General features: G+C 35.8%; 2 protein-coding genes across 7 annotated transcripts; both read left to right on the top strand.

Annotated features, from left to right (window-relative positions):
• Window positions 1–23,887: 23,887 nt before the first annotated feature.
• On the top strand, window positions 23,888–45,365 carry LOC145584935 (exosome complex component RRP45A-like). Of its 5 annotated transcripts, none has more exons than XM_081641719.1 (10): window positions 23,888–24,007; window positions 24,561–24,705; window positions 27,060–27,269; window positions 28,667–28,762; window positions 28,849–28,963; window positions 42,378–42,455; window positions 42,541–42,729; window positions 44,175–44,308; window positions 44,433–44,491; window positions 44,942–45,365. In XM_081641719.1, exons 2-10 carry the CDS (start codon window positions 24,569–24,571, stop codon window positions 45,151–45,153), a joined length of 1,230 nt encoding a protein of 409 aa, XP_081497845.1. In that variant the 5' UTR covers window positions 23,888–24,007; window positions 24,561–24,568; the 3' UTR covers window positions 45,154–45,365. The 5 variants fall into 5 exon arrangements, with proteins under 5 accessions (XP_081497845.1, XP_081497843.1, XP_081497847.1 ...); XM_081641717.1 differs by having other exon boundaries at window positions 44,034–44,308; window positions 44,942–45,351; XM_081641721.1 differs by having other exon boundaries at window positions 44,034–44,312; window positions 44,942–45,078.
• A 3,771-nt stretch (window positions 45,366–49,136) lies between these two features.
• On the top strand, window positions 49,137–54,379 carry LOC145586249 (uncharacterized). 2 transcript variants are annotated; one of them, XR_014100859.1, is made up of 3 exons: window positions 49,137–50,337; window positions 51,118–52,447; window positions 53,126–54,379. XR_014100859.1 is itself a non-coding variant. In XM_081643030.1 (3 exons), the coding sequence occupies exon 3, from the start codon at window positions 51,144–51,146 to the stop codon at window positions 51,732–51,734; it is 591 nt and encodes a 196-aa protein (XP_081499156.1). In that variant the 5' UTR covers window positions 49,137–50,096; window positions 50,219–50,337; window positions 51,118–51,143; the 3' UTR covers window positions 51,735–52,622. The 2 variants fall into 2 exon arrangements, 1 of the variants encoding a protein (XP_081499156.1); XM_081643030.1 differs by lacking the exon at window positions 53,126–54,379 and having other exon boundaries at window positions 49,137–50,096; window positions 50,219–50,337; window positions 51,118–52,622.
• The last annotated feature ends 17,710 nt before the right edge of the window (window positions 54,380–72,089 follow it).

Genomic DNA, 72,089 nt, shown 5'->3' with positions numbered 1-72,089 from the left:
TCCACCTCCTCCTCGGAATCAGAAGATCCACGGTACCGAAAATAGGTGCCTCTCGCCATGGTTGATGCAAGCATCTCCAAAATTTTCGTTGTAATTTTCAGGGCAAACAGTGTCTGTCACTGGGAGGTGTTTAAGTATTTTGGCTACTAGTCTACTACCTCGCCTTGTACTTCGTTTAATTCACAAATCATTGAAACAAAGCTCTTGTACTCGTTCTCATTCTCGTCGAACAACTCGTAGAAGTCTTTGTTTGAGAACTTGATCCATTTCATTGTTGTTGTAGTTTCCTCTTCATCAATTTGAGTTGAAAACTCACGGCGCAAACTCACCATTGCCCACACATTATCTCCATGCACTGCTTGACATTCAGCTAAAACTTGCTCCCATTTGTCCAACGGCATCATTACCCTCAGAAACTTCTCAAAATACCTGTAGTGCCTCTCAAACAAATGGCATTTAAAGATATTGTTTCTTAACTCAGCCAAATTAAACAAAAATGCAATTGTGTATAAGTCAAGCATATAGTAAAGCATAGCAAAGGCTTCGCGCCTAAAATACAAAGGATACGTAATCTTGAAAGGCCAAAGATAAGGATACTGTGGGTGGAATTGGATGTCGTATACGATATTTCCACTCCGTTCAATCGCAGCAAGTTGATGACTAAACATCATCGTCCGATTTCTATCCTTAAGAGTAATTTTAACCAACCTCAAACGGAGATCATCGGGTCCATTTTTAATGCACTCTTGTAATTCCTCATTGTTAACATCAATTTTTGAGGGGCGGTGAGAGGGGGGCTCACCAAAGTATAAGAACAACTCTTTAGGGGATTTTCCCCGACAAAGTTGCTAGAAGAGACTGAACAGTAGAGTTCCAAGTGAGAGAAGAGAGTGAACAATATAGTACCAAGTGAGAAAAATGAGACTCTGTTTTTATAGAAGTAAGAGGGAGGACTTTGTTTTGAGGGAGGGGGGAATGGCGGTAATTGGATTTTTTTGGGGGGGAGGAATTGAAATTTTTCAATTTTTGGTTACTGTTCCAATGAGTGGTGTGAAACTAAAGGAAGCAATTGAAATGACTGACGTTTGACACTTTGACTACTTTCACTTATCGCGAATCTCGAAGGGTCGTTGTTTGCCGACTAGTAATTATGACATTTATGACAATAACAAAATCCTAAATGACAATATAACATGACATAGAGACCAACAGGTATGGCGTAATACTTCTTATCACTTAATTAGTTGCATATAATATATATATTGGACATTAATTGGATTCAATTAATGCGACCTCTAACATTGGTATTGATAAAATATTGTTAAAATATTTACACGCAATAGTTTCACTTCAGTTTAGTTCAGTTCTGTTCAAGTTCAGTTCAGTTCAAATCAACTCCTAATCATAAAATAATCAGTTCAAATCAAGTCTTAAACATAAAATATTCAGTTTAATTTAGTTTAGTTTAAAATTACTAATTTTAACAGATAAAACATTGCTTTTTCTTAAGACTGTAATTGGATTTTACCCATTAAAAATTGTGACTGAATTAATTGTGATTAAAATCAATTCAAAGTCAAATATAGGATTAACAATTGCATACCTTCAATTGTGACTGAATCAATTATGATTGAAGGATTTACAATTGTGACTGATGTGATTGATACAATTGTGATAGAAGTCAATTGAAAATCAAATGTGATTGAATCACTTGCTATTGGATCAATTGTGATTCAATCAATTGTTATTAAGAGTTTCAAATCCAATTGAATTAATGCAATCACAATTGAATCAATTATGATTGAAATCAATTGAAAGCCAAATAGGATTACCAATTGCAATTGAATCAATTATGATTCAATGAATTGTAACTAAAGCCAATTGAAATTCAAATAGGATTGACAATTGTGATTGAATCAATTGTGATTGAAGTAAATTGAAAGTCAAATAAGATTAACAATTGTGATTGAATCAAATCAATTGTGATTGAACCAATTGTGATTAAAGTCAATTGAAAGTCAAATCCAATTGAATCAATTGCTATTGGATCAATTGTGATTCAAACAATTGTTATTAAGAGTTTCAAATCCAATTGAATCAATACAATCACAATTGAATCAATTGTGATTGAAATCAATTGAAAGCCAAATAGGATTGCCAATTTCAATTGAATCAATTGTGATTCAATGAATTGTAATTAAAGCCAATCGAAATTCAAATAGGATTCACAATTGTGATTGAATCAATTGTGATTAAAGTCAATTGAAAGTCAAATAGGATTAACAATTGTGATTGAATCAAATCAATTGTGATTGAACCAATTGGGATTAAAGTCAATTGAAAGTCAAATCCAATTGAATCAATTGCTATTGGATCAACTGTGATTCAATCAATTGTTATTAAGAGTTTTAAATCTAATTGAATCAATACAATCACAATTGAATAAATTATGATTGAAATCAATTGTTATTAAATCCAAATAGGATTAACTCAATTGTTATTGGATCAATTGTGATTCAATCAATTGTTATTAAAGTCAATTGAGTTTCAAATTCAATTGAATCAATTGTGATTGAACCAATTGTGATTGAACCAATTATGCAATTGTGATTGAATTAATTGTGATTGAACCAATTGTGATTTGAATCAATTGTGATTGAACCAATTGTAATTGAATCAAGTGTGATTGAACCAATTGTGGTTATAATCAATTGTTATTAAATCCAATTGAAGCAATTGCTTAATTATGACTGAATCAATTTGACAGTACAATTAACCACCCTAAATTAGTCCAATTTAATCAAGTGTAATTATTGGCAAGTCAAATCCAATCATAATTGAAAGTCAATTGAAAGTCAAACCCGTTTAACAATCCTAATTGAAAGTCCAACCCATATAACAATTAATAACTTAAGTTATTGGTAAGTTAAACCCATTTAACAATCCTAATTGAGTCAAAATGCAATTAACAACCCGTGTTGAACTGATCTGAACTGAACTGAAATAAAAACAAGTGAAATGACCTTAACTGATCTAATCTGAACTAAACAACAGAAATTAAATTAAGTTGAACTTAACTGAACTATAAAGACAGGGTAATTTTGTGATTAAAACATACTTAATGTGTAAACATAAAAACAGAAAGATTAAAAAGGAACACCATAACACTAGTGACATGAAATTGACCCCAAATTTCATATTTTCATAACATTATTAATTTTGTCTAACATTATTATGGTATTTTCCAAGCATGACCCGAAATCGAGTTGAAATATGACCCGTACCCTAATCCAAACCCGAAATTTAGTAATAACGTGCCAATTATTGTGGGGGGCAGACGAAAATTGAAACTGTTTTAAGCATTATGGAACTATTACAAGTATTATGGAAATTTTTCAAGTACTTTCACCTATCTAAATATAGGCATGACTTTGTAAGGCAGTCATGGGCCCTTTAAACCCAACCTTTGTCCCCAAGGAAGAGTGTACGTCAATATTTATATTTATGAACTTCCCAGTGTATTTTTTTACATTTGCGTAATTTCGTCAGATTGAGATGTACATATTGTCATTTTCTACAGTGCTCTTATCAGTGGAAACAAGAAGGGGTAAAAGGGTAAAGTATTTCAGCACGTTCTTTTAAAGAGGTATTGATATGACAGCGATATGATGCAATAATGTAAAAAAAAAGATGAAATTTAAATACTTATAGAACAATAAAAAGGATAAACTCCTAGTTACAATTGCCTATTATAGGATCAAATTCTCAACAAAACCATCAGGATGATGTCCCCAGAGGTAATTGTAGGTTCTTCAATTAAGATACGATTTTTTTTACTTATTCTTAATTTTTTTGATGCGGTTTTTCTTACCATACAGATACATAACATTAGCTGTACAGAGTATTAACGTGTTTTCCAATTCAACAAGTACAGGAAGGAGAAACAAATTGATTGGTAGTTGTTCTTAAATTTACATGTTTTCCATCCCTAGGATGTTGTTCCTTAATTTACGTGTTTTCTAATTACAACTTTGTTGCTTTAAATATGTGCATTTCTATTATGCCTGTTTTATTATTAAATTACGTCATCTTGTTAACAAATATAATATAAATTACGTCATCTTGTTAGCACTGATGAATTATAGGTTATTCCACCAAAATATCGATCGGCGGTTTGTGACATGAACGGTTATGGGTGCGTGTACCGCGGACTAGATACAACTAGATATTGGCAAGTTGTGGTTCGTGATGTGGAGAAGGGTACCAATTCTAAACGGTGATCGAAGACGGATGGTCAACTTTTATTACCGACAATGGTTCCTCATTGGAGATTCTTTGGAAGTGTACTATGGGGGTTTAGGAAAATTCTACGTACGATTTTATCGCTTAGGTATTGAAATTACAACACGGTTGTCTAACCTAGACCAAGGTATCGAACCGGGGTCTTCTAGTAGTAGGAGGAAAAAGGAAACTTATAAACAACAAATAGCATAAATTGAAGAAAAAAATGGAAGCCATACAGGGGCAAACCCAAAGTAATGCATTTGGGACAATTGTTTCACAAACTGATGTTAAATTTGGTGTCTTGGTGAGTCTCATCTTCACAATTTGTTAACATATTCTTTACAATTTCTTAACATATTGTTTACAATTTGTTAACATTGATGACAGTATAATTAAATATATGACCGTATATTAAGATAGATGACAAAAATAAATAATGTATTTCAGGAAATTCCAGTGGATTCTGCTAGGGATGTGTTCGTGGGCATGGGTGAATTTGCCCAAGTTCAGCTTATTGTGGACGACAACAAGTGGGACGCAAAGCTAGATATTGTTTATGCTGACAATGGAGGGGACTTGCAAATAATTTTCGCCTCAATTAGGAACGGCGTCAATAAAATGATGAAATAACACAAAATTAAACCTGGGCACGGAATTGTTGTTATGTACAACGTGGATAGTCCTTTTGTGTTTCGATTAGCTATTGTTAAGAAATGAGATTTCTCCCAAGACAAGTATTCGCCGACTAAGGATTTGTTAATAGGCTATGGCTTATTAGTTGTATTATATCGTAGCCTTAATTTAGGTCTTATGTTTAAATTATGCCTAAATCATATTGTTAATAGGCTATGACTTATTAGGTGTATTATATTGTTGCCTAAATTTAGGTCTTATGTTTTAATCATCTAATGTAATAATAGTTGTATTATATTTGTAAATGTTGTCTATCTACGATATTGTCTGTATATTATATTATATTGTTAATTGTTGTATAATATTTTTATATGTTATCTATTCTATTACTTTAAAATGGCATCTATTCAATAATAATAATAATAATAATAATAATAATAATAATATATTAAAAAACTCTTGACCCAAACCTAACCCGGTTATTAAAAGGGTTACCCGTGTAATCTATTAAAACGCCAAATTTCATTTTAATTTACAAAAGATGAAAATTATAATTTATTCCGCTAAATTATAATTCATTTATTTAATCGGGTTATGCGTGTCGGTTTGGATTGAAAATTTCAACCCAACCTAACCCGTTTAATTTCGTGTCGTGCTCGTGTAAACTCAACTATGTAAACGGGTCGAGAATTAATGGTCCAAAATCGCTTATTTCATGTCGGGTTTATCGTGTCATGTCAACTTTTGACGGCCCTAGTTCAAACCTGCTATATGTAATTACTTTGTCATTACTTTACTTAATATTACAAATCAATGTAGTCAATAAAATCATCATTATACCCAAATATGTAATGATGACTATTTAACCATGGTTGTTTTCTGATTTAGATTCCCTAATTGTGATTTACCAATGAGAATAAAATCTAATTTGGCACATGCTCAAGTCATATCACCGTACATGTTTTCAGAATCAGAATTGATTCGATAATTCTCAAAAAAAAAAAAAATAACTAAAAATGTATGCATGCTCTAGTCATTTCACCATGCTGGTGTTTATTTTTTATTTTGTTAATTGTCATTTCACCATACAATGTCATACGTAAAGCATGGTGAGTGAAGCATTAATAGATGTGTTGAATTTTGTTTGTTTTTTTTTTTGTCTTTTTCTTTTTTTTTTGTCTTTACATATCATAATGCCACATATAATTTCTATTATTATTGGTATTATATAAACTTAACTTTTTGCCCAAACTTAACTTGCCCTCATATTGACCCTATACACAAATACAAACACAAAACACAAAGTTAAAACTCTATGGCAAACCACTATCGTCGAAGTAGCCTAATTTACCCTTCGGGATGTCATGGGGTTGATGCTCCAGAACAGATAGTATTGTTTGAACCAAACACAAACACAAAATCTGAAATGGACTTTAACAACTTTAAGTACGGAGTGGTGAAGAAGAAGGATGGCAAGATCGTTGTGGAGTTCATAGACGACGATGACATTCGTGCTTTATTAAGGAATCCCGAAGGTGCATGGCCAAAAAACCTAGGGAAGTTGCGAATGATTGACCGTGAAGGTAATATTTACCCAGCTCATTTTCCAAACTTTTATGTTATGTGTGGTTTGGTTGATTTCCCTACTGTTTTTAACTCCAAACTTGGAACATTTGACTATCATGAATTAAACACAGTTTCTAAGATTGTTCCTACATTCATAGTTGACCCCGTATCCTCAATTCCCACCAATTGTCCTATTTATCGTTTAATATCAAAACCTGTAGAAATCAGAAAAGGATTTGTGACTGATTTAATGCTTGTATTTCATGTTCATGGTCAAATGACAAGTGTTGATTTCCTTGTTTCTTCTTCTCATTTCATGGGTGGGTATCCTGCTTCACGGTTCTACGGTATCCGTTTTACTGTTAGCAATGAACCGAACGTTCTATCACTACCAATAAGAACTCCCATAATAGTATGGAATGTTAGGGATGTTGCACGTCCTTCATTCAAGAGAAACCACTACTAGAAATAGGCTTATTTCCGTCGGATATCTTCCGATGAACCCCAATTTCCGTCAAAAATTTTAAAATTTTCGACGGAATATTGTGCTTCGAAATAATCCGTCGGAAAATGGCGTTTCTAACGGAAAATACCTCGAAAAATTTCCGACGAAATTTAATTCCCTCAAAAATTATTATTTCCGACGGAATATTCCGTTGGAAAGTTATTTCCGACGGAATATTCCGCCGGAAATAATAATTTTCTAGGGAATTAAATTTCGTCGGAAAGTTACCAATAACAAAACCACTTTTCCTCGTATTCTCCCTGACTTCACGAAACAGAGAAAAAGGGAAGAGAGAGAAAGAAAGAAAGGGAGAAAGAGAAAGAGGAGAACTCCCAGCCAGCCGTCGTCCTCCGTTCGCCCTCCGTCCCCCCGCCGTTCCACTCCCGTTCGCCCACCGTTTGTAAGTGTTGGGTTTTTTATTCGGTAAACCCTAACCACAACCAATCACAGGTCGTCCACCAGCCACCACCGTCAACCGGCGTCCACCAGCATCACCTTGTCTCTCCCGGGCCGCCACTTATGTAAATATTTTGGTTTTTTTTTTGGTAAACCCTAATAAACGATTCTAGGTTGACAAAGGCCACCACCACCGACCGGAACCACTACCATCTTCAACCTCCCGCCGTTGTGCAGCTGGTGGTAAGTGTAGCCCTTCTTAAATTCTTTTTTTTTTTAACTATAATAAAGACTCACTTCATAAACCATAAATTAGTTTTCAATTTTATTTATTTGTAGGATTTGTGAATTTTCTTGGTCTAATTGTTAATTAAAAGTGCAGATCTAGAGGTTAATGACATTATAAACCCTAAAATTCTTGGTTTAGTTGATACATGACATGTTAGTGAGTTATTGTATATAGAAATATGTTAGTTTATTTTTGTTTTTGGTGTAGGGTAATACATGTTTGTTAGAGATTATATTTAAATATGTTGAAATATTTGAAATGAATGTGTTGTATTATGAAATGTTAGTTTAGTTTGGCTTAGTTTAATATAATTATGTATGTTTGTTTAGTTTGTATTAATATATTGTATGTTAGTTTATTTAGTTAAAAATATTTGTTAGTTTAGTTAATTTTGATAAAAAATAATTTGTTAGTTTAGTTAATTTTGATAAAAAATAATATGTTAGTTTAGTTTATTTTACTTTAATTATGTATGTTAGTTTTAATAGTTAAAAATATGTAATAGTTTAGTTTATTTTATTAAAAATAATATGTTAGTTTAGTTTATTTTACTTTAATTATGTATGTTTGTTTATGTAGTTAAAAATATTTGTTAGTTTAGTGTATTTTGATAAAAATAATATGTTAGTTTAGTTTAATTTACTTTAATTATGTATGTTAGTTTATTTAGTTAAAAATATTTGTTAGTTTAGTTTATTTTGATAAAATAATATGTTAATTTAGTTTATTTTACTTTAATTATGTATGTTAGTTAATTTAGTTAAAAATATTTGTTAGTTTATATGTATGTCAATTGTTTATATATTTGTTTATATCAATTTAATTATGATTATGATATATTTGTTTAATATAATGGATGTGTTATTTACTTTATATATTTTTAAATGAATCATTTGCCTTGATACCCGTTCAAGGCATACTCATTAGGAGTATGTCTTGAATAGTCCCCGGTTGGGACTGTCCTTGTATGTTTATTCTCACTTAGGTGGTGAATGTATGTCTTGTTATTGATTCTAGGGAATATCATGGATTGTCATTTCTCTACAATGTTCTCTTGGTAAATATGACGGGTTATCTAATAGCCTACATCGTGTACTTGGAGAACTCAAGGGAAATGCTGCCGGATTTTCCATAGAATTGAAAACCTGGCATACATTCACTAGTGAGATTAAACGTCTAAGGATGGGTTAGGTTGGGGTGATAAAGACCTTTGGACATCATTTACAATTTTATTTGCATTTTCATAACAATTAGATGGATAATGAATATTCAATACGCATTGTGACTAATGTGATTATACATATGCGTGAGTTGTGTAGAAGTTGTAATCATGAAACGAAGAGAACGTAGCTGGATGTATGAAAGGAAGGTTGGCCATTCTATTAATCCGGAATTTGTGAAAGGGGTAGATGAATTCCTTAAATACGTGGAAGATCATCCCGAGAGCAGCAGCCCGAATGAAGTTAGGTGTCCATGTTTTAAATGTAAGAACAAACGGCTTTGGGATGCGGAAATGGTTAAAATTCATTTGTATCGCAAGGGTTTTGTACCTAATTACTACGAGTGATGTGTCATGGGGAAGGGTTTCCAGGAGTTCCTGAACGACAGTCAAATGAATATCGTAAAATGGTTTTCGATGCTTTTGGTCATAATGAAGATCAAGGGCATTCAGAAGAGGATGGGGGTTCTTTAGAGGAGGAGCCTAATGCACAAGCTAAGCATTTCCTGGATTTTTTGAAGGCTTCCGAACAACCATTATACCAAGGGAGTTCATTGTCTGTGTTAGAGATGGCTACCAAAATTACTAGTCTTAAGTGCGAGTATAATTTACCCCACAGATGTGTTGATAGGTTTGCTTCTTTGGTCAATGAGGCGATTCCTAACAACAACCATATGGCTGACGCATTCTATGAGGTGAAGAAGATTGTGAAGGGGTTGGAGTTGCCTCATGAAAATATTCATGCATGCTCGAAAAGATGTATGTTGTTTTGGAAGGATGATGTTCAACTATCTAGATGTAGGGTGTGTGGTAGCGACCGATACAAAAAGACTTCTTAAGGTAGCTTAGTACCTTCAAATACTTAAAAATATGAATGATTTGAGAGAGAATGAGTTCATTAGTTAAGTAATGAAGAAAATAGGCAAACTAGAAGGCGTCTTTGCTTTACTTGTAACTTATGTTGTTGGTAATTTTTTTAAACAATATATGTTTGTATAATGTATATCTTGTAGGAGACCTACCAGAAGAAGGTTGAAGAACCCACCACTCAAGGGATTAAAAGAGTTCGAACGAGTTGTATTGGGAGACTGTGGGTGGTCGCAACAAGAACTGTCGTGTAAGGGGACTTGGCCAAAGTGCAGAGTTGTACTATGGCAACCGGATGGGTCGAGTTTCCAGGTCTTTACAGCAATACACACCGTCCGTTGTTTCTCAAATGAAGGATCAGATGGAGCATAGGGTGCAGGCTCATTGCAGTGAAATCCGAAGTAAATGGAAGCTGAGATGCAAACCCGAATTCAAGCTGAAGTGGCCGAAATAGAGAGGAGAGCCTAGGAGAGGTGGGATGAGTTCATGAGTTGATTCGCCAGCAACGACACATGTTCCACCTTTCAGCCTCAGCATCGAGACCCCAGGGACGACCCGGGTAGTGGAGGAGCAGGCCAGGGTACCCCGGTAATTGTTTAGGCTAGCTTCGGTTTATGTAGTATGGACACGTACTTCATTTGAATTATGTAGCTTTTGATTATGTTCTCGCTGTGTTAGAAATGACTATATATTATGTAGCTTATCATTATGATCACTTTAGCATAGCTTTTGTGGAAATATATTTATAAATATTTCCATATTTCGATGATTTTAATTTTAACAGGAATTAGGTGCAGGATAGGTTTTTAATGATGCTGTTTTTTAAAAAAAACAATCTGAATATGTTGGAATTTAAACTTATTTCCAATGAAAAATAATAAGTGTGAAATCCATTGCAAATAGAAGGATTTTGTGAAGGAAAAATATTTGGTCGCAAATTGGCGACGGAAAAATATTCGGTCGCAAATTTGCGACGGTTTATGTCGTAGATTTGCGACGGATTATTATTCCGTCACAAATGCCTTCAGTTTGCGACGGAAACTTTGGTCGGAAAAGTGTGCATTACGATCGATTATTCCATCGGAAACGAATTCCAACGACGGAATTAATCCGTCGGAACTTAGCGACGGATTTAGAATAAAAGTCAAACTTTTTTCGACAGAACTAAATCCGTCGGAAAGTCCGTCGTAAGACACCTTTCCGACGGAAATTTCCTCGAAAAAACCTGATTTTCCTACCACCTGTTTTCCTACGGACGGTAACGACGGAAATCCGTCGGAAAGATGATTTCATATTTAACCTCTAGCGACAGAATATTTCGGTCGGAAAATGGCCTAATTCTAGTAGTGAACCTACACATGATCACCAAGAAACACAAACTGCCTGTTGTAATCCTAATTGACACGCGTAGTAGCGAAGCCAATTGGATGACACTGTACAATGAAAGGATATCTGCTACCATTCATGAGACCGGAAAAGAAGGTCTTGGTCTTTTTTGGTGGAGTGAGTGTCCTATGGGAACGGGGGAGTGTGGACTGTGAAACTAGGTGGACTGTTGGCTGGCAAGAAAGCGAGATTGTAGGGTTTGGTTCAATTAAGGTAAATAATTTATACATAACATGGTATTATACATTATTATGATATTTGTTACGTTAACTAATATTATACATTATTTGTTCCAACTAAATTAATATTATAATTATACACAGGCAACTGCAGCGGACACATCAGGAGCGTCGGGATCTTAGACTCGCGTCGGGGGAAAGACATTGTCTAGGTTATCTCTCTCTGCTAACAGTGTTATTGTCATCAGCTTGTAGAACGTTGTACTATTGTTTGTTTCATTGTCAATTCTCGGCATGTACTAGTTTACTTAACTTTTAATTTCGAAGTATGGTAGTAAGAACAATATCTCGGCATGTAATTGAAGTATTTTGCTATGGTTTATGTTTTATAAATTTAGTATGTTGCTATATGCAATTGTCAAATTGAAATGTATGGATCTTTGGAAACTATGGATTATGGTTAAATTGAATTTTGAATTGACAAATATTTATGGTAAATTATGGTTAAATGACAATATAAACTATTAAATTAACAATAATAAGATATTGTTACTAATAACGCATATGATAACGCTAATATCATAATAATACGTTAAATACAGTGATTCTAATAGTACAAGTACGTTAAACACAGTGATTCTCGTACAGAACTTAGACCCCGGGAAAAGGTTTTTCAACCCCATGAGCGTTAAATACAGTTAATCATAAAGAACTATCACCTATGTAAACAATAAGCATTCGATCTCCATTTTGCTAGTCATTGTCATGTACGAAATCTTCCCACCCAAAATCAATGTATATATCCCAACCACCTTCAGATTCGGATTCTTGATGGACCAATGTGGCGAGCCACAGATTGACAACATTCCCACGGTAGAGTTCAATTCCCAAAAACCCATCGTCAAGAACGTCCTTAAAATACGGAGGAAGACGCTGCGAAGTACATAAGACGTTATCTGTAGGAATTACAAACTGTGAAAACATAACTAATTTGAATTGGGAAAGAAACAAATACATACCATTCTTGTATTGTGGAAAGCTTGATTGAATTACAAAATAATACTTGGGACCATGTTTGCCATGTTTTGATTAATAAACTGATAATCTTAGAAACAACAACAATGATTTAATTTACCTATATTGTCATTTGAATGGTATTTGACGAAGAGGTGTTCTTATTTATATAGTGAAATCCCAAAAAAGCAACTGAAAGGTCGTCTAGGGAAACGGGATAAAGCATATCTAAAACTCCGTCGGTTCTAATACTTTCGAATAAAATAATAATCATGTTGTTTTTAATATATTGTCATATTCTATTTAAATCTTGTAATATATAATAGTGTCAATAATGATACAGTATGTGAATCATTTTAAGAATGATTAAGGATTTAGGCCATTAAAGCCCATTTAAGGGCCTTTGTGTTTATTATTATTATTGATATTATTATTATTATTATTATTATTATTATTAGAATTATTATTATTATTGTTCATATTATTTTCTCACTTCTAAGAGCCTTTGTGTTTATTATTATTATTATTATTATTATTATTATTATTATTATTATTATTATTATTATTATTATTATTATATCAAAAAGCCTACAAAGTCAATCAATTTACAAGAAATTGGTGGGGAGCTGAAATACAATCTGGGCCCCACCCCTCTAGCTATAGCAAACCCGATCCTGCCGAAGATGTGAGCAGCTGCACGAGCACCAATATCCTAAGTCTTAACGAACGCCTGAACCCGCTTTAGCAACGTAATATCATCCTTCTCTAATTCCCTCAACGAAGAAAAGGAAAAAGGAAGAAAACCATAGCCAATTGCCCTGCAATGCGCCCCATACTTGTCCCGCTTCCGCTGAGCCGCCGCCTACACAACACGACCAGGAACGAAGTCAGACAACCTCAATTATGTCAAAGGTGAAGGCCCTGTCAAGTCAACACATACATCAAGGCCTCTATCCCAGGAATAAAGCAATACATACATTATTATTATTATTATTATTATTATTTTTCTCACTTCTAAGGGCCTTTGTGTTTATTATTATTATTATTATTATTATTACTATTATTATTATTATTATTATTATTATTATTATTATTGATATTGTTATTATTATAATTATTATTATTAGAATTATTATTATTGTTTATATTATTTTCTCACTTATAAAGGCCTAAGTGTTGTAAAATGTGACTGACTTATCTCACATGTTACTATAATTTAAGTGTTGAAGTATAAAAATATATAGCATACAATGCAATGTGGTAACACATTGTTGTGCTCCTTATTACTTGCTTTTCTTATACCTTGTATTTAGTTAAAAATAAATAAATAAAAGAACAAAGTGCAGAAGAAAATTTGATTTGGAACAAAGAGCAATGATAGGACATGCTACCCCTTGTTACTATGTAGATCCGCCATTGCATGCAATATTTGGTTCTCTTATTTATTTTATGCGTAGTATTATTAGCGGAAATTATAATCATTAAATATTTTGGTGTGCACTATTCAAATTAAGTAAAAGTAAATTAATTTGTATTAACCAAACAGAAATTATATTATTAAAAAAACATAATTTTATTATTAAAAAAATATATAATTAAAAAAAAAAGATAGTTCAACTTCAACCAAACCAACAAACCATAATTATGAAAGAAAAAAAAAATAGATACTTCTAATGGCCGTTTGCAGGGGCGATTGCGAGAGGAAGTCTTTCCACGTTATTGGCAGAAAAAATGCAAACGTCAAATAACCCACCTCCAGTATAGTAGACCTCCAAAATCTCCCCGGGCACGATGGCATTGTCCATAACGAACGTATCCCATCCTACCAAAAAGAACACTGGCCGGGTAGTGATCCGTGCCATTTATGGCACCTTTAGGCTATGTTTTCTTTATATTTCTATGCTTCTTTGTAGTCATTTATGTCGTGTTTTTAGAGAATAATGTTCGATTCGCGTGTTTTTGTGTTAGTTTAGAGAAATGCATGCTTTTAATGGTTTTCTTATCATTTTATTCATTTCTCGGCTATTTCTCTTGCTTCTCCGTTTCTTTGTCTTGTTTTGTAGGTACGTCGCGGGCTATATGCATGGGAATTGAAAATAGCACCCACTAAGATCAATATGCACTTTTCGGAATTGAATTTGAGTTTGAAACAAAGGAAAACGAAGGATTGCAAAGTATCAAATAGGACCTTTGTGCATTGTTTTAGTCATATCTCAATTTCTACAGATCGGATTAGGGTGATTCAAGTTGGGTTGGAAACTAGACTTGAAGAGCTTTCCAATGATAGGTCGCACGCCTTCATACGATTTTAGATCGGAATTTACAGCCTTCTGAAGTTGGCCTAGGAAAACTGCCGCGGGCGCGGGCCATATTTGGGCAGTAAGCACCCGCGGTTGTCCCGAGGGCGCGGGCCTTGGCCCCGCGGGCGCGGCTATCGGGGTGTCCGTTCCCCTCCGCGGGCGCGGCCGATTTCTCCGCGGGCGCGGGTTTCTGGGTCTTTTACGATTTTTAGCTTCTTTTCTCCTTTTGTTTATATAGTTTTTGGTTTCCTTTATTCTTCATTCATGTAATTCTTTAGTTTTAGAATAGTTTTCTCTCTCTTAGGTTAAGAGCTTCTCTCTCTAGATTAGGCTAGTTTAGGAGTAGTTTTAGAGAGAGAAAGTGAAGAATTTCAATGGTGATTGAGAGATTGAAGATGCAAGTGTGACAATTGTGTTGGAGATCTTCTTAATTATCAATGAGCATTTCTAAACTCTATCTCATTCAATTGCTTTGTTTAATTTGATGTTTGTTTGGTTTGATTTTGATATTTGATGTTTGATTAGAGTAATTTTTCTTGATATTTTGTTGATTCTTGTTCTCTATAGTTGATAGTAGATTTGATGATGATGTTTCTTGAGTAGTTTACTTGCTAGGGTTTGGGTAAACATGTGTGATTGATGAATTGAGGTTGATTTGGGAATTTGAGTAGTTCTTGTGTTGTGGTTAAATTGATTCATAGAGGTTTGCATGTTGCTTAGTTGATTGGAATAGCTAACCATGATTGCTAGCATTGATTGCATGATTGAATTGATTGACATGGCCACTTGATATTGATTTGATCATAATTGGTTGAGTATTTGATTATGTTTCTTCCTATTGTTTAACACTAGAGAAATCTATGTTAGAAAGTATGAAGATGATTAGTTGAATGCTCCTAATTGCTCCTACTATTTGTCTTTGCATTGCTTGGATTGCTTGACTCCCTAATTAGCTTGATTATCATGAATGCATGTTGATCCCCACTCCCTAGTGTTTCATTTGTTTGCTTGGTTTAGGAAGTAGAATAGCACTACCTTTCACCTTAGACTTCGACCTAGCTTAGGCGTAAATTAGAAATACTTGAACATAACCGTTCCTAGTGGTTCGACCCTTGACTTACCTCTATACTTGTATTTAGGTAGTTGAGTGATTATAAATTTGTTTGACTATAGGGATGATTAGTTTAACGACCTAGTTTTCCCCACGTCAGGTAGAAGGAACGTCAGCCCCGAGGAGAGTTACATCCCATGCATGCCCCGTCTTCCCATGCTTAACTCTGATTCCATTGGTATATCGAGAAAGCAAATGTCTCCAGTCGGCAGGGATCGCCTGTACAATTACAAAACCGTTAGTTACAAAAAAAACGCATGCAAGTAATATAATTTGATTCTTACGAAACAAGTAAGTTAGTATAGAAATGAACATTCATATTATTACTTCTTACCAAACGGTTCATCATGAAGTCCTTGTATGTTATAGTAGTGCATAAAATACTTTCATACTCCTCCATTTTTTAGATTGATTAATAAGAGAAGAAAATGTAAATTAGAAGAAAGAGAATGTTTTGATGAAATGACAATTATAGGAATGAAAAGTGTGTTTTTATAGGAGGAGCCCATGCAAACAACAGTGAATCTAATCTAAAATAGTAAATAGGATAATAACCAAAACTTAATAGCATAGGGAATGCTAATAACAACGGATGACCATTGAAATTAGAATGGGAACAAGTAATTTCGTCAAACATAGGAACACTAAACATCGGATTGCCTTGACAGTTTTAATTTTCCTAAATGACAGTAAACATTTTCACTCTGACTGTTAATAAATGCTAAATCTATTCAAATTATTATTATTATTATTATTATTATTATTATTATTATTATTATTATTATTATTATTATTATTATTATTATTATTATTACTACTACTACTACTACTACTACTACTACTACTACTACTACTACTACTACTACTATTGTTAGTATTATTAGTATTATTGTTATTATTATTGTTATTATTATTATTATTATATTATTATTATTATTATTAGTATAAATCCCGTGGAAATGATTAATATTATTATTATTATTATTATTATTATTATTATTATTATTATTATACATCTTCCAAGGCCATCTTTATTCTTTCCTTCTTTCTTTTCCTAGTTTCTTCACCGATCCTTAGATCCCCATTGCAGTCCCAACATAGTAAATCCCATTTGATAAGGGCAGCTCTATAAGACCCAGCTTTCATTTTATAAGGGCCAGCTTTATAAGGCCCAGCTTTATTAGTCCATTTGTATAATAAGGCCCAACTTTATAAGGCCTAGCGTATGGCTGTTACTAAACTATACGGCCCACGTTTAATAATTGATCGTTATTATAATATTCCAACATTTCCGCTGTAGATGATTGTGTTAATATTGTCAGTAATGTTACTAAAACTTGTCAAATTATGGCATTTGTAGTTAAATATACTTTCAACTATGTACTGATGATAAGCTTAGTTTAATTTACAACTTTGTATTTTCAAGTACCCCATAAATTGGCACAACATGCAGGCAAAAAATTAACATTTTTGGCCAATAATATTATGGGGCAAAAAAACTATTCAACACCTTAGAGTTGATAGAGTTCAGTCCAAAAAACATCAAATTAAAGTCACACGACCCTTAGACATTGTTGAGTAGCTGTAAAACATCTTCCCTTGACTCGTTAAACTCTAACAAGAGGTCTTCAAACACCACCCATGACCTCTCGAACTCCATATCTAAAAGCTGCATGAACATGGTTGAGGTTGGTTAAATAAGTTTAAGAATATTATTAGAAATTCAAAGGCCAAAGAAACTGGAACTCACTTCGGCCATCTATGTCAAGAACTTGTCAGTGTTGCGCTTAATTGCAATTAACATATGAATTCCACAGCTACATCTGGGGGGGTAACATGTACAATGATTAACTAAATAGAAGTTGTATAGATTAAGTAATTATTGAAAACACAGTAATGCAATGCAACATACAAGTCTCCTTGGGTTTTCATGTTAAGGGATAACCGTGGCTAATTAGCAAGGTTCTTGTTTACCACTCTTTGTCCATATTCTAAAATGCAAGATCCATTGCTGCAGCTTGAAATGAACCACTGAATGGTTAACTTACTTGAAGAATAATATATATAGACACCAAACCACCTGTGTTTCATTCAATTCCCACTAAATGATCTACTTCACATTTCCTACGCGGAGCCGCATTGGTGGTTAAAATGGAATCAATGATGAGGACCTCCTGTTTGTTAATTGAGAATGCAGCGCACCACTAGTGGTGTTCGCGGAGGACTAGCACAAAAACCTATCAAATTAAGGAATTGTCACACACACAACCGACCTTTGACAAGGTACATATAGTTCCAATTAAAAAGTTGTAAATTCATACCACATTGATTCTGCTTGAGCCGGTTTTGTACATATAGTGCGTGTAACTTTTGATAACCTTACTGACCTCTAGGTTCACCTTTTCTTTGTCCCTTTTCGTAGTATGACTATATGAGCCTGCAAAACTAACATCTGCAGATAAACAAATAATTATGTCAGCTGTTGATTTATGTCACATTAACCAAATCCAAAGTAGGTAATAAAGGTAATAACTGCAAATGCAGGATCGGTCATGTATCGCCTGCTGCGACCCGAGAATTGCCTCTCCCACACCTTTTGATACACGTGTCCCGCAACCCTAACATACTACAAAAAGAACAATCACAATTGCAGTCAATTTACATTTCCTAACAGGTCATTAACCTGAAAATAATACAACCCTGTAAGCATCATACCCGATCAGTAACCTCCCCAAGATTCTTAATCAAATGGCCACATAAGGTAAGTTTTACAAAGTCACCATCATAACTAAAGAATGTCGGTTCATTCCTGCCATCGAATCACATAAATTAGTATATTACATACAATGAAAATGAAAGGCAAAGTTAAAGATTTTCAAGACTGCATACTCGTTAATTCTAATCTTTCGAATGCTGTATGACATGTTTTCATCCAAATAATTACGCAGAGGTACCTGAAACGACGAATACACTTAGGCCGCCAATGATTGATATACGAAACAGGTAGGGTAAGAGGCTTTGTTATCTTCCGCTATTTCCTACTCAATTGGAGCATTTTCTTCTGCGCATCTGTCCTTTGTAGCACTAGAGTACTAGGTTCTTCTTCAGAATCATAGGTGGCATCAGCTTCCCAATTCTCAGGGTTTTTCGGGATAACGCTACCTACCCCCAATTCTTCTTGGTTTCCCCCATCATCGATTACAACCTTGTTTAGAGCACTAGCAAGGCTACCTTCTTCCCCCTTTGGAGCACCAACAAGGCTACCTTCTAATTTCTCAAGCACTATTGCTGAAGCACCACCATCAAGAGCACATTCAAGAGGAGCTGAATTCTCAGAAGCACCACCATTGGGAGCACTTTCAGGAGCACATTCAAGAGCTGATGAACCCAAGACTCCACCATCAGTTCGAAGAATGTACTTCACTCTAATGCATAGAGGGTTATTCTCTACGCAAATTGAATCACGAATCAAAGAGTCAGCACCTTGATTTTTAACAATCGTATCAATGTCTGACTGATCAAGACTTGCGGACTCAATGTTTGTTTCAGTAGTCGGCTCTGCAGTAATTAGTGCTTGGTCATGCTCATGACTCACATTGTCCTTAGGCTGCTCATCATTAACAGCCTTCGCCTCCGCCTTAGGCTCATCACTATCAGCCTCCGCTTTAGCCTTAGGCTCATCACTAACAGCCTCCGCCTTTGCCTTAGGCTCATCAGTTCCAGCCTCTGCCTCCGCCTTCGCCTTAGGCTCCTCAGTAACAGCCTCCGCCTTAGCCTCATCACTAACAGCCTCCGCCTCCACCTTAGGCTCATCAGTCACAGCCTCTACCTCAGGCTCATCACAAACACCCTTCACCTTAGGCACATCACCAATAGGCCTATGGCCATTTGTTCCTCAGTTTCTTCTTTTTCTACAATTAAAAAACTTCATACCCAATTACAAAATTGAATATAAGTACACAAAGCCAATTGGAAAATATTTAAAATGACGAGAATAGGACATTACCTTCTGACTTCTTGTTCTTGCTCGCATCCTCCTCCTCCACCTCCACCTCCTCACTGACCTTATTTGCTTCTGCTGGAACAACCAGATAGTAAATGTTATTAAATGACAATTTAATTTTTTCAGATGACAATTTAAATTTATCAATTTCATAGTTATGTATTCACCTTCTGACTTGTTGTTGTTGTTGTTGTTGTCCTTCTTCTTCTTCTTCTTCTTAACAGTCACCTCATTTTCTTCTGAACAGTTTAATAGTAAATGTTATCTCTCTGTTATTTTGTAAATGACAAATTTTGTTAATGCAAATGACAATTTAAATGAATCAAATGACAATTTAAATGAATCAAATGACGATTTATTCACCTTCTGCCTTCTTGTTGATATTCCGTTTCTTCCTTTTGTTTGTTGCTTCAGGGATTTGAACCTCATTTAGTACTTCTTTACAACCAAAAAAAATGAAATAGTTATAAAACTATGAACCATCTTAATAACACCATTAACATGACAAAATTATGTAGTTACCTCCTAACTTCTTCTTCTTCCTTTGAAATGCATACTCATCTTTAACGAAAGTTCTTCTGTTTTTCACATCTGTAGTAAGCCATGCCAAATCCTCATCATCAATATCATCTATTCCTTTATCATCCTCTTCTCTTTTCCTTTTAGCTGGAAAACAGTCCTTTGCCTCCAATGGGTGACCTTTATCTCCCCCATACGACACGTCCAGACACTACTATCCATAAAAGACACAAAATTACCAGTTAGAAGTCACCAATTCTGAACCAATCTTCTTTAACAAATTAAGCAAATAAAATAAATAATTACCGCCATTTTTCCAAAGTCACCCATTCCGAACCGATCTTCTTTACAAGCTTTGATCATCTCCTTTGTTGTCCATACTTTTAACCTCGGAAACTCATCCCACTCAAGTGGATTCCTATTCAGTCTATCAAGATACAACAGCTGCATTTTACATAAACAAACATAACATCAGGTTTACGACTTCTATGTGAACTGAACAATGGTTTACATTCAAATCTTTTTAGGAGTCAACTTACCGACAAAAACAAAGTACACCCACCACTTCCACCAGCAAACCCATTGTTGTAAAACCTTTTAGCAAAGCTTCCCATTGCATGTAATAACTCATACAAAATGAGAGAGCACCAATTATACAGTGTAGCATCTTTCGCAACTGCAACTGCATGTAGATGTTTCCTCTTCAGGTGATGACAAGTTGTTAAACAGAGTGTATTCATCATCAGCAACACAAAAACCTGTCGTAACTCGTCCTCATCAGTTAATGGAGCCTCCAAAGCTTCAATCAAAGTCTTCCTTATTTTCCCTTCTATCCCAGAATTGTAAATGGTGCGGTACTTTATCCATAACCTGTCTTCTAACTCCTCATCAACTACCTTCGTTGGTACCGGTCTCCGTCCGTGAGGTAGGCCCAGAACCCAGTACACCTAAACAGAAGAAAAAGGGAAAACCATTCCATCTGCAGTGCGAAGGCACATCTTATCAACATCTACCCGAGTACACAACCAGTATGCCAACAGTCGAGGTAACCTCTTCCCAACAGCATAAAATAATGTGCCAAAACCCATTTCTCTGACTAATCGAGTCTTTGTTTCATCAAATTTGCCTAATACCCTACCAAATGTCTCAAAAGGGCAATTCACATTCATTGACTGCAAAATAAAGGCAGAGTTTTAGAACAAATAAAACTCTCAATGTATCTCATAAAGCCAGCAAAGTCTTAACAAACATACCGTCTTGTCATATTGTTGGAACATTTCGATAACTTTCCTAGCCTCCTTTAGCCTACTGCCTACACTTTTTAAATTATCCTTTTGCCATCAAAAATAAAAAGAAATGATCCTCATAATACGTTATACAACTCATATCAATTAAACTGAACAACAAATAAAACAACATATAAACAACTCATAACAATATCGTATAAACAATCGGCTTAATGTCTTTTATCACGATCTTCGCCTTCACCAACTTCGCCTTCCCTTTCGCCTTCACCTAGATTGATAAACAAATATATAAACTCATTGGTAAAACAACAGTTATTGTACTATACCAAAAGTAAAAGCAACTTTACCACTCCCTGAATTGTACTTATTGACCCTTGAAGTTCTTCACGTGCTTCTTCAATCTCATCTGTTGTATACGATTCAGATGAACTTTCCTCTTCTAAATTAAGATTAAAAGTTGTATCAGTTTCAACATCATCAACATTATCACCACCTCTTCCCCCTCTCCCACCTCTCATACCTCTCCCACCTCTGCCACCTCTTCCACCTACAACAACCAACAACAAGGTTCAGACCAAAAAAACAACTGCTCAAACCATTTCAAATTTTACAATAAATTACAAATATAGACCAAACAAACTATCCAAACCTGAACCAATATGTAATAATAATGCCAAAGCCTACCCAGATTAAGAGAACAATAGCCTTCATTTAAAAGATATTGGACAACTTAGTTAAATAAAGCAATTGTGTCCAATTGCAGGTTATCAAAACAAAACTAAGCATCAAATTATCCAACTTTAAGAACAAATATCAGCACAGCACAAAATTTGATCTCAATCATTAGGTGTACACTCAGTCACAAAAAGGGAAGCTCAAAGGTTAGCTCAATCATTAGGTGCACATACACATTAATAATCACTATGGCAGAAGTACCACGTGCACACATACACAATGATAATCACTAAATTGCACACATATAGCAACAAATAGCTCAATCATTAGGTGCACATACACATTCATAATGACTATGGCAGAAGTACCAGGTGCCCACATACATAATGATAATCACTAAGTTGCTAGCTCAATCATTAGGTGCATTACTTTGATCTCAATCATTAGGTGCTCAAAAGGGATGATATGTACCAGGACAATAATAACAAATACCCTCATTTATTAGCTTTACATTAGTCTCTGCCCTCTCTACTTAAACCTCTCTACTTAAAAAGGACCACATAAGAACCAAACCCAACCCATGTGGCAAGAAGGGGATGATATGACTACTTCAAGGCGTGCATAAACATCATAAACAACAAAATCAGGGGTCAGTGCCTTAATCTCAAACAACTATTGTTAGTATTATTACTATTGTTAATGTTCACTCTGATAATGTCATATTGACCAAGTGCTATATGCCCAATTTAAACCTCTTCAAACCTTGATAATGTCATATTAAAACTTATATTACTTACTATTAGAATTCTTGTCATTTATATTTCTAATATAGTCATATTCAAAACCTATAATAAAATCAATAAAAATCTATATTACTTACTATTACACTTCTTGTCATTTATATTTTTAATAAAGACATATTAAAATCTAAATTATTCCTAATTCACAAATTATCACAAACCTGTCTCACAAATTATCACAAACCCTAATTATGCTAAGTTTTTAACGAAATTTCAAGTACCAAAGCAACTAAATTTGTTGTAAAAAACCGAAATTTAGTACAAACTTAGGTTCAAGAAAACCTAAAACATGCAACAACCTAAATTTCAAAAATTCGAAAATGCATCTTTCACAAGATACCCTAAATTAAGTAAGAATTGTAAATTAACTTGATAATTGCTAGTAAATAACCAAGTCACATGCAATTCTAACAATAATTACATAGATTAAGCAATCAAAGACTCACCTCGACGCCTCATTTTCGTCGGTCAATTGAGCACGAAATTCTCTGAACTAATCTTTCCTCGAACATGTTTTGATCGCGAAACTCTTTCCCTGACAATCTACACGCAGAAATAAATTCTTGGGACTTCAATTGTTCAACAAGCTTCAGAGAACAGCAACGAATGTGAACAGCTTAAGAGAAGAGAAGATGAGTAGCTTCACAGAAGAGAGAGAAGAAAGGAAAAGCGGGAATTGAAGCAAAACGAGAACTAAAATGAAACGGGTATGGCATATTATATATTAGTATTTTTATATTTATAGCACAGTTCCAATACATACAACTTAAATGAAAAGCCATGCAAATTTACCTCATTACCCCTGTGCTTGGAAATTTTACCCCAGCAATTTGCCGTCACCGACTCTTAAATTAGTCCACCCTAATAATTTCCCTCCTAATCATTACCCCCTAACAGCTTCTCTCAATCCAGGCAAGGCCTTACCATCACCCCATTTCCCCCTTCCATTGAAGCGTACTCAAAATTGTTAAAGCAGCTTATGAGCTTTTTCTCGCCATTAAAGCAGCTTCCAAGGTTAGAACTGTTTTTGCCTCTTTAATCATCGAATATCAAATCTAATCTTTAATTTAATTGTCGGTATAATTCAATTTAGGGGTTGTCTTAGGTAGATTATTGTATTGGTTATTATAATTACAAAAGTAATGATAAATTATGACTAGCGATTTCGTTGCTAAAATTCTTCTATTCATATACTTAAGCTAAAAGAATGTAACTTGATTTTTCGAACTTACTCTGATACACTTACAACAACAAAACGAAGTCTTGGTCCCAAAATGATTTGGGGTTGGCTAACTTGAATCGCAATTTATAGACCTTACTCTGATAATTGAGTAAAATTAAACTTAATTTGTCGCAGGAATTTGTTTATATAACCCTTTAATGTTAGGACGAAACTATGAAAACGGACCTTTTCTTCCGGGTTCGGGGCGGTTGCTGCTCCTGCCCTGGCTCACGGTTCGGCGATAAATGGGTTGTTGAAATAATGTTTGAATGTTTGTTTGTCATCTTAGTTAAGAAGCATTGCAATCAATGGATTTTAAACAATTTCTAACTGGGGTTTTTACAGTTTGAAAAATGGAACAGAGACTAGCTAATACTTGGCACATGTCTATAAATGAGAAGAAGTTTATAGAGACTGCATTGCTTTCTGATCTTAGAGCTGATGGAAGGTGCCCATTTGACTACCGCGAATTAACAATTAAGTTCGGTAGGTAAGTATTGTGTACAGCTATGTTCGTGTCCTTTTTGAATTGGTTCTAAAATATGTTAGTACAACATTGGTATAAGTCATGGGGAGGTCTGTGTTACTATCGGAGATTGGTCAATCTCACATACTTGTAAAGTAAATGCACTAATTGAATTTGTGGTTAAAGTATAAGGTTTTACTTTGTTCACGTATGTTAACATAGACTTCCTCTAAGTCTTAGCCTGTACATATTCGAGTGTCAAACATGGGTTTGAGGACATAGCTAAAGGTTGTATATGAAGCTAGTAGGAACACATGAGTTGATCCATGAGGATGTGAGTAACTAATGTACTCAACACAAACACTATTGAATTGTAATATGAGGATTTGATGAATTAATGAAAACTTAAATCAATAAAATATCTGAATTGATAATTAACTAACGATTAGTGGTAATTATCATTCACAGTGTAATTAACGTGAAATAACTCACAATATTTCCAGAAAATTTTATTAAATTTTGTTCATGGATGTGTGTTAATGGCGAAAAATGTATGGGATGAACTCTATTACTCAATCTCACAAGTTAAAGGGTATCTTCCTAATCAGATTATTAAAAATATACAAATAACATCAAATGTTGTTTAGATTAAGCAAACCAACAAACTATGAAGTTCTCTTTGTCAACAAGCTATGCTCAATATAATTCCATTTAAATTTCGGTTTTATTGGATGATATGCATGCCTGTAAATTGAATCAAATCTAAGATCCTTACTAAACTGAGATTTGAATCTATCCAGTTAGATCTAAAAGATAATATTGACTAATTAAAATCCTACTGTGACTAGACCACAAACCTGACTAACATGGCAGAACTGTAAGTAGAATTCAAGCTGTATGAGGATTCTAATTACAAAGATAATTCTGAAAATAACAGAGCCTTATTGTGCTTAAAACATAAAAATCATATTCAGGTAAGTGGTAAATACATGCAAGATGAATCTTGCATAACTTTGAAACTAAGTAGAAGGGAATCATTTTTATTGTCATGTAACGGAGTACATGATTACATATCTGTTAGTTTACTAGTATGTAAATATTCAGTTATGTTACATGTGGGAGTTATAAATGGTGGATGCTTAATTATTTATTTTGGTGTATTTAGCAATCTTGGATTCTTGGGGTTCAATGTCTAGAAAGGGTGATGACACTTTCTGAGATAGGACTTCTTCTTTGGGTCTAGATTGATGAAGCAACTTATATCTTTGCTTCATTTTGGTGCTTCTACGGAAAAGGTTGGAGAGGGGGGGGGGGGGGGGGGGGGTTATGGGGTTTTCCTTGTATAATAAAGCTTGATTTGCAGTATTTCTTTCTCTGGCTGGCCTTCTTTAAGAGATTCCTTGACTATTGCGTAAAACTGTTTTTTTTTTCCCCTTTTTTTGGCTGTGCAAACTTGAAGTGTAAATCACACAATTAAGATATCAGATTATCAGGTAAAGTAAAACACAAACAACATTCTAAATTTCAAATAGAAAGTCTTGTGGGGTTTGCTTGGAAGGAAGTTGTTTAGGATCTTACGTTGTTCATAGACTTACAGTTAAAGACTTTGAATCACACTTTAAAAACTTAATTGTGGCCAGGTAAGTAAAATAACTGAGGATTTGGACCAAGAAAATGAAATATTTTCTCACAAATTGGACACACACCCATGTTAGAGACAACAAGTGAGTAACCTAGGGTGAATTAAGAAAATGGTTGTTAGAGTAAGAGAATGAGTGGAAATGTGTAAATGTTGTTGGGGTAAGGTGAGAGAGAGAAACAGGGAATTCAAGAAATGACCATTATTTCAAGAAAGCTGTTTTTTGGGCAATCCTCATAAAGATCTAAAACATCCATATAAATAAGTTATATCTTGGATTGGAGCTGATTTATGCATAGTAAATAAAAGTAGCCAACTTTTGGGTTCTTCATAGCTTTTATTGTCTGTAAATGACCCCAAGTACAAGAGATTTTCTGCTTTCTGTCACTTAAAACCTTCTAGGATGTATTCAAGAATCGACCATTATTTCAAGAAAGCTTTTTTCTGGAAATCCTCATAGACATCTTAAAACATCCATTTAAATTAATGGCATCTAGGATTGAAGCTGCTTGTTCCACATGATGGTTTTGAACATAAGATTGATTCATGAGGTGTTTGCTGCGAAATTAATGTATAAACTGTCTTTTAACTTTCTAGACTCTTGAATGGTTAGAGAAAATGATGTACATCTAGGTGTTCGCTGCCTCCATCCTTCACAGGTTTAATATTGGATTTATGTTATTGCTTGCTGATATGGTATGTGAAATATAATTATTCAGTCATTGTGATAAAAATGCAGGAAAGACGGATCAACTGAGGTACAGCTTGGCCAGACTCATGTCATGAGCTTTGTCACTGCTCAGCTAGTTCAACCTTATAGAGACAGGCCAATTGAAGGATCACTTAATATATACACAGAGTTTTCACCTATGGCTGACCCGTCATTTGAGGCTGGTCGCCCTGGAGAGTCAGCGATAGAGTTGGGATGCATAATAGACCGTGGTCTGAGGTTTTTCCCTGCTGATATTTACATCTTAATTTTTATATTATTGCCCCGTGTCATCTTATTGAATCTGTTGTTAAGTGTTTGCTTCTGTCATGAAACTGGCATGAAACTGAAACCTATTTTTCTTAGAATAGATTCTTTCTGGATTAATTATTCAACAGTGTGCCCTCCTGGGAAAATTTTATGATGGTCGATCTAGTAGTTTTACACCCTGAATGCTATAAAAAAAAATGTGTTCAAATATGACAGTGTTAACCCAATCAATTAAGATTCCTAATTGGTTGCTTAACTCTGTTATCTACTTATCTATCCCAAATTGCTATAGGATTTGATTCTTCAAATTGCCTATTTGGCCTTCAGCTTTTATTTGTAGGGTTTTTGTATTCCAGATGCGGTGTTATGGCTCGGCCCGCATCATGGCCACATTGTAAAGGTTATTGAGCTTAATGTGACCGTGATAATAGGCCGTGGCAGTGGCAGACCATCCACATAAACCATGAAAAATGTTCAGTGACCATTTTCACAATTGCTATGCGAATTTGCAATTGCTATTACGTTCGAGATTTGAAACCATCCTACATCTTAGAAAAATCATTTGTTTGAGGTGCTTTGGAAATCATGTTCTGGGGTCATGTATGAGAAGAAAACCATTTCAAGGTTCACTTGTGTCTCTCAAGGATTGGGCATGAGTTGGTTGGTAATATCTTGTGTCTAATGGTGATCACCCCAATTTGTCTGAGTCCAGTCACATTGTATTGCTAGTCTAAAAATGCTTTGTAATTTTCGAGATTTGAAACCATTCTACATCTTAGAAAAATCATTTGTTTGAGGTGCTTTGGAAATGATGTCTTGGGTCATCTATGAGAAGAAAACCATTTTGAGGTTCACTTGTGTCCCTCAATGATTGGGTCTGAGTTGTTGGTAATATCTTGTGTCTAACGTTGATCGCCCCAATTTTTCTGAGTCCAGTAACATAGTATTGCTGGTCATAAAATGCTTTGTAAAATTTTAGATTTGTCTGAGTCCAGTAACTGATCGCACGTGTTGTTTTATAAAATCTTTAATCAAAATACTGGATTCTCTTTTAGAATCTGATCTCTTCTGGATGCCCTTAGTGTCCACTGACAGCCTGATGCTATACTTGACACTTCAGAATTATTCTGTGTTTATTTTTTATTTTCTTTTTTTTTTTTTTTTTTTTTTTGGGGGGGGGGGGGGGGGTTCATCTTGCCTGTTTTTTAATTCTTTGGTGATGCTGTTGCTATTTGTAATCATTATATTGAAAAAGATTACATCTTTTTTATTCCATCTACTATTTCTCCTTCTCTCTCTGTTTGAGTGTTTCCATGTTTAGGGATTTGTAGATTATGATTTTTAAAAGTGTGAAAGCGATGCTGCAGGGAGAGCAGGGCAGTTGATACTGAATCACTTTGTGTTCTAGCTGGCAAGTTAGTATGGTCTGTCCGTCTCGATCTTCGCATTCTTGATAATGGAGGGTAAGCTATAATATTTTTTTATCTGAAGAACCTCAGTAAGTTAATGTGACATCTTTGCAATTTACAAAATATCCTGCTGGAAACAGAAATCTCCTCGATGCTGCAAATGTTGCTGCTTTGGCATCTCTGATGACATTTCGACGGCCTGTATGTACGCTCGGAGGAGAAGATGGTCAGGAAGTAGTTGTGCATCCACCAGAGGTGTGTTCATAGTTGATACCCTTTTAATAAGACATAGTTATGATTTAATCCTTGTCTATCAGTGCCATCAATCAACGTGAAAGTCATGAATGTTACAGACTTTTATCCTACGTGTAATTTGTCTGGTTACTGTTGGTATACATGCTACCCTTCTCACCCTTCAATATATGTATTTTATAGTATTTAAACTAACATTATCTTTATTTATGACTTGCATGATTTAATTTCTATGTTAAATGAGCACTTCACTAAACGCATGCATGTGTGTGGTGTACTCATAGAGAGGTGATGTGGAAGAACATATGTAAACAAAATTCTTTATTCAAATCCTTCTAGATTGCTTTAAATAATACAAAATATTGCAGGTCGGTTGGTGGGGGTTGGTACCCTTGGCCTAAACCCTACTTGGAGAATGAGAAACAATTGATTACTAACATAATTAAATATCCCTACCATTCTGTAGACCTATCCATAAATAATAAAATATTTCACCCTCCTTTTGTGTCATTGTCATAGCCTCCCTCTTAGGAAAACTTGGATCATGACCTTTGAAGAGGGAAGAATCTATGGTCATGTTAGGGTTTGTTGATCAAATTGTCTTCATTGAGACACTTGTAGATGAATAGAAGATTCTTGATTGATTGGTTGTAAACTTGTAATGCTCACAAGGTTGTTTGTGATCAAACATTTAGTGAGATGTCATTGGGGAATTTACTCATTTTCAGGATATTCTCGATTTCTTGCACAATTCTTGCTTGCTAACTGTTTGTGCTAGTTTTGGTCCAAGGTCAAACTGCCTGGGCCACCTATTTATCTCATTTGTGAAGGAGACCAACATGATTGATAATTGTGCTTTTTGCCAATGAGGTTTGTTTACTTTGAGGAATTTTTGAGTGAAAGGCAATGCTAGTCCGTTGATGCTCTTTCTTGTATATTTGTGAATGGGTGTGTGATCTTTATGAATCAAGAGGTGTTAAGAGAACATAAGGCTTATGAATTGACTGGCTTTGATCCTTCTTATGATAGGATTATAGGCATGTTTTTATAGCATATTAGGATCTAATAGAATGTTTTTAGGTGGTTTGTAATGCTGTTAAAGAGATTGAAATAGCATGAAGTTGAAAGTTGGTTGTGTCGTTGCTAATCTGAGTTGCGCAAGCTATTGAAGCCTTATTTTCGACCAAAGAATCTTCATGGCTGTGATGAGGGCCGTTTCTACTGCAAAAAAATTTGGTATTTCCTTCACTGCTCATTACTCACAGCTGGGGTTAGGAACTTCATAGCTGTGTTTTCTGTCCACTGCATTAATAATTAGTGTAACAAGTTATTTAAGGGCCATGGTTAAGTGGTCCATACGGCTAAGCTTCTTCCTGTAACTCCATTATACATGTGTAGTCAAGAACTTCATTAGCTTAGTTGATTGTTGAGATTTAGAGAAAACTTGTGTTTGAGACTTGTCAAATTTCCTTTGTGAAGATTTTTTTTTTTAATTATTATAATTATTATTTTTTTGGATACAAGTCGTCCTATTGCTTCATCATCACTCGTTGGATTATTGAAGTTCTTGAATTTTTCTTAGCACTTCTGCTTTGTGCATTGAAAAGCCAACTCTAAGTTCTTATTTTTCGATTATTCTCCAAATTATATACAAAAACTTGCTAGAGATTGGATCAGAAAACAGAGTAGAGTGTGCAAACAGAGAAGAAATAAGTTACCAGCCTAAGATAGATTGTATTGCAATTAAAATACAATACAACTCCTTTCATTCGAGAGGAAAGGATGCTCTCCAAGGAATGATTCCCTTAACTGAATTCTGGATACATTCCCCTTCCACCATCCCTCCTTAAATACAAAAATAACTGAATATGCAAAATAACAAACTCAGCACACAAAACAAGGACTAACAAACTATTCTCCAAAATACCCCAAAATGCCCCTCCCTGTAACTAACTGTCCAGCTCACTATCCAAGTTCTTCTTCCTTATCTGCTGTTTGCTTGGGCCTCCTCCGAGCATATGTGAAATGCACTACTGGCTTGGGCCGATCTCTTGCAAAACTCCATAATATCATCTTTATGGTGAAGTAATTGAACAAGATTGATATCCTACTACATGGATGTGTATGTTGCTGGGGTAAGGATCAGATGGTAGGTTATGACTGACTTTTCTCTGTTAATAATTTGCTGAGAGTTATACAACCAAAATGCCAATGTGAGCTCTTAGAAAGTGAGTGGTTTTCAGTTCTAGTTTTAAAGTTAGTTCTCGTTTATCATAAGTTGCTGACTTCTACCAGCAACACAACCAACACATATTGTGGCTGATGAAGTATTTAGCTAAGTGAAAGTATGCATTAGCTGATATTTCTTTCATGTGCCTGCTATCTAATAGCAACCATCAAAATGTAAACAATAGGCTAGATGATTATGTTATTGAGTTTAGCTCTTGCTATGATAATGTTATTTATGGCTATATTCATGTAACTTTTTTGTTTGTGTTTATGGTTTTAAAAAGTATAAAATGCTAGGTAGTTAATTAATTAGGAAAGATGGAGCATCCTTTAAACGTGAAGTTTCTTATTACGTGCTCCAATGACACATTTAAATGCTAAAATGGCTAACCTGGACTTAAATGGTTAATTTGCTTACCCCTGCATTTATTATATCAACAGCTTGCTAAACAGGTTAAAGTCGTAGTCACCCAATCAAAAATAATACCTAAATCCACTAACTATGCAGATAGGGAAGAAGGGTCGAACCATAGGGAAACGAGTCAATTTATTCCTAATAAATCTATATAATCTAGATTATCAAGTAACCAATTTGTTATTATAAAGGAAAACTAAACTACTAAAAGTATAAGTGGGAAGGAATAAAAGTAGGAGGAAAATCAATGAATGAAAGACCTAGGGCATAGGTTCACCAATAAATAATATTCCAGGGTAAAACATAATAATGAATCATCAATGCATCAATTAATCAGATCATAAAGGGATTTCGCTACGTATTACAATCACAGAATTAATCTACCGGTATTAAATCTCATCTCTCGAATCTCAACTTAACCATTTATAAATTAACCTGCCTGTTGAAACTAGACCTAAACATCAATTCTCATCTCTCGAATCTCGAATCAATATTGTCAAACTCATGCATAAAAGATCAGGCCTAATCTAGTCACAGAGCATTAAATCAATCAATAGGAAATTAATCAAGCATTGACAATCAACAACAATAAATTACCCCTTCATATTATTTATGAATCCCCATAAACCCTAGAAAGAAAACTACTCACACATAATTAAAACTAAACTAATTAAAGCAATTAAACAAGTCATGATGGAAGAAATAAAATAAATAGCTGAGATTAAAGAAGAAGAAATTGTTACCAAAGTAATCGGAATTAAAGAGTTGAATTAAGAACAAAGTTGTAGAGAGAGAAAATAATCTAAAAACTAAGTAGAGAGAGAAAGTCTAAGAGAATAAGTAAGAAAGAGTCTAAAAAAGATACTAAACTTGCTTAACGGAAAAGTATTTATATTAAGCAACAATCCTAAACTAAACAAACTTAAACAACGATTAAAAATCTACTAATGCTAACACGCGCCCGATCGGGCAAGGCACCGCCCGATCGGGCCCGCCTTTTCACTCCCAATGAATGTTTCTTAAGCCCGGCCGGGCGCGAGTTCGGGCGCCAGCTTCTCTTCCCCGCCGGCCGGGCGCACCTTCGAGCGGAAGCTCCTTTGGCCGGGCGGCACTCTTGGGCTACTCCTTGGACTTCGATTGGGCTCCAATTCTTCGGGCCAATCTGGATTTCCTCTTCGGGTCTTGAATACTCGGTCCAAATGCCCCGGTATCACATATACCGGGCCCTTAATCACCAGTTCGATGGCTCTAACCGGCCCTGGGCTGTGAAGGATGGTCGTGCGTCTCCAATGCTCGTAGATACTCCATAATATCTTGGGAAAATGCTCCAAAAGTGCAAGTCCCTACAAAATTCAACCAAATCTACGAAAACACTAGAAAACACCAATTAATAATAAAAGTGGCTCTAAAGAGCCAAAAACACTACTAATTATGACCAAGGGACTGGGGTAAAATACTATATAAAATGGACATATCAAACTCTCCCAAGCCAAACCTTTGCTTGTCCCTAAGCAAAGATCTCATCAATGAATAAATAAATATGCTTCACCCCAAAAAGTAAAAATCAAGCACAAACAATTCAAGGTAAATCTAATAAACATGCTTCAACATCAACGAATCTCATCCATCCAATTACTCTTCCTCCCTAACAATTGTCAAATAGAGCAAACCACAAGAGCATATAGAATTCAAGACTAGTGCTCGCACACTCGACTCTCATTTATGTGGCGAGTAAAAGATGTACTCGATCGCTCTCCAACCAACCCCTTTAATGTGAACAATGCCCTCCCAAACTCACACTCTCGTGTGTTTAAAAAGATATACACTCAACCTACTAGTCGACTCGAAATATGCCAAATCATAACTTGCATTGATAAACAACACTTTCACATTCATACAACTCTATGCACAAAGGTCGGAAGATCTTTAAAGCTTGTAATGTAAGGCTAGAGTAAAGGGTAGAAAACATTTGGGAATAAGTGAGAGAAAAGCTATGCTTAAAGGGAGCAAATCCTAATAAAACCCATGATCAAAATAAATAATGATCAACATCTCCAACATAACCAACTCCAACAAAAATCTTCCAAATACAACTCCAAACATATCAAACAATCCCAACACTTACAAATTCACTCACAAAAGTATAATAATGTAAAACTTGAGTGAATAAACAAACTTTAATTTCCAAACTTGATTTTCATTGAAATTCACTTTTTTTTTTTTTTTTTTTTTTTTTTTTTTTTTTTTTTTTTCTTTTGGTCAACCTCCAATTAGAACATTTGAACATTAAACAATTTTTCTCTTTTGCTCTTTTTTTTTTTTTTTTTAATTTTTTTATTATTGAAGCTTATATTTTTCACTTTTTCTTTTCTTTTCTTGAACTTCTTTTTCTTTCTTAACATCGTACTTTATTTTTTTTCTCAAGAACATTAAACTTTGAAATTCATCAAAAATAAACTACAATCAAGAACAAAATAACTTCTCAAAATCCACCCAAATTGTGCAAATAATAAGCACACTACAAACTCCCTCACCTCACTCACTAATAGCTCCCTCAAGCCAAGCTTGGGACTAGTAACCAATGGGGCAAAATAGGCCTGTAATGTGGTTTATAAACAACAAAAAGTCAAGGCAGCAACATTGGCAGCAAGAAGGGAACAAATGTATCTACAATCATCATCTGAAGGTCACTTAAAAGAACAAATGCCTTCGTCCTCCTCAACTTGCATAATATTGAGTCATGAAACACTACTCATAGTTGCAAATCAATACTCAAATTCATTGACATACCAGGAACTAACACACATTCCTAACCAAATCAACTAGTCAAGCATTATATTCACAAGCAGTTGGACAAAATTGACGCATGTTAGGGCATCCAAGCAATTAAACTTCAAATCATGGTCAACAAATCCACCATGCTCATCGTCATATACCAAGAATCAAAACAAAAAAATTTTCCAAGTAAGGGGCACAGGGAAGCATGATTTACAATTCATTAAAACGTATTTTTGGATTTTTTTTTTTTTATTTTGCAAAAATTTTTGTATTTTTTCATATAAGAAAGCAATAAATCTAATCTAAGAAACACACCAAAAATAAAAGAAAACGGAAAAAGAAAGATACCAAATCCAAAAATCTCCCCCAAGACAAAATCAGACAATGTCCTTATTGGCTCGGGAACTAGCCCAACTGGCTAGTCCTCGTCATCCTCATCCATGGAGCCGAATCCTCCACCGCTACCACCTGCACCAGAAGAGCTACCACCAAAATAGTTAGGCTGAAACCCCCTAGCCGGTCCCCCAAAAGGTATGTCCTGGCCGTACCCGTGGAAAGAGGAATAGTCAGTATAAATACCACGGGCGGTAAGATCTCTATCGTATCCCTGATGCGGGGGCTGAAACCAATCAGGGTAAATAGCATCGTCGGGAATATTGCCCCGACGAGCATAATCATCATACATAGGATACAGGGTTCTACCCTGGTTCCTCTCAAGGTACCCTAATCGCTAGTCGAGGGAGCCTACCATCCTCCTAAGGTCGCTATGTGAATACTCTATGCGTCCTATGGCCTGACCTATACTCTAAAGATCCCAGACTGTCTCAGAGTCGCTATGGGGAGGAGGTGGGGCTGTATGAGACATGCGAGGTGGTGAAAGCACTACCTCGAGCTCAGGTTGGGGTGGTGGTGGAACTGGTGGCGTTTGCCCTTTGGCGTGGGCAACTAAAAGGTCATATATGTAGGACTCTTGCTCGGGGGGGAAAAGCGGTCAACTCGGGGTTAGGCAGGAGAAAGATAGGTAGTGGTTACTCCGACCTGTCCTAATGCACCAGTGGGGGACTTGCTGGCTATCCAAACGTACCCAACCTAAATCCTCAAGGTATCTAGCAGTCATGTAGGTGTCTGGTCCACAGTTTTTAGACCGTGAGGTCCACTCTCTACAAACCCGGCTTTCTTAACTGTTGTCCTGGTAATTAGGCCTCCTAGACGAATCGGGGTAGTAGCATGGTTACTAGCCGAGGCATGTCTGCCAAGGTGAAAGATGATGTATCTAGCAATGTTTAGTTTACCGTACCCAAACACATAATGTCCAATTACAGCTAGTTCATTGGTTTGGACGTTATGCGGCTCATTCCTACTTAAGAAACAAACACCTGCAAATCTTTGCCAGATTTTAGGTATAGGGTGATGGATAGGTTTGACACTAGGATGTTGGGCGTTAGGCGCCGGTAAACCAGTCAAAACATGATAGATATCTTTTATTTTATATTGTTCATGCCATTGGATGGGTAATTCAGAATTCAAATCAAAAATTTTACAAAAATCAACAAAGGTTAAAACAATATTTCTATTATTTAACCTAAACATCAATTTCGGACCATTTTTGCTATTTACAACAGAGAAAGAGGAAAGAAATTCACACGTTAATTCACGATAAGTAGGGTAGTGCATATCTACAAATTTCTTCATTCCTATATCGCTCGAAAAACGTTTAACATAATCATATAAACCATAAGATTCAAGAGTAGGGCGGTGTAATCACCGTGAAGGGATTACCTCTCGCTCGTAGAGTTGCTCAACCCGTTCTTTTTGCTCCCGGGTTGCAATTCAGATGGATGGCCATTGCGGAAGTTGCAATTCCGGATCATATTGTTGACTTGAACTAGAACTCCTCCCAAGAATCGTTCTTGACCTCTTTGATGCCATACTTGCAAAATGGGTATATTTTTTTTTTATTGGAATTTGAGAAATTTTGGTATAGAAATGTAGAGGATGAAGAGAGGGTTAGAAATATGTAAGAATTATTGGATTTGGGTGAGAATTGGAGGGGAGATCTTAGAGAGAAGTTAGAGAGTTTAAGGTTTTAGAGAGAGAAAAAATGGTGGAAAGAGAAAGGAATGAGAAAAAAAAGAAAGAGGAAGAAGAAATGTTGGCGGACGATGTTCGCGCCCGGTGGGCGGGCTCTCGCCCGGTCGGGCGATCTAAACTTCAAATTCGTATTGCTCTCGCGCCCGGTCGGGCGACAAAACGCTCGAATTTTTTCTTCGGACTCTCGCGCCCGGTCGGGCGAAAATTCCTAAATTAGAACCCTTAGTCTTGCGCCCGGTCGGGCGGTGCTTCGCCTGGTCGGGCCGAGACAACATTAGTACGAGGAATTTGTTTTTCTCTTTTCTCCAAATTTTGCTAACTCTTTTCCTTAAAACCTTTACAGAAACTCAATAAACTCATTAAACTCCCTCCTCTCTCCCCTCACAAGAAAAAGAAAGAAAGATAGACTAAAAAGCAAGAAAATACGGGTTGCCTCCCGAAAGCGCTGGTTTATCTAGGTCCTGCACGACCCTCTTACCTCAAGACTAAAAATTAGGACCTTTGGCCTACCGCTTGATCGGGTGGTTTCTCACCCGGTTGAGCGGTGTTTAGACCACGACGCGGCTTCCTGACATACCCTGTGGGACGCTAATTCACCTTATCTGGTGGATCCTCCTTGTAGTGAACTGGGGGTTCTTCACTACTACACATAAGAGGCCCCTTTTTGACCGATGGTTGCTTCAAATTGTCACTGGATGAGCAGTTGCAACTTTTGGTGGAACACTCACTATAGGCTCAGTTTCCACAACTTGCTTGTTTATTTCCACCTTCTCATCTTCAAAGCTAAGACCGACAGTGTAGAGGGCTCTTTCTATTGCATCAACTTCCTTTTGCCATTTGTCTATTTTGTAGAAGATGCAACACAAGATACCGCCTCCAAGGGATCTTTTGCAAGAGCTTGGGGATTATTAGAACAATTGTCAACCACATTAACTCTAAAACATTTCTCCTCTGTCATGGGGCTTTTAGGGGTATTATTCAAATTGAAAGTAATTTTATCATCCCCTACTGACATGTCAATTTGCCACATTTCACATCTATAATTGCTCCTGCAGTGTTAAGGAATGGTCTACCCAAAATAATTGGGGTTTGCATATCCTCAGCCATATCAAGAACAACAAAATCAACAGGTATGTAAAATTTACCTACTCTAACAGGAACATCCTCTAAAACACCTAAGGGGTATTTAAAAAAACGGTCGGCCATTTGTAGAGTAATATTAGTAGTTTTTAATTTACCCATATTTAACTTGGAACACACAGACAATGGCATGACACTAACGCTAGCACCCAAATCACATAATGCATTATCAATCATTAGATTGCCAATATGACAAGGGATAGAAAAACTACCCGGAGCTTTCAGTTTAGGTGGAAATTTATTTTGTAGTACGGCACTACATTCTGCAGTAAAAGCGACTGTCTCTACCTCACTAATAGATCTCTTTCTAATCAATATTTCCTTCATGAATTTTGCATATGCAGGAATTTGTGTAATTAGTTATGTGAAGGGGACTGTTACCTGCAAATCTTTAACCATCTCCAAAAATTTACCGTACTGCTTATCCAAATTTGTTTTTAAGTGATGATTGAGGAATGGAAGTTTGATAACCGGTTTTGGAGCATTACTGCTCTTATCTGGAGTTACTACCTTCCCTAGAGTTTTACCCTGCAATGTATTATCAGAAATATTAGTACTAATAGCCCTGTAGGGCTATTAGCAACATTATCAGGTTTAATGGAATCAAGATTAGCATTATTCATTAAAACAGGTTCATCATCTCTGGGGGCTCTTCATAATGTGAACCACTCCTTAAAGTAATTGCAAAAGCTTGATCCGTAGGCCTGGTTGGCTGGAAGGGCTCCCTGTTGACGGGCTTGTAGAGTAGAAGAAATCTGCGCAATTTGATTATCTACTATTTTATTATGTGCTATGATCGAATCAATTTGGGCATCTCTACTCTCCATGTGCTTTTGCATACTAGCCAACATTGCTCTAATTTCTGCCAAAACAGGGTCGGAAGGTGAGGGGTTGTTGTGGTTGGTTCTTCTGCCAGCATTAGGGTGGTAATATTTCTGATATGGTTGTTGTGGCGCCTGTGATTGTTGTGGAGGTGGCGGATTTTGAACATTGGTGCTCCGCTAGGAAAGACATGGATGATTCCGGAACCCAGGATTGTAGGTGTTGGAGTATGGGTCATTCTGCCTATAAGCTTGAAAGGCATTGACTTGCTCCATGGAACTCCTGCAATCTTGCTCCCTATGACCTACAATTCCACAATTTTCACAAAAAGCCTCATTAGAATTATTATTAATTGTAGAAACATTAGCTATATTTGCATTACTAAGATTATCTAATTTTTGACAAATAAAGGTTAATTGAGCTTGTAAAAAGGACACAGAGTCGACACTATGTTTCCCTTTGTTAGCAAACCCTCTAGGATTCCCATATTGGGAATTGTGGATTGCCATATCTTCAATAACTTGACCTGCATCATCAACATTAAGGTTCATAAACCTCCCACTAGCTGCAGAATCCAATATTGTTCTAAATAAATTTCCAATCCCATTATAAAAGGCTTGGATTAATTGCCATTGTGCTAAATTATGGTGGGGACACTCCCTCTGCAGATCCTTGAATCTTTCCCAAGCCTCATACAAAGTCTCATCTGGCTCTTGAGCAAAGTTTTGAATTGCGCTTCTTATCGAAGCTGTCCTCTCTGCAAGATAATATTTATTATAGAAATTTAAAACAAGAGTCTACGAGTTAGTTATACCAAGTGCAGTTCTATTTAATCCATTATACCATAATTTGGCTCCGGAGTGGGGGTAAGATGTGGAAAATCTGTAAGCGTCGGCTGCGAATAATCACTGAGCTTCTTAGGTGCCGTCATCTCTGATTTTGAATCTGAAGGATCTTCTGAATCACTGGAATCAGTTTGGAGGGTTTCGGTGATTATTGTTATCCCCAGAACCCGCCCGCCCTGTAAAGATTCTTTTGTCTATGAAAAGAGCGTTCCATCTCAGGATCGAATGGGATATAACTTGACTGGAACACCTGGGCATACACAAAGAACTAGACGACAAATATGAGAACTGTCCTAAAGAGCTTACGTTCTCTGGGACGGAAGAAAATAATCTAGACTATAAAAACAATCAGAAATAAAAATAAGACCATCTCCCTGGCAACGGCGCCAAATTTTGACAGGCTAAAGTCGTAGTCACCGAATCAAAAATAATACCTAAATCCACTAACTATGCAGATAGGGAAGAAGGGTCGAACCACAGGGAAACGAGTCAATTTATTCCTAATAAATCTATATAATCTAGATTATCAAGTAACCAATTTGTTATTATAAAGGAGAACTAAACTACTAAGAGTATAAGTGGGAAGGTATAAAAGTAGGAGGAAAATCGATGAATGAAAGACCTAGGGCATAGGTTCACCAATAAATAATATTCCAGGGTAAAACATAATAATGAATCATCAATACATCAATTAATCAGATCATAAAGGGCTTTCGCTACGTATTACAATTACAGAATTAATCTACCGGTATTAAATCTCATCTCTCGAATCTTGACTTAACCATTTATAAATTAACCTGCCTGTTGAAACTAGACCTAAACATCAATTCTCATCTCTCGAATTTCGAATCAATATTGTCAAACTCATGCATAAAAGATCAGGCCTAATCTAGTCACAGAGCATTAAATCAATCAATAGGAAATTAATCAAGCATTGACAATCAACAATAATAAATTACCCCTTCATATTATTTATGGATCCCCATAAACCCTAGAAAGAAAACTACTCAGACATAATTAAAACTAAACTAATCAAAGCAATTAAAGGAGACATGATGAAAGAAATAAAGTAAAAAGCTGAGATTAAAGAAGAAGAAATCGTTACCAAAGTAATCGGAATTAAAGAGTTGAATTAAGAACAAAGTTAAGAACAAAGTTGTACAGAGAGAATAATCTAAAAACTAAGTAGAGAGAGAAAGTCTAAGAGAAGAAGTAAGAAAGTGTCTAAAAAAGATACTAAACTTGCTTAACGGAAAAGTATTTATATTAAGCAAGAATCTTAAACTAAACAAAATTAAACGACGATTAAAAACCTACTTATGCTAACACGCGCTCGATCGGGCGAGGCACCGCCCGATTGGGCCCGCCTTTTTACTCCCAATGAATGTTTCTCGCGCCTGCTGGGCACGAGTTCGGGCGCCAGCTTCTCTTCCCCGCCCGGCCGGGCGCGCCTTCGGGCGGAAGCTCCTTTGGCCGGGCGGCACTCTTAGGCTACTCCTTGGACTTCGATTGGGCTCCAATTCTTCGGGCCAATCCGGATTTCATCTTCGGGTCTTGAATACTCGGTTCAAATGCCCCGCTATCACATATACCGGGCCCTTAATCACCAGTTCGATGGCTCTAACCGGCCCTGGGCTATGAAGGATGGTCGTGCGTCTCCAATGCTCGTAGATGCTCCATAATATCTCGGGAAAATGCTTCAAAAGTGCAAATCCCTACAAAAGTCAACCAAATCTACGAAAACACTAGAAAACACCAATTAGTAATAAAAGTGGCTCTAAAGAGCCAAAAACACTACTAATTATGACCAAAGGACGGGGGTAAAATACTATATAAAATGGACATATCACTTGCCAACCACCACCATCCATATTGACTCCCATGCTTGGCCCCACCAATGACCAATCCCACCATCCCTACAGGCCTACACTACCACCTACCACCTACCACCTGACTCACCACCCCTCCTACTAACTACGTCTAGTGAACATGTTAGTACATCCAACCCAACTACCTTAGCCACCACATCTCCTTCCTATCTTCACTATATTTTGTGTTTAGAGGTGAGGAAAGAGAAAGTAAGATGGGAGTGAAGGTGAATGTGGTTTTCAGTCGGTTAGATGGTTGTTTTGGTGGTTTCTAGAAGTTTTAGGGATTTATGGTGGTTTTTGCCTTTTTGGAGAGCTGGGTGGTGGTTTTCGGTAGGTAGATAGGGATTTCGAAAGATGGGTGGTGGCTTTAAGGGTTGGGTGGAGGTTTCGAGGTCGGGCAAAATATTTCAGTTGGTGGGTGGTTTTATTTGGTGGTTAGCTGGTCACTTTTGGTGGGTGGAAGGTGGTTTTTGGTGCGTCGGGTTGGGGTTGTGGGTGGTCAGGTTGGGTTGGTGAGGGATTTATGGGTGGTTTGGGTGATGGTCTTAGTTGGTCAAGCGGGGTGTTAACTATGGTTAGGTTTGTAATTTAATGATTAAAGTTAAAAATCAGTTATTAAATGGTGAGTTAGCCATTTTCAAATGAGCTATTGGGACATGTTATGAATATATGCATACCAAAGGGTCACTTGAGAAAACAGTCTAAAAAAAGAAAAAGAAAACCTCCTTGTGGAATTTGCATTAGTATGAGGTCACCATGCCAATTGCCAATACCTTTTTTTCAAGAGCAACATAATGAGATCATTTTTTTGAATTGGCCTACTTAATGGTCTTAATCCATTAATGCCATTGGTCATAAGGTTTGTTTTTTAATCAGTTCTTTTGCTCAGCATTTCCACACTTTTTTCTCCTTCACATATTTGTGCTGCCCACTGTTGATATTCCTTTTATCACTATTCCTCTGTTTCGAGGTTGTTAAACTATCTTGATAAAGAGCTCGGTTCCTGCCTTTCTTGATAGTGATCTTGTTCTGGTAGTTATGTCATTTGTGATTTGTGTGTGTAGTATGATTTATTATCTGCCTTAAACTTTTCAATTACTCCTTAGGTGCATCGGAGAAACAGTCTCTGCTCTTGTTCTTATGATATGTGACCACTGTATGCTCTGTAGACATGTGTTGGGATGATCCGTTTGATTAACTGTTTCCATGTGATGTTTCCTTTGCAGGTGCAGGAACCACTTCCATTGATAGTTCACCATCTTCCTATAGCTGTGACATTTGGATTTATGACTGAAAACATTTTGGTAAGAGGTGAAGATACAAAACAATACCCTAGTGCTGTTTGGCATTGTCATTTGGGTGGATTCAGCATGTGATGTGATGACTCAGGTGGTAGATCCTACTTATTACGAAGAGGCCGTTATGAAAGGAAAATTGACAGCTACAATTAATGCAAGTGAAGATGTCTGTGCCATTCAAAAGGCTGGAGGAATTGGTGTCGCCCCAAGTGTTGTTATGCAATGTTTGCGAATTGCTGCTGCAAAAGCTGCTGATATGACCAGCAAGATTGAAAATGCGGTAAGTCAATGTTTTCAATTTTCAAAATCTCTCTCTCTCTCTCTCTCTCTCTCTCTCTCTCTCTCTCTCTCTCTGAAATTAGAGATAGCCAGATACAGTCATAACGGTCTTGTTCATACACCTACGCTGCACTGCAATGAAAACAGAATGAGAAAAATGATAAAACTAAACTTAGAGTTAGACATATGTAAGTGGAAACACGCAAGGAAACAAGTAACCGATATCTTTGCTTTGAAATGAGACCAATAATAATGACAAATAGAAAGTATTAAAGGTAGCTGAACTCATAAAAGAATTGAATGGTTTAATTTGGGACTTCAGAGAGTAAACTTGAATTTAATTTTATTATATTTTATTATTTATTTATGTATTATTATTTATTTTTTGTTGAGGTTTCCCCTGATTCCTTCATTTTCTGACTTCTGAGTTTGAGTTTCCATGTCCCTGAAATGGGAAACTTGAGCTTCATCAAAGAATTTTTCTTATAGACAACTACCTTGTACCCTTACTATGATATTGGTCTTTTTCACTGTCTCACTCTTGTATGGAACCATTAGCATCTGACTGGTGTGAGAGTGTGAGACTGACACTCAGAAAACCTTAAGACCACTCTTGTCAACTGGTATTGCCTAACTGGTAGATAAGTATTTCTAGATGCTATGTGCTTTGCTCAAAGAGTCAAAGATTTAATACCATTGGAGCAGCTGTCAGAGACTCCAAAGCTGAATCTAAGGCACCATCACTAACCATATGATAAGGTATTGGGTTGTTATTGCCAGCATGTAACAGTTTTGCGTGGGGAATGATCTGCTGGCTGCAACATTCAGACATTTCACCAGCCTCTTTTTAATGCAAAACCTCAATTCTCTGATATCTGACAGCTTATCCCATATAAGCCTAGGTGACCACCTTTCTTAATCGATGGTAAATGGCCCTTTAATCCACTCTATCCACGATGCTCTCTGTTCTGACTTTTGAGTTGAACTTGCTGTTCAGCTGGGGATAGATGACATCAAATAGCGCTCCTCTCATTGATTTTGGCCCACCCTTGTATGTAAAGTAATTCATTATTTAGAAAATTCATTGGCATAGCTAACATTCAAAATTTCACACAAGCTCCATACCAGTAAGGCTTGGAAATAGCTCATTTTTTACATTAAAGAGACTTGAATCGATACAGATTCTAGCTGAGTCTGTTATCTTCTCAAGTGCATTACATAGAGTCAGACTTGAATATATATATGGTGGGGGAATATTAGTGTTCCAAACTTCAAATATGATATGATTTGATATGAATACACTAGGTCAAATTGTTCAACACTGATCGAGAACAGCAAAGTGTGAAGCGCCTCTCTTCTGTGGCGTTACTGAATATTAGTTCACCGAATTCAAGTACTATCAATGACAACAGCCATTCTATTTGTGAACAAACCACTGTATTACAGCAAATGCGGAAGTCAGCATGTCAAGAATGTTATGCTAGTGAAAGCAATGTTATGAAAACTGAAGAACCTTCATGTAGAGGAGAGGTAGATGCAACTACTGAAGCTAAGAGGCTCATGAAGGGTCCTTCTTGTTGGTATGTGAGTAGTGTTCAAGGAAGATGTGAATTATATTTGATTTTTTTCAGTGGTACCGTTCTTGAGCTCATTAGCTTGATCAAAGGCTTGTGGCATTTACCAATTTTTGTTGCTTTTTGATAGGGATCCCTTTTCCAGAGGTGTGGATTCGAAACATCTGAAAGCTTCTCTTGTGTCTTGTGGTAATCATCTTGTTCAGCTAATAACCATAAAAATTATAACGTGAAATTTTTGTTTCATTTATTCACCCAAGTTTTATTGAAGATGAGGAATGCCCCCCAAAAAAAGAATTCCATTGCACCTTTGCTTTTATTGCTCATCAGTCATTTTGCAGGCTTTAGGTAGTTCAGAACTATTGTGAAATGTTGGAACTTTTCAAATTATCTATACTTTTGTATTAACGTAGTCTGGAAGCTATCTAGTTGATTCAGTAGGGGTTTTGATGACTTGGTTGAATCTTATTTGGCTTTTCAAGCTTTTATCAATCTCTGTTCTCCATCTAGTCCAGTGCATGTTTTGTTTGCGTTTTCCCTTGATTAATCTGTTCTGCCTCCCATGACTTTACTCCTCCCTGCCCCTCTGCACTTATGATTTAGCATATTGATTTGCTTACATATTTGGTTTCTTTGTAGGTAAACTAATGGAGAAAAAGGAGAACGAACAAATCGTTAAAGGCAAGCTAATGGACTCGGATTTCAACTCCGCTGAGATACTAAAGCAAAGGAATCCAATAGCATTTGCTACAATAGCTACTGATGTGATATCAAATTCTCGTGAGATTAAGACCCTACAAGATGCTGTAAAACCAAAATCCAAGAGAAAGAAGTTTTCTGCTTCTAACTGAAATTAGTTGGACTTGTTAGCAAGCTACTTTTCAATTTATTGTTTTACCCCTTTTTTCTATTGAATATGAATTTTATACTCTTATTAATTATGCGGATATGGATACGATCCATATTACCATTTTTGTTCAGACGCCTATGGCTAATTTTAATAATAATGGAGCCTCATTTTTCAATTTATTGATAGTTAACGTATCATGAAAGAAGTAGTCTTGTAAAAATTTTGCTCCAAGCCTCCAATTTCCTATTTCCAATTTCCAATTTCCAATTTCCTAAATATTTGGGAATTTCCAATTTCCAAAAAAAAAAAAAAAAAACCCAAAGTTTCATGTTCGGTTAAATGGGAGGAATATTGTTATGGACACACTTCGTTGAGCAAGACTCAATTTATCATAGAGATAAACAAGTTCATCAAGGGTTATAGTGGTAACTTCCTTTTAACTGTCAGGGGTAGCCATGTAATTGTACTGTAAAATAGCTATGTTAAGAGCAGCAGTATCGGGACCTTTCCCAATCCTTTTAGGACCCTTTAGTCAATCCTGATGAATGTTGTGTGTTGGGAAAGGATCCTCTTAAAAAGAGGAATGACCCATTTCCTTTCTGGTAAAAGGAAGCTTACTTTGTCCCTTGTGCAAAATTACACATTAAAATATACAAAAACTCACGCGTGCTGCAATCTCCAACAGCTAGTTCCTTTTTTTTTCAATTTTTGGTCATACTTCATTCCGACAAGTGGCAGCATCTTATTGGCTTTGATTTTTTTTTTGCTCCAAAATATTATAACGGCTATAATTTGCAAACGGTAACTTATTTTTGAAATCCGAAAACACCAACGGACATAAAAATTTTTTGTCTATAAAATGAGTATAAATTTGCTATATTTTCACAAAATTTCAGTTTCACTTGTACAATACTCTTAAACACAAAATTATTCTAATCTCCATATTTTCAAGTTTATTTTTCTCCATTTCACTTCCAATTTCTTAGAGTCTTCAATATGGATCGTAATAATTCTAATTACGGTGGTAACCCGAATTTTCCTAACAATTCAAACTTTCAATTTAAACTTATGTTTGTTATTTTCTTTGCTATTTTTATCAACGTAATTCATGTTTTTTTTTATTCGTGTCGTTTAATCAATGTATTTCATGTTTTTAATCAATGAATTTTATGTTTTTGAATTCGTCTCGTTTAATTAATGTGTCGGTTAATAGAACGATCTATTATTAATTATTATTAACAACATTTTCAACAATAATAATAATTAAGTATATTAATAAATATATGTAATTTGAAAAAGGAATAAATGGTGGGGTATATGTAAGTAGGAGAGAGAAAGTGGGAAAGGATACTCATTGATGTTGGAAATTTTTAAGGGAAAGGATGAGTAAAAGGATGGAAATAGTGAGAAGTGATGTGGAGGAAAGAGAAAGTGACGTGTCAAGTGTAGGAAATGAGAGAGAAACCGGGAAAGGATATAAGTATCCCCAACACTAATGATGCTCCTTCCTCCTTCCTCCTCCATTAAAGCTTTCTCCTTTAATAAGGATATAATAGGCGTTAACGTTCTTCCTCCTCCATTAAAGCTTCTTAGAGAAACTCCAATGGCAAGCTAATTGTCAAATTAGTTTGTCATGCCACGTAAGCTTTCAAGCTAATTATCTTTGTAGCTAGTTTGAGCCCCGATGGCTAGCTATTAGCTTATTATTTAAATAATCAATTTAATATTTTTATCTTAATTACTACTTAACTTTTAGCATTTTCTTTTTGGCAAGTTTTTTTCAAGCAAATTAGCTTGGCAAAGCTAATTTGCTTGACTAAGCTAATCACATATTTTTGCTCCAATGGTCAAGTTAGTAGCTAGGCACTATTTAAAATTGCAAGCAAGTCCCTAGCTACAACCATTGAAGTTGCTCTTATCCCCTCCTCCTTCCTTCCCCGATTTCCATCCACCTTCCATCAACACCACTATTCTACAATTTCCAACACCATCTTTCTCTTCTCCACCAACTACACTACCATTAAGCCGCCGATAAAAATGAAAAACCCATGAAAAAGAGGTAATTGAGGACATAGTCAGCCCTAAAGGGTAAGGTGATCATGTCATCCATTGAGCTTGATTTTGTTAATTGATACTTCTGAAATCTCCATTGATGGACCTCAAATTTTGAACTCTAATGATAGACATTCTTAAAAAAAACTCCCTTTCGAAATGAAAGGTCGCTAGGAAAAAATATCAAGAAATAATCCTTAAGAAAAGGTTGTAAAACTCTAGTAATAAGCAATTAGACATTCACTACTTCTCGAGGCGGACTCAGGCCCCGTTCTTTAGAGCTGCTCTGCTCTGCTGAGCCCTACTTTGCTCAAAAGAAATCTGCTCTGCTCTACTCTGCACTGCTCTGCTCTATTTTCAAATAATAATTAATAATAACAATAATAATAACAATTAATATTCAATAATAATAATAATTAATATTGTATTGATGATAATAATTTATTATTTTGAATAATTATAATAATTATTAATAAAATAATTTTAATAATTATTAATATTAATAATAATTAATATTTATTAATCATAATAATAATTAATTATAATAGTTATCATTATTAATATTTAATAATTCAAACTATTAAAAATTAATATTTAATAATATTATTAATTAATATTTCTAATAATTATAACAATTCTTTCAAATAAATAAATAATAATAATAACAATTAATAACATTTTTTTATAAACATTTGATATTAGAATCACAATGTGTAGAAACATTATATGTATGTGGGTATTGATCGTTAGCTCATTGAGTTGAATTATTTTTCAAATCTTTCCATACAATTTAAGAAGAAAAAATAGGTTGTTTTCAAGTAGTACTTTGTATATCATTATTATATTTAGGGTATAAAATACATGATTAAGACAAATTTATAAGTAAAATCATTATTACTCATTAAATCATTTTATTTTAAATTTTTTGTGAAATAAATATAAGTAAACCGTTGTCTTTTATCTTTCTACTATTAACATATGTTAAATATGGTATACATATATTTATGTTTTCACTCACCTAAAGCAATGATATATGCACTTAGTAATAGTAATAGTAATAATAATAACAACAACATTAATAATAGTATTAATAATAATAGTAATAACAACATTAATAATAATAACATTAAAAAAAGGTATTAATACTACTACTACTACTACTACTACTACTAATAATAATAATACTAATAATAATAATAACAAGAATAATAACAATAACAATAACAATAACAACAAGAATAACAACAATAAGAATAACAACAATAAGAATAACAACAATAATAATAATAACAATAACAATAATAATAAGAATAACAACAAATAACAACAACAATAATAATAATAATAACAATAATAACAATAATGAGAATAATAATAACAATAATAATAATAATAATAATAATAATAATAATAAAGTTCATCCAAAACTAGTCATGCCCATGATGCAGAGCTAACAATAATAATAATAATAATAATAATAATAATAATAATAACAACAACAACATTAATAATAGTATTAATAATAATGTTGAAATCTGCTATGCTCGGCTCGACTCTACTCAGCTCTGCTCTACTATCCTGAAATCTGCTTTGCTCTGCTGAAATTTAATCTGATCTGCTCTGCCCAGAAGCCCAAAAGAATAGGGCCTTAGGCGATCAGCCTGATTGACAAAATTTCGTCAATCAGTAGCTGATGTGGGCCATACACCGTCCTTTTTACTAGTATTACATTGTATTGTACGAATTTTCGTAACAGTAGGAAAGTGGCCGTTAGTAACTGTAAAATTAACGGGGTCGATCACATGAAACTTTAACGGTTAAATAATATTTTTAAAATAAAAACCTTTCTCCTGGATTAGGAAAATTTGTCAAAATAAATCTTTTAAAAGCACCATTTTGCGAAAAAAAACTTTTTAAATACCACTAACATGCATTTTTTTGTAAGTTGAAACCTGTATGTACTATTCCGGCATTGACTACGATTTTCGGGCATTGACTTCTTTATTTTTGTTATTTACACCTAATTGGAAGCTGAACCTCACCAACAAATTGCAACTCATGCCGGAGCAAAAAATTGTAATTCATTTCCGATTAATCAAACCTCCCTAACCACCAAGGTCCACCACTACTTCGCCGGCTCCCCGCCAATTTAACAACGAAATCGACAAAAAAACCCATTTACAAGTGAATGAGCAGTTCATTCACTCTTACGCACCACCCACACCCCCAAAAATCCACACCACCCACTTAAAGTTCAATTGACATCCCGATTATCCACTCATACTACCATAAGTTCATCCCTACCACCCAATAAACCCACAACCATTTCCAATTGACCACCCAGCCCTTGAAAATCCACCCCACCTACTTGAAAATCCATCCCCACCCTAGAAAAATCAGATCCAAGAGATAGAGATGGTGCTCCTGTGAGATGCAATTGGTGGAGATTGGTTGAGAATTGAGGAAGGATGGTAGTTAGTGTTGGTGGAGATGGGTTTGTTTCCATTTTGAATTTTAATAACTTACCCTTAGCTTTCTACTGGAAGGACAACACAATCGGTAATTGAAAGCTCGACCGGGTGAAATTCGACTTCAAAAAATCGCAAGGAATGGGTTCACAACCAAGGCAAGCTTTTCCAGTGGATGTTATGGCAATGAAGATTAGGAGGAGTTTTAGGATCATAGGGTTGTTTATGGTGGTGATTTTAGTGGGTTTATCGCCGGTAGTGTTGCCGAGTTTTGTTGGGATGGATAAGAGGGAAATAAGAGAGAAGGAGAGTGTACATAGCAAATTAATTGGGTGCACATAAGAAAAAGAAGAGGTCAATGCCTGAAAATCACAGTCAACGTCAGAATAGTACAAACTGGTTTCATCTTACAAAAAAATGCAAGGTGATGGTTTTTGTTTGCCAAAAATGCTTTAAAAGGTTTTTTCTTACAAAATGGTGCTTTTAAAAGATTTTTTTTAACAAATTTTCCCCTGGATTATTATGCTTTCGCCAATTTCAACTCAGATAGCAATTTCATCTGACATCTTCACGACAATCATCAAGTCGATCCACTGAGTTCGGAAGATGAGTTAGACGAAAGTTGATCTACCAACAGAAGTTGACTTGATAACTCGTAATCCCAGGTAATTTAAATACGGTATTTGTAGTTAAATTGTGTAATTTGTAGAGTAGATCTGGTTCTGGAATTCGTCTTGAGCGGATTTGTTTATAGTTTCTAGAATTCCTCTTCAGAGGATTTGTTTAATGCAATCATATGATATCTTATTTTCTAGTCAATTATAATGCCTTGGTGTACAATCTTTTGACTCCAATTGTGTCAATTACAAAATATATTGGGTCTGGTAGAAGATTGAATTTTATGGATTTGCTTTAATGGCTGACTGCTTTAAGTAGTCGGTTTTAGTTGATTTGATGCTGGTTTTAGTTGATTAGTCGGATTTGCTTAAGAATTTTGTTGATTAAGAATTTTGCTTAAGAATTTTGTTGATTAAGTAATCCTAGGTAATTTAAATAGGGTATTTTTAGTTAAAATAGACTAATTTGTATTGAGTAGTAATCAGAGGATTGGTTTACTGTAATCATATGAAATCGTAATTTCTAGTCAATTATAATGCCTCCGTACCCTATTTTGAGTCCAATTTGGCCAATTAGAAAATTTATTAAAAGATGGGATTATATAAATTTGCTTTTATATTTGAATAAATTTATTTAACTACTTTGGTGGACGTTGTTTTGATGCAGTTTAGTTGGTTGGTCGGATTTGCTTAAATGTTTGAGTAAATTGGTTTAAGTAGTTTGTTAGCTAATTATCTTCTTCTTCTTTTTTTTTTTTTTTTTTTTAACTTCAATCAGTAGGTAAACTGTAGTGTGTTGTCCTTTCTTCACATTTTTGTTCTTTGTAGGTTTGGATCAAAAAAATCATTAAGTAATGGAAGAGAACACTTATGGATCGAGTGAGATTGCAGAGGCAGGTCACGAAAGCATGAGTAATCCCTTGTCAGACAGACTTGTTCCCTTGTCAGACAGTCTTGTTCCTGTCGTGGCTGGTGAGGCAGGGGCATCTGTAGATCGTGTTCCTAATTCTTTGTTGACTCCAATGAAGACCATAGAGAGTGTGGAAACAATTGTGTCAACGAATAAGGTTTCTGTATACTCTACTGTTGAAAGTCCTAAAGTTGGTGTGGTGTTTAAATCATGGCAAGAGGTTGAGTCCTATTATAAACAGTATGTCGAGCAAACAGGATTTGGTGTTAGTAGGGCTCAAGAATATACGTCGAAGAAGGATAAGGAGAGGCGGGGGACAACTTGGAGGTGTGAATGTTGGGGTTATCCTGATTCTAGGGCTAGAAGCAAAGCGAACAAGAGGGCAAAGTGTATGGATTTTAGCGGGACAGGTGGCACAGTTGATGAAGTCATTAGGGAGGATGAACTTGCTCGCTGTAAAAAGACATCAAAGAAATATTTATGCGATGCCAAGATATATGCTAGTGTGAATCAAGAGGGCCTATGGGTGATGTGAAAGGTTGTCTTGGACCATGTCCACAAAGTTTCCCCTACTAAGTCCAAGTTAGTGAGTGAATATCACATGAATAAGTTGACAACCAATGTCAGAAAGAAGTTGATAAACTACTATGATGAAGGTGTTCCAGTTACTCAAATTCATGGTTGCTTGGGATAGGACAGAAGTGAGGAGATTAGGCCTACAATCAAGGATTTACAACAAGAGGTCTACAAAGAGAGGAAGGCTAGGTTGAATATGGCAGGTGGTGATTGTGCTGTTATGATGGAATATTTTGAAAAGATGCAAGCTGATAATTCTAATTTCTATCACACACACCGCCGTGATGAAGATGGTCATATAAAAGATGTGATGTGGGTGGATGCTCGAAGTAGGGCGGCGTTCGAGTACTTTGGAGATGTGGTGTGCATGGATGCCACTTATCTCATAAACGAGTATGAGCTTCCCTTTGTGAATATTGTGGGTGTGAATCACCACAACCAATCTATTTTGTTGGGGTGTGCTCTAGTGTCACATCAAAATACGGGCACATACTCTTGGTTCATTCGTCAATGGTTGGCTTGCATGCGTAACAACCCACCAAATGCAATCTTAACCGATCAAGCGGCTGCTATTCGCAAGGCACTATCCTTAGAGATGCCTACAGCTCGTCACAGATGGTGCATTTGGCATATAATGCGTAAAATTCCTGAGAAGCTCGGGAAGTGTGATGGGTAAGTAATGATCTGGTTTTCTTTTTAGCCTTTTTTTGGCATTTCTTACCATGTTTAAGTATTATACTTTCTGTCACTGCATTCCCAGAACTTTTCATTTGTCTTTGTTCCCTCTTTCTGTCCTGGTAGCTAGTTCTATATATTTCAGAATTACATATCATTTTCTGTGCTTCAACTTGCAAGTCTATGCATGATTCTATTAAGGTTAACTTTAATTTATTCTGAAATGTCTGCTGAACTAGTACCTAATAACAAAGTTGATGGAAAGCTTGTAGGAAACTAGGAATAGCTCATAGCATAATTCGTTTCATAACTTCTAGCTGCAATGTGTAACACTGCATGAGAAAGTTTCGTTGGTTTAACCTTGAACACACATCCTTATGCTAATGTTGAGGCTGCTATTCCCGGCGATGATGAACTGCTAAGGAATTTCTTGGGCTGCTCTTCCCCATCTGACTTGTCCTGATACAAAGTTTGGAGAATAGCTATATAAAATATCATATTAATCCTCTATGTTATGATGCTAGGTCCCAGACTAATTTATAAATTAATACTCTGCTGATGTAATATTAAATTGCCAATTTGAAGGTTTAATCTGTTTTTAATATGCGGCTACGTAATGAATGGTACATTGTTATTAACATTCTCTAATACTACAAACACCTCGTGTATCGGCAGATTGCAGGTTTGCATGATCGTTGGATGGAAGGGTCAAATTTTAGTACATATAGAATTTGCAGTTTAGTTAGAAATTGAGTTCAAAAAGGAAATTTAAATCTAGTTACAATAGGATACGACTTAACTACTTTGACCAAATAGTATGACTTCTGAGTTAATGAGTATATGTTGCCCAATATTTAATTTTACAACAAATTTATTTTACAATAATTAATTGACTTTGTTTGTGGTACTTTTAGAAATTGTCTTCTTGTTTGACGTAAAACTTTGACTGGAATTACAATGACAATGCCTTACCCCCCTAACTCAATCTAATGGCTAATAATGCAAGCAAATTATTTTTTTTAAAAAAATTATTGAAACAGAAAAAAAAATAAGGGGGGTGGGGGAGGGGTGTTTTGTGAGGAATTGAACTCTTGATGCTTGGGTAGGTAGTGTGTTGAGAGTTGTCAATTATGTGGACCATTGGGACGATGCTTCAACCGTGATACAATGGCCCAAAAAAATCTATACATCTCTTGTTACCAATTCAAACATATTTGGAATTCAAAAAAAAAAAAAAACCTTATTTTAAAAAAAATTATTTAATGTTAGCTTGGAATTAAAAAAAAAAATTCTTTTAAAAAAATTATTTAATGTCACCGAAAAAGCAAACAAAAAAATTTGGGGGGAGGGGGGTTAGGGAGGAATCGAACCCTTGACCTTATGTTTGTTAGTGTTTTGAGAGTTGTGAAGTATGTGACCATTGGGACGGTACTTCGAGCGTGATACAATGGCCCGTATATATACCTTGTTACCAATTCAAACATATTTGGAATTCAAAAAAAAAAAAACCTTATTTTTAAAAAAATTATATAATGTCAGCTTGGAATTAAAAAAATAAAATTCTTTTAAAAAAATTATTTAATGTCAGCGAAAAAGAAAATAAAAAAATTTGGGGTGAGAGGGGTTGTGGAGGAATCAAACCCTTGACCTTATGCTTGTTAGTATGTTGAGAATTGTGAAGTATGTGGCTATTAGGACGGTGCTTCGACCGTGATACAATGGCTCCAAAAAATGTATATATATCTTGTTACCAATTCAAACATATTTCGAACTTCCACTTTCTCGCAACTTTATTTTGGTTGTCTATGTAATACCATCAGACTTATGGAACCATCAGACTTGTGGATTTGGATTTGGTATGCTTTGCTTAATATCAGACTTTGTATTTAAGTTGTATGTGACATCAAAAAAATAAATTACACTTCTATTTCAGCTTTGTCAGATAGATAAAATATATCCTTATCAACTTACTTTCATCTTGTAGTTTAAATACATTAGAAGTTTTGCATTAATGATCACCTGTTATATTTCTGATAGTCATTAATATTTCGATTTTCGAATGATCACATGTTACGATTTTCCTTAATTAGCATTACATAAAGCATTACCAAGGAACATGCAACTTTATAAATTATCATAGAGTTGAACATCAATCATCCTAACTAATAGCGAAATCAGTCGTTCGTAGTCACAAAATCCATAATATTTCAGCAATTCAGTTTCATTCCTAACTAATAGCCACATTCTTTTTACCTTACCCAAAATAGTCATACTAAACATAACATCATAGATAAACTACTGGACAATTACAATAAACCCTTGAACACGCTACTTCATTGATACCTTCATAGCAAGAGGGCACTTGCAAAGCAATTGAACGATGACTGTCTGCCCGGCCCTGATTCTTATACAACGAATCATCTCTGAGACCCCCTTCCTGATGTTGCATAGGGAAATCTGGTTTTTGGAGTCTCCTTTAATGAAAAGAGTTGCCTCAAACTTTTGACGGTGTTGAACCATAGCACCACAGGTTTATCTTCACCAAAGTTAGTAAAGTGGCTTCTTGCAAAATCAAGGGGCACATTCTGCAGCAGTTGACATAATCATAAGAATTATTGTAATGTTGAAGCAATACTAGGATTTGATATTGGTTACATACTCAAAACAAACAAATCATACCATCTTAGCAGATTTCATGTAATCCTTTGTGAAGGTGACTTCGAAGTCGGGTATCCAACTACAACGTCTATTTGGGAGATATGACGGAGGTGGTGGTTGGCTAGGCTCCACCGTATCATCACCATCATCATCGCTTGATTCAGATGAGATCAAAAATAGTGTTAGTAGTGATATCAAAGCCAGCCCTCCAAATATCCCTCTCCAAAATATAGATCTTCTCCACATTTATCTCTGACCTCCATGAGCTTAACTTCATAAGTCCTTGAGTCATCACTGCCTCTTTGAACATGAACCTCCTTTTTACCCCCACGAATGAGCTCACTTATATGATCTGGAACAAACTGATAGGAATACATTTAATTAGATGAAATTAGTTTAAACAGACAACTATATTATATCCTTACAATAAAGTGTAATAACATGCTCACCAAAACATCCTTCTTCTCATCATCAATCGTCACGGTAAACCATGTTTCACCCGAATCCGCCATATCCTTCTTTCAATAAAAAAAAACACCACGTTTAATAAACAAACGCCACACATAATCAACAAAGTAAAATAAGTAAATTGTAAGAAAAAAAGTAATCATTGAATCTTTTTTAATCCATGCATTCTTGTGAAATATATATTTGTTGCAAAAATTTCTATGAAATATCCTACATTCCTACACATCACAATTATCAAAATAACAACATACATATCAATTTTGATGATATACAACCACTTCCTCTATTCTTCTTGCATATAGATGAAGCGGTCTTTGATAGCTTTCGCTAAGCTTGTGAAGGTTATCACTTGATTTGAGAAGATAGCACGAGATGAGCAATCTTTGACAACGCCCGCTAAGATTGTGGAAATTGTCACCAAGATTTGAAAAGATAGCACGAGATGGGCGATCTTCGACAATGTCCGCTAAGATTGTGGAAGTTCACTTATATTTGAGAAGAGCGGTTCGTGATGAGGTGGTCTTCGACAACATTCGCTAAGATTGTGGAGGTTGTCACCTAGATTTGAGAAGAGCGGTTCGTGATGAGGCGGTCTTCGACAATGCCCGCTAAGATTGTGGAAGTTGTCACCTATATTTGAGAAGAGCGGTTCGTGATGAGGCGGTCTTCGACGACATTCGCTATGATTGGGAAGGTTGTCACCATGATTCAAGGAAAGCTCGAGATGTAGCAGCAATGATAGACAGTGTTCCCTAGGATGTGGAGAGTTGTCACAAATTTTGAAGATGGCGAAGTAAGGTCACCTTCGACGGTCCCTCAAGGTAAAGAAGAGATTGTCTATAGCGGCGATGCACTGCCGTGGCGACGTACTGCCACAACCCTGAGAATGACGACATACAGTTATTTTCGACGATGTTCCCGAAATACTGTGGAGGATTGTCACCAAGAATATTGAAGACGACGACATACGTTTATCTTTAACGATGGCGTTCATGAGGTACTGTGGAGGTTGTCACAAACAACAAATGAAGCAACAACGAACGGTTACTTTCAGAGACGTGTGCTCGACGGTGCAAGATACACATTTCTTAATTCTTTTATCTGTTTAACTAATGATTGTTTTACAGGTATCGGCGTTATAAGAATGATTTGGAATCGCAAAAAGTTCTGAATCATTCTCCGTCCCTATCGCTACTTTGACTTTTGTTTTCGAAACATTCGTTTCTCCAAACTCAGTCAAAGTGGGGGCTTCTGTAGACACCCATTTGTGTCTCCCCAAAACCAAACCCAGTGATGAATGCCTTTCACGTCGAACCATAATCGAATGAGGTGAAAGTGGTTGAAAGTCGAGTGTTGCGGTTTAGTTTTATTAAAATTCTCTTCTCTCTATTTTTGAAAATAACTCTATTTGTTTGAAAATAGTCAAACCAGTTTAGTTTGGTCCATGATTAAGGTCCAATAATAGTGCAGTTGGATGGGGCTCGAAAAGACCTTTCCAACGATATATTATAAGCCCAATTCCGATGAATATTGAGGAAGTTATGGCCAAAATACTAAACTGGACCCAGTTAATTATTTACATACAGCCCAATGATCTAGAGGAGGGCCCAATGTTAATTATTATTCCTAAAATCATTAGGATTAATTATAATTTTCTGAAAGTTTCTAGAAAGTTCTTTTTAATTCTAATATTATTAGATTTAATAATTATTTGTTTTAAATAGACTTTTATTTGGAGTAAAACATTATTTTATTATCTTAAAAAATACGTATTTTATCTTCTGTACGGATTCCGTAGATCAAGTTGATTAAAGATCGGACTCTGTGTGAAGAAAACGCGCTAATACAGGTTGTCGCCAAACGACAAGTCTGTCGCCACGCGACAGACCCTGTCGCCTCGCGACAGAGTCGATTCCTGGCGACAGCGTGTAGTTTTATTCCTTATCAAATTCTGTATTTTTCCGGACTATTTTCATTATAAATAGGGTCCCGAACTTCTGTTTTCAGGGCATCAACTTTCATCAACTTTTATCAACTTTTATCAACGATCATCATCAATTCTTACACAATTCTCTCTATTCTCTCTCTCTCAAGAATATAGCTTAATTCTTTCTCTCTATTTCTAAACCAACCTTTTTACAAACAATATTCCGCATTCACAAGATCTTGAAACACCTAGCCAAGTTCGAAGTTGCCTTCGCCCTAGACGTAAAAGGTTGATAATTTCTGAGGGTTTGGTCCAAAACTAGTCAAAACTTTATTTAATTTGATTTTAATTTAATTATTTAATTGTTCTTTATTATTTTCATTGAAGTTTACTAACTTGTGTATTTTGTTATTAGAAAGAGGTACGAGGCTTCAAAGTAAGTAGATTAGCTTACTCCCTATTTTATTAACAATGTAGATTGCATGCTTATTATTGTTTTATGATTCCTAGTATTATGTTAGGATGTATTTAATTCCTAGTATCATATTAGGATGTTATTTTATGCTTTCTAGAATCATGTTTAGGATGCCTTTACTCTTTCTAATATCATGTTAGTGCCATGTTAGGTTTAAAGCTTTGATCTTTATTGTTTAGTGACATGCTAGGATTTGTTATTAATCTTGTTAGTATCATGCCTAGGATCTTGCTATTATATTTAAGCTTTATTATATCATGTTATTATCATCGTTGTTATTGTTTATTGCTTATGCTTATGTTGCTTGTTTTATTTTATTGTTATTGCTTGATCACACCTTTTATGCTTGTTTAAAGGGAATTTGTACTTGAAATCACACTTAATAAGATAATTAATAATTTGGTTTAGGCTAATATGATTTTAACTCAAGTGATCGCCAATAATAGTTTTATTTGTGCATTAATATTCAACCAACATAGATAAACAGGGTAGTATTAATATAATGTTTGTATGTTATTCGAAAAGCGCACATGAATACGAGCAGAACAAAGTAGAGGCCTATTTTATAGGGCGGGTCCTTTCTTTTGTAGATTGGATTCGTACCCTCATCCCCGAACCCTGTTTGGTTCAAGACCTTATGGAGTTGATGGTCCTTTTGGATTGTCTTTTGGGTTTACAAGTTCCTAAAACTTGTTGGCGACTCTTTTGCTTCTCTTTTCTTTCCCTTTGGAACGCCACCGTACTTTAGTGTATGATCACAGTGGGGTTCAAGTTTGGGATCATAATGCTTGAAATATTCCCTACAAGTAGTAATAGTAACAACAACAACAACAACAACAACAACAACAACGAAATCTGCTCTGCTCTGCTCTGCTCGGCTCTGCTTTGCTATGCTCTACTCTGCTTCAATCTGCTCTACTCTGCTCTGCTCTGCTGAAATCTGCTCTGCTCTGCCCACAAGCTCAAAAGAACAGGGCCTAACTCGCTTTCATCTTTTATAAATTTTTTAGACCTTTCGTAGTCTGTAATATATTTGCTTTCATGTCTTAGTAATTTTTAAGATCTTTCTTATTCTCTAACATTAGGTTTTTAGAGGTCCAGATTTAGATTTAATTTTGTGGTAAATAAAGTGTGCAAAACTGATTAAACAATATTTAAAACAAAGAAGAATAAAGTGATTATTATATACCAATATGTCAATTTACCCAAAATTTAATACTAGATTATCACATTTTGCTAATTTGTTATACGAAATATTAGGCTTTATCATATTAGGGTTTATCACAGATACGCTATTTGTATTACTCAAAGTACATTGCAACAGTAGGATTGCTTTTGCAGAGTTCCTTATTTCCTGCGCATAGGAAAATGCAATTTTCTTAACTAACACTGCACACACTACCTTTCGAAGCCGTAACCCTAACCAACTATTATAGGGTTCTCATTGCTATTATTAAAAATGGATTCCAAAATAGATTTACTGTCTTCACCATAGAGATTGTTAACATATTTCATGACAGATATGTTTACCTCATGTATAATATTAATGTACCTAAGATGCAAAAGAATAGTACACATTCATAGTAATACGAGCACCAGTTTCTTTCAAAAATAATGTTCATAACACATCGTCATAATTCATTAACCAATACAAATTCACAAGAAATTGATGCCTTCATACAATAAATCAGATTTTACGCGAAAAAATTTAAATTATCCGGTCTCATTCGTTTTTAAATAGGAAATTTTGTAAGTGCATCTCCAATAGTTTATTAAAAGGACTTGCTTTCAAATTTAAAAAGTATAAAAATAGAAACTTGACCATTGGAACAACATTGACAGTCTTGCTTGGATGAGCAACATTGATCAGTTAAGCAACACTGCTTGAAAGTTTAAAACAAATACCATTTTTTTTTCAATATAATGCAAATCAATTTCCACCAATTGAAATACTACTATGAGTTTGGCATGCAAAACGCTAAATAGATAAAATTATACAATACTTTTATTTATTTTTTTTTTTACAAATAGAAATATATAGTAATTGATATCATGATATATATGATGTATTTCAGTTTTTTTAGGGGTCTATCTTTATCATGATCTTTTTAAACAATTAATTTTAAAACAAACATTTTAATTTTTCTTAGTCATAAATTTTGTTTTATATTTTTTTTTGTAGTATTATTTGTATACTAAAATATTAATCATATAAAAAAAATTACAAATATTTGATGAGGCAAGCTACAAAGTAATGTAGCCAACCAATGTGGAACTTTGTAGCTTAAACCTTTGTAGTTTTAAATTTGACGTGGCAAAACAAGCTACAATATGTTGTAGCTTGCTGTTGGAGATGCTCTAAATAGCGACACCTCAACACACTATAATTAGAAATAACCACCCATTTTTTTCAATAATATAAATTACCACTTTTTTTCAAGAGCGTTGGCTTTCACCACCTCTACCAAAAAGTTTCATTTTAAAAATAAAAGCACTGAATTTTCTCAAGCGGAAGTCAGAATTTATCAACTGTTACTGGAATGTCTCGTTTTACGTGTTAATAATTACATCGGTTTGCGTGACACAGACAACATGAGGCATTTCAATAAATTTTTAAAAAATCTGACCTCAAATCAAACCCACATGAGTAAAGTGCCCCCTAGAGCAAATTTTGGCTCAATAATCGCTATTTTTAATTTTTTAAAAAAGGGATCTTTGGTTAATAGGTGGTGAAACTTAATGCTTTTGCAAAAAAAGGTGGTTTTTTATAGAGTTGAAAAAAATCGGTGGTTATTTCAAAATAGGGTGTTTATTTACCAAAAAATCCTTTTAAATATGACACTAGTTGAGCTTTTATTAATCCGGTGTCTTAATGTTTAAACTTTTCCGCTTATGTTATCGTTTAAATGAACGTTTTATATTTCCCATATTCAGATCCGATACAAATAATTTTTAATTTTCATTATGGCAATAATCTGATTTAAGTGGCCGTAAACTCCTACTTTACCCTAAAATTATCACATAAGATTACAGTTTTGCGAACAAACACATTTCAAAATACATTTATCCATACGATAGAAAATTAATAACCACTTTTACTACCAATAATCTCATATTATTAAACCATATTACATTTTTGAAATTCTAAGTAATGAAAATTGTAAGCCTAATAGAACTCATGGTTATCCACATCCTGACATACAGTTGATTGTTACTCAGCATTAGTCCCATATATCCAAGCATGTATAATCGATCTTATGACACAATGAAATCCTGTCCCTTTGTGAAGACATCCCATAACTCTAGGTATATGAAGCTATGACAATTTTCATAATTAAAGAAATGACAACACATTATAATAGGCTTCAAAAGTAGATAAGGAGTAAGGCTACGGTAGGAGGTAATCCAAATCAAATCTTTCCCAAAGTTCTTAATAACTTTATTGATTGATATATTAAAAGTAGTTTTCCCTCACTCGTTTTGTTTTTTGATCATTTTATCTTCACGTCTAAAATTACTTTTCCTTTTTTATCAACCTCACCTTCTAATGCCTACAACAAACAATATGTTTTTTACCTTCAAGGTACCAATATTAAACAATGTGCAACTGAGTTTCATTAGCAATACAGAAGGTAATGACACAATTTTAAATTACGCGCAAATTTCTATGTTGAAAAAGGGTTACTATTTATACCCAATTTTTTTGGTTTTAAAATCTATGAACAACTTTATGTAGTACTGTTATAGCCCTTACACATTTGATATGGAAAATTCATAATTTTAATATTTTACCGCCATATTTTATTGCAAAATGGTGGTGCTACATTTTATTCGACAAGGTCTGATGCAACACACGTTTCTACGCACGTATATACGGCCAAATTACCCATAAGCTTACTATTTTACAAAATTATTCACCAATACATTAGGTATCATTTAAAAAATAACTTTATAAAAAAAAAAATTCATTAAATAACTTATCAAATACTTTATAGATCACTAACAATTCAAATTCGATACATAGATTGCATTTGATTTTTGCATAAATGGAATTTATTTTGACCCTTTTAGGTATTCTCTTCATGAATAAGTTTATTCGCTACATTGAGACCGCGGTGATTGAAATTTGGATGGCGTACACATAATCATATGTACATAAATTTTTTTTCATCTAATGTTAAATGGTCATTGCATAAATGGAATTGGAGGATTTAGTCTGTCAAATTTTCATGTAATAAATAATAAAATTGAAAACTTATTTCCATGTTAAGCAATTTCGTTGTGACATTAATTATTTACCCGAACACATCTGTAGTTTTCATGCCTGTTGTTTATGAGACATAAAATATTTTTAAAAAATAACCGGTGAGGATATTAAAAAAATAACCGGTCAGGATATATAACCATTGATTTTTGTATAGATATTTATATTAACAACAAACCCCATTGTTGGAGGGATAATTAAATTCACGTTCAATATTAGATGATAAGAGTCCAACATTACACTCGGGGTACAAGTAATAACAGCGTAGGAATAACAGTAATAACGAAGAAAAGAAAATTTAGTGCACACTTTTTAAAGTACAACAGTGACCTAACATATTACTACATGCTACATCATTTGTGTCGTGCTTCAGCCACGTCTAGCTCTTCTTCTCTGACCCCCAAGATAACCCTTCACCAGATAAACATAAAAAATTAGTTAATAACATGATAATATTAAGATAATTAGATAAATTAACAAGATTTTGCTGATGTACAACATAATTTTCGAGTTTCAAATTGTTGATTATTAAATATTAAGATAATTAGATAAATTAACAAATAATAACTAACACTACCTGTACCATCACGTCCATTACTTTTTCTTGTCCAGGCCAGGAATCGGTCGCAATAATAAACCTTTTCACTCCTCCAAAGCAAGGCCGCGCCACCAGAGTGACATTCAATCGCGGAATGTGCGAATGTGAACTTCCTAGGAAGTTTGTTAACAACCTCGATGAGATTAGGAACAGTGTTTCTGGTCTCAAGAAGGATAATAATGGATGGACGATGGAGTTCATACACTGCCTGAAATAGTCTTAGGAATGATGATCTAGCAACATGGGGGGGGGGGGGGGGGGGGGGGGGGGGGAATTAATACAGGATCAGTATGAGGATGGTCATTTGAGATATGCCACCTGAAAATCTCCTGGAATTGAGGATGTAAAATGCTGGCGTCGGAAATCTAGGAATATGGGCAGGCCCCAATTGACCATCGATGTTCACCTGCTTCATTTTCAGGATCATTCCCGGTTCGAATTTTGTTTTTGGATGAAGAATTAAGTTCTATAGCTCTGCCCTACTAACCCTTTCTGTCCTTAGGTTAGTTTGTTTGTAATAATGAAATGAATTGAAGTCCATTTTTGGAGTACGAGTTGTTTGTGGAACTACGTAGAAGGAAATAGTTGGGTTTCCAATTAAATTAATTTCAAGGGTTCCCATGGCGGATTTAGAAAATAAGGAAGGGTATGGTCTTGGTGATGGTGCTAAGGTTGTCTAATAATGTGAATAACCTGGTTGAGGAGAATGTCAACGAGTATAAAGTTGACATGTGTTAACATTGGTTTAGGATTATAAACATATTACCAAAACGGCTTATTATACAAAACGATCATAGTATTATTAGGCACAAATAAAGTGTGTAATGTTCGAAGATTAACTGTTTAAAAATATCTTCTCTCTTCGTGTAGTGCTATGAAAATTTGGGGTATTATATGATGAAGGAATAATATAAACTTCTCTTATCATACTCCCTTCATTTTAAATAATTGACACATCTCTCCATGCGGGAAGTGTTATCGGAAATTGGAAAATACTATGAAACGAATAAAATATATGGTGAAAGAAATGAATAAAATATTTGGTGGAAGAAATGAATTTAAGTATTAAGAAGTAATAAACTTGAAAAAATATACATTAAATCTAATAACATTAACTGCAGTTGATAATTTCAGTTTATCTCAAATCAGTTCTGTAGGGAATATTTCAAGCATCTCACACTTGAGCCCCACTGTGATCATACACTTAAGCATGGTGGCGTCCAAAGTGAAGGAAGCTAGAGTAAAAGAGTCGCCAACAAATTTTAGGAACTTGTAAACCGTTCACAAGGTGAAATTTACACCCCTTCACGATCCATGAGATCGTTAACTCCATCATGGTCTGGAACCATGACTGGATATTCGGGGATGAAGGTACAAATCCAACCTAAAAGAGATTGAACCTGCCCTCATAATAGGCCTCTACTTTATTCTTCTCATATTCATGTGCGCTTTCTGACTAACATACAATTAATAGATTGACCCTAAACCTGTTTAATCTATGTTGGTTGAATATTAATGCACAACAAATCTATTTGATGAGCGTCGTTTATGGCGCTCAAAAGAATAAGATTTAGGTTTATTTTCTTTATTTTCTTTCATCATTTTCATATAATTCTCTTAGTTTTATTTGATTTTCCATTTTTATAATTCACTTTGGTTCTCGATTAGTTTTTACGAGTTTTTCATATTTTAGTTGATAATTCATAGTTTTAGTTTTAGTTTTATTTTGTTGTGCTTTCTCTCTTTGTTTTATTTGTGTTTTGTAGGTGAATAATCAAGTCAATTTGCTCATTTTGGGACTGCCTTGTTCGCGGGCATCATCTCGAGTGCACTGATGATGGGGATGCTCGGGAGCGCGGAGTTTGATCAAGCAAGCGAAGGAGCCAAGGCCTCGTGCACCACACAGGGGTGCGCGCGCTCGGCACAGGGGTGCGTGCACGCAGGCCCAGCTGTGCGCACGCGCGGCTGGTCTATGCGTGCACACGGCCCTGTGCGGCCCCCTTCGCTCGATTTTCCTATTTATAGCTTTTGACTTTCTTTTTTAGGATGATTTAACTTTTGTACTAGAGATATAATTTTCCAGAAATGGTAGAGAGAGAAAGTGGAGAGAGAAGCTTAAGATTTACTTGTTTGTACTTGAATTTGATCTTAGATTTCAATATGATCTTGAAATTCCTTCTTCAATTCAATGAAAGTTTGTAAGATTTCTTACCTTTGATTTACTTTTAATGCAATTCTTTCTAGTTTCTTGAATTTTGATTGAGATTACATTCCTTGCTCTAGAATTTGTTGATTGATTGATTTTCTTTTTATTAAGCTTTAAATGAATATGAATTTGATTGAATTTGTTTTGTTCCTTAATTTCACCATGTTTAGTGAGTAGATTAGTTGCTAGGGAGAAGGGGAAGCATGCTTGATTGATGATTTTTGCTAGTTGATGATACTAAATTGATTGGATTGTTGCAATTAAATTGGTTGACATAGTTGTGCATGCGATTAATTAAACTAGGAGTGATCAACCTATAAGATTAATCTAGATTGCATTGCAAATTTCAATGACATGAACCCTTGATTTGAGAATTGCTTTAATTGATTGAATTTCCTTGTTAGCCATTCATAGTGAACCCTAGCTTGGCTTATAGGAGATAGCTTTTGGATTCCTTTGATTGCAACTATTGTTTGTCCTTTGTGATGTTGAATCGATTGAGTGATCTATTAATTATAATCATTGAGCTTGCATGTGGAACCAATATCCCTAGTGTTTAGAATATTGAATTCTTCAATTTTTCTAGCTTTTTGACATCTTAGTTACCAACCACAACCATTTATATTCTTCGAATTAGCTTGACATAGGCTATAGCATCGTTCCTACTCATTCCTTTGGGTTCGACCCTTGACTTACCATATACTTGTATTAGGGTTGGTCGAGTGTTTACAAATTAAGTTTGGCTCTAGGAGAGGTAGATAACGACCTACATTTTCCTCTTATCACTGTTATTGTCGATCACTTGAATTATAATCATATTAGCCTAAATAAGATTATCAACTATCTTATTAAGCGTGATTACAAGTACAAATTCCCTTTAAACATGCATAAAAGGCGTGATCAAGCAATAACAATAATATATCAAGCAACTTAACAACAATCATCATCATATTATTCTCAATCTCATGGAAGCATAATAACAATAGCAAGATCCTAGGCATGATAGGAACAAGATTAATAACAAATCCTAGTATGTCATTAAACTTAAAAGATCAAAGCTTTATCCCTAACATGATACTAACATGATATAAGAAAGAAATAGGAAGTAACCTAAACATGATACTAGAAACATACATGATATTAGAAATATTAATTATTACCCTAAATGTGATACTAGGAATCATAAAGACATCCTAACATGATATTAGGAATTAAAATAATTAAAGCATGATTTCTATATCAAAAGAATAATTAAAGCAATTACTTACTTCGATGCCTCGTATCTCTTTCTAATAACAAAATACACGCGTTTGTAACTTCAAGGAAAACAATAAATCAAACAATTAAATCAAATAGAAATAGAGATTTGGGACCAAACCCTCAGAAATTATCAACCTTTCACATCTAGGGAGAAGGCAACTTTGAACTTGGCTAGGTGTGTCTAGAACTTGTGAATGTGGAATTTTGTAAAAAGGAAAGGCTTAGAAAAAGAATAGAGAGAGAATAAACTTTAGAAAAGAGGGATGATTGGTGATTGTTAGTGATTCTAAATGAATCAAAACAGGGAAACACAACCCCTATTTATAAGAAAATAGTCCGGAATAGATCGAAACAAATCAGAATTTGAATTGGAATAAAACTGGTCCCTGTCGCCATGTGACAGGAATCACGCATGGCGATAAGCTTGTCGTTTGGCGACAGGCTTGTCGTTTTGCGACGATTAAAAGATAAAACGCGCTTTGTACGGAATCCTTTTCTTAATATAATTAAGCAATTAAAACTCCGTTTTAATCAATTTTAAATAAGATTTTATCAAAATAAAACACTTGTTTTATTTCAAACCAAATTCATTAATGATAATATTTATCAATCCTAATGCTATTAGAACTCAAAATAACCTTCTAGGCTATTCTAGAAGACTATAATCAATCCTAATAATTTTAGGAATAATAATTAATGGGCCCTTCACTAGATCATTGGGCCGTAAAACCATTTCAGACCCAAATTAGTATTTGGACCATAACTTCCTCATTATTCATCGGAATTGGGCTTATAATATATCGACTGAAAGCTCTTTACGAGTCCGATCCAACTACACTATTATTGGACCTTCATCACGGACCAAACTAAATTGGAATTTCTATTTTCATAAAATAGAGAAGTTTTCAAAAACAAAATGAAAGATTTTCTTTATTAAAAACTAACAAATCACAAGGCTTTTCACACTTTCACTTCGTTCGATAATCAAGCGACGTGAAAAGTACTCATCACTGGGTTTGGTTTTGGGGAGACACATTTGGGTGTCTACAGAAGCCCCCACTTTGACTGAGTTTGGAGAAATGCAAATTTTGAAAACAAAAGTCAAAGTAGCGATAGGACGGAGAATGATTTAGAACGTTCTGCGATCCTAAATCAATCTTATAATGTCAATACCTGCAAACTAGTGTTATTTAAACAGATAAAAGAGTTGAGAAAGGCGTATCTTGCACCGTCGAGCACATGTCTCTAGGGTAACTGATTTTGTTGCTGCATTTTTGTTGTGACAACCTCCACAATGCCTCATGAACGCCATCCTCAAAGATCGCTGCTGTAGTTATCCTCGATTGTTTATGGCAATCCTCCACAGTACCTCGGGAACATCGTCGAAGGTGACTGCTTGTAGCCATCTTCTGGGTTGTGGCAGTACCTCGCCACGGCAGTACCTCGCCGTTGTAGACAATCTCCTCTATACCTTGGGACATCGTCGAAGACTGCTGCTTGTAGCTGTCTTCAGGGATGTGGCAGTACCTCGCCACGGCAGTGCTTCGCCGCTATAGACAATCTCCTCTATACCTTGGGACATTGTCGAAGACCGCTGCTTGTAGCTATCTTCAATTTTGTTGCGATAATCTTCCTGAGAAAATTATCGAAGATCACTGCTTGTTGATCCTCAGTGCTAATACTTCGCTTTGCTATTTGTTATTACTTCGTTGCGATTCCTTGCTGTGTCAGTACCTTGGCGCATTTTGTAATGAGCCGGTACTTTGGCGCTTGTGCTTGCTTGTGAACCATTACCTTGGTGATTATATTCGCTTTGTGAACCATTACCTTGGTGCTTGTGATGAGCCAATACTTAGGCGCTTTAAGCTAAGTGAGACGATCCCTGTCAGGGCGATCACTTATTGTGATTGTAATCGAGCCAACTACTAATCATGTCAATTTGCTTATAGGGGCTAACTGGCGTACCAAGGAACCCAAAATTGCTGCATTAGGTCCGCTTAAACGAGTATGGGGGCCATATGTCTTGTCGCTGAGCTAGCGCGCGTAGAAACCTGCTGTCGCCACGCATATACCTTGTTTCGATGCAATAAGAATCACGCTGTGCGTGATTTCTGTTGTTTGGCGACAGAGTCGGGTTTTCCGGATTTAAACCACTTCTCTTTCATTTCGCTGCTGCTGTTCATTTTGCTCGAGTTTTCGCAAAAACTTCATCTTGCTTGTTCTTGCTCGTTTCTCAATCGAATTTGCTCAAGTTTCTTGCAAATCAAAGCTTTCGATCTCTAGTTTCCTGATCCATGTAAGTTTCCTTCAAACTCACCTCAGTTTTGCTCAATTTTGTGTATGTTTGCTCGCAGGTTTCTCGAAAATTTGAACCCCAATTTCGCCCAATTTGCTTTATTTATTGAATTTTATGTCATGAATCTATTTGCTTATACTTGTATATTGCCTTGAGAGTGTTTTGAGACTTGTTTGACTCAATTTGGTGAAGAAACGAACATTTTTCCATTGTTGACTCTTTTGAGTTCGAGAGAACAATGTTGCTCATTCTTGATGTTCTTTCCAGCTATCCATGCTCAATTTGTCACAAATTTTTGCCATGGTATTGTAAGAAATTATTTAATTACTTAAAAATGCTATTTCTGCTCGAATTAAAATCATACTTTGTTTTTTTTTCGTGAACATAGTATCATGCGGCTAGGCGAACCTTAGATACCATAGAACCTTTGATTTATTATCATTTTGCATAATTTAGCATGGCTAGACATCCCGGCTCTGGTTCTCGCTCCCGCGACGCTCATCGGGAGGACGAGCCTGTTGACACAGGCGAGGGAGCTTCTACCAGCTTAGGGGAGTTCCCTGAGTGAGACGAGTGCACTCTCTACTTCGCTCCTCACCTTCAAATCTCAGAGCGCGTGCGGCTCGGGATGACAGGCGACCATATTCGTTGTCACGGCTCAAGAAACGTATCTATCGGTCAGATATATGACCTATATTTTTGCGACAGCATCGAGTTGAGCGAGCTTTGGGAGTCTTGCGGTCTGACTCCCCTTCTGCTGACTACGCGGGCCATGCATTCTTTCTCGTCGGGCCGCTGTTTGGTTTGAGCTCTAGTGGAGTTCTTTTGGGACACCACTAACACTTTTCATTTTTCGTGGGGCGAGATGACTATCACTCCTCTCGACTTTTCCCTTATTACTGGTTTAGTGTTCCGGGCGACCGCGGTGCCTTTCGGCAGCGACATCACTGTTTACTCTCCGGAGGTAGAGGAGTTGATCGGCCCCATAGCCATTCGGACTCGTGCCGAGGCTCGACCGACACATATCAGCGCTCGGTGTATTCGCCGGACCATGTGGATAGAGGCCTTTCAGGACGGTGCGACTACCCTTGAGCAGCGGGTGCACATCTTTGCTTTGATCGTTTTGTCTGGGACCTTCTTCCTTGACAAGGGTAGCCGTGTGCTACTCTACTACTTGCCTGCTCTTCGTGACCTTCGCATGGTCGGATCATATGATAAGGCCAGCTTGGCCTATGCTGACTTCCTGCTTGGATTGCGACTCGCTTGTCGCCATCGCAGTTTTGACGGGGAAGTTACGCTTTCCAGTTTCTGGGGGATCGTAGAGGTATATTTCTTTTAACCGGATCTTGCTTTTGGTTCTGTGTTTAGCTTCTGCTGACACTTTATCCTGTCTTACAGGTCTAGTTCTACGAGTATTTCCCTTCTTTTTCACCAGTAAGGCCTTCGCCTCGTGGGCTCCCCATTGCCGCCAGTTGGGGAGGCCGTGTGAACGACCAGACTGCTACTGTTTGTGTTCGAGAGATACTTCTCTCGGTATGCTTCTTAACACTCTGCACTTGTTTTTTTCCCTTAGCGGAATTTGAGCTTATGAATGTTCGTCTTGTAGGAGCCCAAGGTTCGATTTCGGCCGTGGGATGACTTTGTCCTTCCTGCATTGGTTATGCAGTATACTGGCCAACGCCGGTATTTTCAGGGGGACATACGATGCTGCCGTTTATCTGGGCGAGAGAGTTGTGATTCAGCACTCCTCGGAGTCCCCTGTTGTTCCTTCTCGCCCTCCTAGTCACATGTTCGATCAGAAGAAGTGAGCCCGGGCGGCTAGGACATCAACGGGTTCAGATTGGAGGAGTCATATCCATTCGGACCGTTGCTATGAGGAGAGCCTTTTTCCACGCTTGGCTCCACCACCTTGCTTGCCAAAGCCGAGAGAGGTATGCTTTTTGCATTTTCCATTTGTTAATTTGATAGCCCTCGAGTCAATCCTAATTATTTGGGTTTGATTTGACAGGTTTCGACCAGAGAGTTTGTGCCTCCGCCGGTATCCATCGTCTACCAAGGCACTTTTGGTCCTGTTGAGGAGATGGTTCCCTTGGCCCCTGAGCCATGGCGCTTCGTAGAGGAGTCGATACCTCGACACCAGACTTTGGTGAGTCACTTTATCTATTATCTTTGTCGTGTGATTTCTTTGATTATCTCTAACTTTGTGACTTAATAGTTTTCTCGCGAGGTGATGTTGAGGATGGCGAGGGGCATGGACGCCTTCCGGTACCAGCTCGTGAGGTTGAGCCACCGAGCTATGTGTCGTCGCGGTGACGACGGCATGGAGGAATTTCTCTTGACTCCTTTTATGTTTATATTTCCCCTTCTGTACTTGACTAGATTTAGTTTTTCTATTTCAGCCCATTCCTCCGACGAGCACTCGCACGAGACCTGAGGCTAGGAGAGAGAGATCGGGATATGACTCGAGGCGTCGTCGGACCTCGGCTGGGAATCAGGGCGGTCGATCAGAGTCGAACCATACTGTCAGATTAGAGGGTTCTAGCTCCTTGTCTAAAGGTGCATTAGGGGGGCCGACTGGCCAGGGAGGCATGACGTCAGCTCCTTTAGTGGGTGGTGGGACGTACGAGGTTGGTTCGTCGTCGCAGTAGCCACAACAGCCTCAGCATTTGGGAGTGCAGCAGGGTGAGCCTGGACGGGTTGGCCCTACTCTCTCGATTCTGGCTCCTTCTGATCAGGCTGCGGGCGAGGGTTTGACTCCTCGGATTGTATAGTTTTTTGACATGTTTGGTGTTCCTTCACATTTGCGGGGTCTGCCATCATAGATGTTCCTGTTCTTGTATTTATTTTGACCTTGTAGGACTTGCTTTATTTGACTCAGACGCTTGTATATATATGATCTCTATGTTTATTTTTTGCTTTGCATTTTTATTTTTCGTTTTATTATACAAGCAAGTGTGAAAAATTATGACTAATTTTGCGCAAAAATTCCGTCTTTTTTATTATCTATGGAGGGTATTTGAATTTCTCCCCCAAAAAAAGAAAAAATAAAAATCAAGCTTAAACTTGATTAAACTCAAGATTTGTCAAAAAATATTATAAAAATTTTACAATGAGGATGGGTTTGGCTAATTTTCTAAAAAAAAGGTTAAATTCGTAAAATCGCAGTACAAAACTGAGTCAAAGTCAAGAAAAACTTGGTTTGCGTAGCGAGCAAGGCTGACGCGACCGAATCTTGGCTGGCGCGATGCGATGATACTGTCGCGATGCGACAAGCAACACACGATGCGTGATTTTTGTCGCATGGTGCTGGGATTATATTTCCGAATCCGAACGGGATTCGGATTGCGCCAACTTTGTGCATAAATAGCCCCCAAATCTGACGATTTCTGCATAGTCGAACAGATTAAAAAATAGTCTTAGCATTTATTTCTTAATCATGCCTAAGAGCTTCACGATTTCACTCGTGAGTGGTGCCGGTCTCTGACTG

The sequence above is a fragment of the Chenopodium album genome, chromosome 16 (genome assembly GCF_948465745.1).
Source record: "Chenopodium album chromosome 16, dcCheAlbu1.1, whole genome shotgun sequence".
Taxonomy (NCBI): Eukaryota; Viridiplantae; Streptophyta; class Magnoliopsida; order Caryophyllales; family Amaranthaceae; genus Chenopodium; species Chenopodium album.
The sequence above is the reverse complement of the archived record's forward strand: the minus strand, read 5'-3'. Positions and strand labels throughout refer to the sequence as shown.

Excerpts from the sequence above, each read along its gene's own strand:
- LOC145584935 (XM_081641717.1), top strand. The coding sequence starts at position 24,569 with ATGGAACAGAGACTAGCTAATACTTGGCACATGTCTATAAATGAGAAG. Across the intron at positions 27,270-28,666 it reads ATAATAGACCGTGGTCTGAG|GGAGAGCAGGGCAGTTGATA; the intron begins GTTTTTCCCTGC and ends GCGATGCTGCAG. Across the intron at positions 28,964-42,377 it reads TAGTTGTGCATCCACCAGAG|GTGCAGGAACCACTTCCATT; the intron begins GTGTGTTCATAG and ends TTTCCTTTGCAG.
- LOC145586249 (XM_081643030.1), top strand. The coding sequence starts at position 51,144 with ATGGAAGAGAACACTTATGGATCGAGTGAGATTGCAGAGGCAGGTCAC.